Raw genomic sequence first — 72,089 nt, 5'->3', positions numbered from 1 at the left:
AAATTTAGAGACAAATTCAAAACAAAGTTGAGTCACTATGCGCTCTGAAGTTAGGTTAATAGTCAACTCTACACTCTGATTTTCTGACCTTGTAATAGGAAATTCTTTTGGATATTAACTAGTTAACTACCAACTCAAGCTTTGCATGGAAAAAGTGACGTTCTGGAGTTATGTCGACATAATCAGGTACTCTCAATCAGCGGCTGAGAAATGACATGTAAAACTGAATAGCAGACAGACGATAGAACTTAAAGCAAACGCGAAAGTAAACTTAAAATATTGAATATTAAATTGACATAGATTGCAGATCGTCTCAAAATCACGTGAGGAATAAAACACTATGTTTTGTTAGTTGAACTAAATTTCTCAAACTTTAACTTTATTAAAACAGCAAATATGAAAACGCATTCAACGCAAAGTTTAGTCAATATATGTCATAAAATTCCGTTGCTAATTATACTAAAACAGGGTACGCTGTATCTGAATTTAATTCTTATGTCAATTCTACAGCAAAATCCTAACTTGTTTTTAAAGTAGTTTTCGGATATTCTTCATCACTAACCAACAAAACATAGTTCTAATGCTAAACTGATTTAATTTTCAGAATGTTGCATTATCAGTTGTGTAGTTAAAATGTGTGTCTTGCAAACGGAAAATTTGTAATTTATCTTAGCATTGACTTGGCATCGGTAGTTAAAATAACTTGATTGAAAGGAAGTTGAAGAGTCTCTGATATCTAAGCATTAGGGTGGCGCAAAATTTTCATTTTTGTTTGAACAGGCTACAGATTTATATTCAGTGCGCGATATTCGGTGGGAATAGGATAGTTTTAGAGTTCACAAATAATAATAATTACTATTAATAATTATTGTCCGTATATAGCAAAAGACTAATTGTCGTCTGTGAAATGTGTTTGTTTTTTCCTGAAATTGATTGATCCCTCTTAGATTCGTTCATGGGATACGATATTTTGATTTTATACTGCCCCAATTTGATTTATTGTCTTAGCTATTAACCAAAATTCAGAATCGCTTTTGATTAGTTGATTGGAAATAATTGCATAGTTCCAACAAACAACTCTATGATTCAACAGACTGATTATTGCACAACTTAGTATCCCGACAGCTTGCAAACCATTATTTAGACAACTAGGTGGTATGAACTTTCCAAGTCACTGATAGCAAAGCAGCAGTTACATTTGTCCATCAAAACGGACATTGGAATGCACACCGCTGAATAACCTTGAATAGAGCAAAAAGCCAATTAGGCAAATCGAATTTATCAAGTACGATCAAATTACAAATTTATCAAGTATAAGGAGCAACCTAGCAAAACTAAAACATAATAACATCAAATTTTGCAGCTTGGTATTAGCTTTGAAAAGCTTCCTGACAAGAAAAGTGACATCTTTATCAATTTGGAAAACTGCCATCAAGATAAATGCAAACAGCGGGAACAATTTATCAATTTAAAAGGTGACTGGCCAACATATATCCACGGTCGGGCAAGAATGGCAGATGAGCAGAATCGGACGCCGCCCAAAGCAATGTCGCAGAGCCGAATGTTGCAGAGCCAATTTTTAAGATCTTGAGGAAAATTCCCAAAGCTTGTTTGGCAATCAATGGAAAAGAAAATAATTTGCCGGACCGCTCTGAGCGCAAAGTACCGAGCAGTAGTAGTCGACTACCAAAGTTGAAATTGAAATATTCAGACGGAAATCAACTGAAGTGGCGGATTGGTCAAATATTTTCATAATCTCGCCTTAAATAACACAGAGAAAACGAGCCCTTCAAAAACATCGTTGACGACTGGCAAAGCAAAAAGCCGCTATAAAAATATGGGCAACTCTGGAGTGCTATATGGTGAGGCTTTGCAAAACGGTTATCAACATTGTCTTTTTGTTTAAGAAGGCATGTCACGATCCGCAAGGGAACGGGAAAAGGATATTCAACAAAAAAAACTAAGCAGCTCTCTAAAACATCGAATTTGCGAGATCAAAGGTGAGGGAAGCACAGTTAATTAATAAAGACCACTGCGCCTTAGCCTATGGTACACAAAAATTTTGGAACTATCCGTTATTCAACAACATGGATGAGTAATCGTTTTGCGGTTGTGAGGAAGCAACGCTTATGTTAAGAATGTATTGGAAAATTACATGCAATTAAAAGCGGTAAACTAAACGCTTGTGGTATAGATGGTTGTAGCAAAAAAACACAGCCGATTGCCACCTTCGGATTTTTATACGGAACTGGGCAATCACGCAGTCAACTTGAGCGCAGCAAATACCAATCAAAGTAAGCGCATCAGTCAAATATTGAAACTACGGCATTTCTTAACAATGCTCCTGTCATTATTAAGAGCGGTAACAACAAATTAAACATATGTGCTTTCCTCGGTGGTGGATCAACGGAATAATTGACTTTTCGAAGCGTTAGAGAGGAGTTGCGAGCCGAAGGAACCGTTTTTACGCTTATTATGGAATGCAAACACGGAATGAAGCAGCTGAGAACAGAAAATGTGTCCATCGGAATAAAGAAACCTCACTCACAATCGAAGCGTTTGACCATTCATCAATCTCATTGAAAACCATTAATTACGCCTACAATAAAATGACGCAAAGTTTCAACCAGTTGAATATCCTCCCAAACAAAAGAGTCAACTAGATGGAAGTTGGCATCGTTCTTACCCAAGGTGCTTCGTTATTCAAGAACATGTATGTCAATTACATTTTGCAGCTTTGAGGAAGCAGCGTTTATGTTACGGATGTCTTGTAAAAAGACATGCAGTTAAATTCTCTAACGTCAATAATTGTGGTATTAAAGGATGTACCAAAAAAGCACACGAACGATGGCAATCACTTACACAACATAAACGCAGCAGAAATCAGCCAAGATAACTAAATTAAGAGTTTTCCCGTCATGATTCATACCTCTGGCAACATATTAATGCCATGTACTTTCCTCGGTAGTGTATCAACGGAATCATTGATTTTTCGAGGTGTTAGAGAGAAGTGGCGAGCTAAAAGAACCGTTGCTACGCCCACTATAGAAAGCAAACAAGGAATGAATCATTCGAGGAGAAAACATTTGTTCATCAGAATAAAGAGACTTCATTTAAAAGTGTACACAATCGACCTTAATTTGTACATCAACCTCATTGAAAATCACCAATTTCGCCTATATTGAATTGAAGCAAAGTTTCAACCGCTTGAATGACCTCCCATATAAGAGATTCAACCAAATGAATGCTGTCCTCATTCTAGGCAAAGATGCTCACGAGGTACATAGATCATTGGAGTGCAACAAAACAACACGAAGTGAAAAATTCGCCGTTCTTATAGAATTAGGATGGGTAGTCAATCAAAACATGGCGGGTGAGACTACAGGAAATATTTGTCATTTAGGTTTCAAAGAAGATGTAAAGAATGTGAAAAATTCCAAAAATATGGAATTTAGAAACCTATGCTATCAAATTGAATGTCGTCAGTCAGTCCAAGAATGAACTATAAGCGAGATTGATGTCAGAAAATATGACAAAATTTAAAGGCGAGCGAAACGAAGTAAGAAGGCTGTGGAGCGAACAAGAGCCCAACTAACCAAACAACTACAGCTCTGCCCTGGGTCAGCTGTACGTGTTGGGGCGCAGCTTCCAATGTGACCCAACTCCCAATGTTTTGTACCAACAGTTGACACAATTCGACAATAACAAAAGGTTTTTAAAAGGATGCCAAAATTGCAAAGCGAAAGGCGCTCTTAGAAAACAATGGCACTTACCACATCATCCAGTACTAAAACCGAAAGAGAGAGGGAAAGCCCGACGACTTTGCAACGCCGACCTAAACCATTGGCTACTGGCAGGAATAGACCTGCTACAATTGTTGATTGGGATTTCAAGCGTCGAAGGAGCAAGCCCTGACAGCCACTATCAAACTGATTTTTTTTGCAAATGCGAGTCACTGAAAAGGGAAGAAGTTTGTTAAGAACTTTATGGCGTCACTAAACAAATGAACTTGTTCACATAAAAGAACATCAACGCCACATATTTTGAGCCGATAGTTCGACAACATGAAAAAACTACATTCTGAGGAAAGAGGGACTTGACAATGGAGACCAGTTATCTATAGCAGCAAAAACAATACAATAGTTTTACGGGGATTATTTTATCAAGTCAACTGAAACACCTCGGCAAGCAATCGAGACGTTCAATAGGCTACAACTTCGTCTCTCAAAACAGGGATGTCATTTGAACAAATGCATCAGCAACAGCGAATTGGTGAGCAACGCGTTACCGGAGGAGTTGGATCCTGTGATCCCTGCGTGTGATCCCTGCGCGCAATTTTAACCTGAAATGAAAGCCTTCTAGTAGGAAATACTGTGTATGGTGCAGACAAGTGTAGCGTTGCAACTGTGATCGCAGAGCTAAAAAGAAAAAGAGTGACTACATTACATGTTTTGTCCAGACAACACTTGCTCTGCTATTTCCTGAAAGATGGTTTTCAGGAGACTTGAGGCTCACTGGACTCAAATCCTCGAAGAATTAGACCCCCGATGGTCTTAGCACCGATGCTCTGGTCTTCAGTACTTGGGATTCATTCCTCTAAAGGTCTGATGACTAAATACCTGAGGCTTGGCCTTCGGTCAAAGGAGAGGTGCATCGTAGGAGTTAAGATTGGTCAGCAACAGGAAGCAGGTAGAAGTGGAATCCAATGATTGATGAAACTTTAGTGCTTGGCCTACAGCAGACGGTTACATACGATAGTCTTCAAGTTTGCAGTGAAATTTGGCATGAAATTTTTTCACCCATTACGCAAAGGAAAAGTCTTCGATCATCTGATTTTGTCAGTAGTTGATCCAGTAGATTGTTTGCCCCCTTTAGCGTTCATATGAAGTTACTATTGAAAGAATTTGGGGTAAAAATAGATTATATTTTGACAATCAAGGCAAACATAACGAAGAAGACGAGTCTATGAATGAAAGGAATGACTCCCATATGCATCTGAAACAGAATTGAGAGAATATGTGTCAACAGAGCGTTGAAAATAAGGAACTTCATGCTTTTCGGAATTCTCTGAGGACACAAGGCGTGTAGTGGTCTATCTACGCTAACAGGCAAATAAATACTAAGCGCATTTAACAATTGTTTTTAAGAGGAGCCAGATGGCACCGATGCGGCATCTTTCTTTAACACGCTTAGAACTCCAAACAGCTGTCACTTCAGTGCGGTCAGAAGGACAGATAATCAGGGAACATAAGTTCATGATCATCATTCCAATTTTTGGAGGGACTGGACAACAGTACTACATTGGATCTGCAACTCACATAGCAAACAACAATTTTTTGTGTCCAATCGAGTTGCTGAGATACTAGAGACAAGAGATACTTCTCAGTAGAAACATCTTAGCGGCATCAGCATCCCAGCTGGCATTGGAACAAGTTCAATCAACATAGAGCAACTTGGGAGGAGCGATTGGCTCACTGGGCCGGCCTAAAGTGAATATCCAGCGCATGTGAACCTATTCATTGCCTCAGAGGAAGATAAACTACACTAATCCAAGTTCACAGCACAGGCTGAAGTAAGCGGAGGAAATCTCCATTGGCAAACTTTTGATAATTCAATTAGGCTAGTTAATATAATAACATATGTGCAACGATCAAAGGGCAACAAAAAAACCAGCGACTAAAAGAATAAGCGTTGAAGAAAGAAAAAAGGCAAACGCAACCATCTTCAAGTTACTACAGCATGGAAAAAATTAGTGAAGAAATTCATGGTTGAAAAATAAGATACAAAAATTTGTAAATTATTGCAATTATTGCCCTTTCTTGATGCAAATCTGCCTGTTACAGGCAGAAGTCAATATGACTTCAATCTGATGCATCCAATTTTTCCACATTGGAAACATCACGCTGGTCAGTCGTTCTTTCGAAGTGAACACGAGTATAATCATCAAGAAAATACTGAGCATGTGACTGACTTTTTTCAACAGAAAATATTGATAATAGGCATCCAAAAAATTCTACATTCAAGCAAAACAAATGTATTACCAGCAGAAGATCAAAACACAAACGGTTTTATCAGTTGTGGCAGATCTAGCAGAGGAACGGTTAGAAGCTCCAGCAGCCTTCAGGAGTACACTAATTCAGTCTTGTCATTGTGGAGATTGGTCTAAAGAACGAAAAGCAGAGATGTTATCTCTTTACTTGTCTAGCAGTGAGAGAAGTGCATACAGAAACAGTATAATAAATAGACACAAATAGCAGTATCAGTGCAATTATGATTTTCATGGGAGAATTTATGTTTGCTTGAAGGCAAAAAGCAAACCAAAACAATCAGTGACATCCGGGCAGACTTTGTCGGAGCTGAAAGTAGGTTTGCATAGTACATCGCATTACCGAACAAAGAAGGAATCGAAAAACATTCAATTCAACAAAGAAGCAGATTGAAGTTCAACCCAACCACGGCTTTTCGCTTTAATAGAGTCTAATAGAAGCAATCAGTTAGAAGTCGTAAAGAAGCATTGTACGCAGTCATGGGGAACTGATTGGTCCCGAAATAGGCTCTGTCGACAAAGATGTGTGTTGTTGAGTAAACATTGCATGCAAGAGTGTTGACAGCAGCCAGTTCAGATGCCAATGACTTAGAAGAATTGACTGCCGTTCAATTCTTCATATGGGCCACAAAATGGTCTGCTCACCCTTTCTACCATGCGCGGAGTGAAGTGCTGGTAATCGAAAGATATTTCTGCACTCAAAGTCATTATTATGCAAATTGCAATTGGGAGAAGTTTCGGAAAAAATGTTTGCCAAAATTGAACAATTGGCAAATGTGGCACTTCATGTTAAACGGAAACCTTGAAGAAGGCGATCTTTTGTCGCTAATAGAAGACAGCGACAAACGGATGATAATTCCGTTAATTATACAACGAAATCGTAACCTGATTTTGGAATATTTGTTGAATATACTACATAATTAACCATAAACTCAGTTAGGCTCACCCATCCAACGAAGTTACGTTCTGAAGGCTAAATTATAAGTTCTGAAGGCTAAATTGATAACAAAAATAGTAGATTGTTTCAAGGTCAAGTCAGCACCAAAACACTGTCTCTTGCTAGCCTAACAAAATTTTTCAATCTTTTAACTTATTAGGTGAGCAAATTTAGAGACGCATTCGACGTGAAGTTGAGTCACAATGTGGGGAAATGTTTTTTTCCCCAATAAAATATTATTTAATACGCTATGTCTTTACTTAAATTTGTACGTAAAATATACAATAAAATTTTGAGGTATAATAGGAACATTCTATGGATACGCTACATGTTTAACCACCAACTCAGTTAGTTCTGCAGAGAGGAGCGGAAACCCTAAAGTTTTGAATGTTCAATCGATTTAAACTGCCTGAATATCTGAGTGTCTCAATATCACTTCCGCAGTAAAGTACCGCGCCATGAAAACGTGAAACTTGTAAATTATCTTAACATCGGTCGGTTTGTTACTGAAAGTTAAAGTAACTTGAGTAAAAGAAAATCAAAGAATCTCTGATATCTAAACCGTAGGATGACGTAAACAACTCCTTTTCCTTGACCGGACGACCAAAATCTAATCAAATATTTGAAAGTAATAGGTGGTTTAAGATAGGTTTACAGTACCCAGATCTGGGTTTTCCAAACCAAAAACTCTGATGCTACATAAATTCCATGGCTTCGGCCCAAGTGAATAACGAAGGACAACTGTTTTAACGAACGGCCAATAACTCGTTGTACGATTATTGCAAAAGAAAAATTATCCTCTGTGAGTTATGTCCTATTCCGAAACTGAATGGTCCAACTTAGATTCACTTATAAACATAAACAGTCAGCAATCCAAATAGATACAGCTTTTCGGTTTTGAATTTCCCCAATTTGTACTGTTGTCTGAAGTATTCGATTTGTACATTGGAATTGGTTGAGTATTTCAATGAAAGTAACTTTTTATTCAACAAAGCTGTACTTTTATTTTTTTGGGCTAGTGATACAACGCTTAAAGCAACGATAATCTGCAGTACCGAATACGAGATATCTTATATCTGTGATATGAAGGTACAAAAGCGAATTGCACAAGTTAGTATACCGACAGCTTGTAAACCGCTAATAACGACCTGGACGGTGTTGAATGTTCCTTGTCACATGATATGAATGCAGTCGTTATATTTAATAACACTTGTTTCAAGGATGCCAGTCAGAACGTTAGAAATATCTGGTTATCTAACGTGCAACCCCGAGTACGCTCATATAAATTATCATATTGCGGTCGATTAAAAAATTAAAGAATTAAAACTCTTTCGGATGCTGAGCGAAGTGAATATTGATTATCTCCTGTCTCAAATGATCATTGGAAAAGATAATTGTCTATGGTTGGTAAGATTTCGTTGACGAGAACATGCACTGTCTAATTCCAACGTCACTGGGCGAGTAGCCATTTGCGGCTTTACGTCCCATATTCATTGCGCGAAAGCAACGTTCTGAAAAGTTTTTTTCTTATCAATAATTTTGAAAGATTATGATAATTTTAAAAGAAAGAGTTTTTTTCGGCTATTTTTGACGTTTTTTTTTGGCTATTTATGACGTTTCTGCGGCTATTTTGGACGTTTTTTCGGCTATTTTATACGTTTTTTTTGTTTGCAATTTTTTGACGTTTTTCCGGCATTTTTCGAAGTTTTTTCGGCTATTTTTGAGTTTTCCCGGCTATTTTAAACTTTTTTTCGGCTATTTTTGACGTTTTTTCAATTGCCAAGTCTAAAATCAGACTTGGGTTTAGACTGCCAAGTCTAAAAATTGACATGATCATGGTTCTGAATCAGTAATGAAATAAGACTTGGATTTAGACTTGCCTAGTACTGAAATTGGCTTGGCGTTAGGTCCAGGCTTATCCTGGCAGCTTTTACATTAATAGTGCGGCTGAGCCATGCAATGCACATAATGACACAGCATGGGTTCTTTAAGGTTGCCGACGGGCCAGCCGGCTGGAAGTTTCGATTCTCCTAATACAGACAACTTTTCTTCAAATTGTTCAGATATTTTCTAAAGTACTTAATAAAGCTGCCAAATAATAATGAAAAACCGTTTGTACTGTTAAGCGCACAAAGTAGTACTATGAAAAAGAACCCATGGAAACTCCGTAAACACTAAACAAACCACCCATTCGAAAAACATACTTGGCAAGTAATTATAAAAGTCGAGGAATACATGAAAAAAAAACTTTTGGCAAATCATTTTTCATTTAGATGCCTTCCAGTTCCAGCGAATAACCAAATACAGATTTTAATGGCCAGTCGTTACTTATCATTAGTTTCAAAAAGTTGCGTGAGATGTATCAATAGAAACAACGTCATGTAGAAAAACATTTAAATAAGAGAGTTTTTCGAATCTCGACTTCTTGGGGGAAGAATTTATTGAGATTAAAATTCTTCTAGTTCTTAACTTTAGAACTAAATTTGTTCAACTAAAAGTTTTAACCATTGCTGCTCACTTTTGCTGACCATACCTAAATGTCGATCACTGTTACAAAACTTCTCTGCACGACATATTTGTACTTATTCTGGCATTATACTTGCTGCTCATTGAGCTTAAAGAAAGACGAGGCGGCTCGGTGATGTCCGTTCGCACATAATTTTCCGACCCCCCCCCCCCCCCCCGAGCGCTTATCCAAAATTTAGACTTATTTGGAGAAAGAGATAGAAAACTTTCAAAAAATACGATTATACGCTCAAAAATAAGTTGTCTGTGAGAAAAAATCGCTTTCAATTCAAATCATTTATAAAAAGTCAAAAATCCCACATCTGCGGACCAATGAGACCTGCCCTTATTCAGACTATGGGACAAGACAAACACAAGTCAAATAGAAACAACAAACATTTTCATCGATTACTCAAAGACTTTTTTTGAAAACTCTTACATAATAGAAAAGTCTAAATAGCGTCCCATTAAACCTAAAAAAAAGAAATTGGTTTGTACTTCACTTGAAAAACAAGGGATCAGTCCTTGATGAGACTTGATGAGTAAAAATGCGACAAAAATGATCAAAAACGCCAATGTTAGGAGAATACGTTTGTTTTTTGAAAACAAAAAATTTCAAATAATGAAAAAAACTAGATAACAATTAAAAGATTATAAACAAAAATGTTTAGGCTCTTTCTTCTCTAAACTTGAAGGCATTGGACCTGTCATTATCCAGAATATTCCGTGCGTCTACCAAAATAAACGACTAATTTCAGACGATAAAAACAAAAAAAAATTCTTAAACTTTGCAAGAAAACGGTGATAAGGCCATTAAAGCCATAATATATTCAATAAAAACGAAGATACAATGAATTGGGCGTTCATTGAACGCCAATAATGCGATATGCGGTCTATGAAAAATGAGCTTAAGTAACAGGTATTAAAGAAATGTACAAATTTATTTTAGAACTAAAATAAGTAAATAGATTATTTTGTTTATCCATAGGAAGCCACCGAGACTTCCAATTATCCAAAACATGCCTTACGGCCGCGAGTCGAACGTAAAATAAACACAAAAATATGTCCATTAAATAGATTCTGCTAGAAGAAGGTGTACAAGCAGCTAAAACCATTATCTATATTCTGACCATCTAATGTTTCCAATTCTGCTTCTATTTTAAAGACCATTTAGGTGATATCTGCCCTGTCCATAATGTCACAAGAAAAAAAAAATGAAATTCAAAGACGCAAAAATGGCCAAAGACAACAAAGATGGTGAAAGTTTGTAGTGCCAAAACAAAAAAACCATTAGTTAAAACGTAAAAACGCAACGAAAAAAAAATTTAAGCCCTTTGGCGGCTGAGCCTACTAACTCATTAACCAAATCGATAAGCGCTTCAAGGCCATTTCAAGCATTAAAGCTAGAATAGGATGAAGAACGAAATTTAATGCTACATTCTACTGAAGCCATACGGATCTGTTCACTTTGTTTAACATTTGCATTTAGCGACTATTATCAGTACTAAATCGTCAAACATGAAGTTAAACTGAAACTCCAACTCGATCTACGCTGTTACTTGCTGTGAACTTGAATTGTTCACAATCACACAAAGTTAGCTCAACAGGAGCAAGAGATACCCAACTTGGTAAACTGGATTCGGCGAATTTCGCGATTGTCATATTAATTCATAGAGTGCGGGGCACTGTAAAAAGTATCCGAACCACAAACTTAGTCTATCTAGAGAATCTTACAACATAGTGATCTACAACCAATCAGAGATGCTAATTTGACATGTACGGCAGTATAAATAGAGCTTGGAAACTACCAAAAATCATATGGAACTCGCAATTTTGGTTATATTAAACTAACATACAGTGCGTATTGAAGCACACGTTCTTGGGGGTTAGATACTTGTTATCGTGTTTTGTTTCTGTAGATCAAGTTAGTGATTGTACAGTTTTAACTTTAATTTGACTTGTTGAATATAGAATTAGCTTTGATATTCTCAAAACTTTCTTTCTGAGGAACAAAGTTCCTAAGTAAGAGACTTTGTGCAAAGCACATAGTCAGTTGCTCCGACTGGCTTTAACGAAGCCCACTCTAGTTCGACATTGGGGTTATTGAGACCAATAGAGAGACTTGCTAACATTAAAATCAGAAAATTTGATATGGTTGTTCAGTTGTTCAGATACACTAAGTGCGTCCTTTTCTATAATCTTGAGATTAGTTATAGCCAAGTTATAAGGCTACAATTTGTAGGAATTATATTTTCTAAATTCTGTTAATAAATTGAGTTATTAACAAAAACTCAACAAAAAACTTACTTGTTTCAATTTGAATTTTTTTTTTATTCTGAGAGAAACATTTTTGCTATATGGCAAAGCTGATAAACTAGTTATCAAGACTAATTGAACAAGTAATACAACGGTAAGCTACAGCATAGCGGATAATACAGTTCACAAAAATTAACTGCAAAAACACAACATCCGGACATATTTGAAACCGCTAAAACGAACTGGGCGGCGTAAAGTTTTCCTTGACTTTGATAGTAGAGCAGCAGTTACATTTGGTCCGCCGACCCGGTCAGTGGAGGCAAACTGCTGTCCATTATGATGGAGAGAGTGCTCATGGCAAAGAGAATTCAACAAACCAACAGCTACAGGCCAGTGAGGCGAACAGAAGAATTCAATTCAATAAAGAAATTGAAGTGCAAAACCTGCTCAAAGGAAACCAGCAAACAGCCACCAGACAATTCAACTACAAGCAGCATAGAAGAGTTTCAATGAACAAATCATAGATGCGACAAGAAGTTCCAAGACTTAGTGGAAGAAATTAACATTAAACGAGGGCTTGGCTACAAAATAATTGAAGATTCAGATCGACCCAAAAAATTAAAGGTCCTCTATCAGCAGACAGTTCACCTCTAGAGTAAGAAATACTCAAGCAACTGCATTGTCGAATCAAGCTTTCACCCTATCCAAAAAGTTTGTTGAAGAACATCTGAAAGAGGCAAGGAGGTGCAAGGCAAGTTTGGACTATCAATGGCTCGCGTATATAAGCAAAGGCAAACAGCCACCAGACAATTCAACTACAAGCAGCAAAGAAGAGTTTCAATCAACATCTCATAGATGCGACAAGAAGTTCCAAGACTTAGTGGAAGAAATTAACATTAAACGAGGGCTTGGCTACAAAATAATTGAACATTCAGATCGACCCAAAAAATTCAAGGTCCTCTATCAGCAGACTGGTCACCTCTAGAGGAAGAAATACTCAAGCAACTGCATTGTCGAATCAAGCTTTCACCCTATCCAAGAAGTTTTGTTGAAGAACATCTGAAAGAGGCCAGGAAGTGCAGGGCAAGTTTGGACTATCAATGGCTCGCTTATATAAGCAAAGGCACCCAACCAGCAATGAATGCAGAGCAAAGCAACACAACTCAAGCAGTTAACGACAGCGAGACCAACAACAACTACCCAACAGACAACCCAGTTGCTCATACAGTGCAAAATGGAGCAAGTGCAAGCAGCCAAGATACCGAGAATGTTTCGGAAACATCTTCAACAAAGCAAAGGCGTGAGGAAAAGATGAAGAAATTCGATATCAAATTCGACACCAAGATGCGACTGGAACAGTCACGGTTTGAGCGGAGGAGATTAGAGCTGGAAATGCAAATGAAGGAACTGAAAACAAAGCATCAACTACTAGATGAAGAGCGTGAGCTATAGCTCAAAGTCAAGAGAACAGCATTAGTGAATGATGAAGTCGGTATCAAATCAACTAGTACTCAACTAGTACTCGAGGCAAGTCACCCTTCAACTAGACCCCCAAGATGAAAGATGTTTCAGTCTGGGCCAGTAGAATCGGCAACCTTCTAACACCACATCGATCAACAGCTCGCTTCGAATTAGCCCCTGAAGTGAACAGTTATAGTCACTTCACCGATACCGCAGTTCACGAGACTGATCCTCAAGTTTTGAAGACCGGGACGGTTCTCCCATAACTGTTCCACTATGATACAACAGCGGGTCCGCAGGTAGCCGTAGCCTACCAAAACTGAAGTTGAGCAACTCCGATGGAGACCCCCTTGAATGGCAGGAGTGGTCTAGTATGTTCATTTCTACAGTGGATCAAGGTCCAATACCAGACTCATAGAAGATGAGCCATCTGAAGACTCTACTGAGAGGCAGAGCAAGGTCAGCAATCTCTGAAACCGGGTATTCTGGACAGTTCTGGGGTGCTGCATGGAGCATTCTTGAGAGGAAATTTGGAAGGCCTCGTGTTATCATTGATGCACAATTGGAGAGTCTTCGCAAAGCAAGTCAGGTGAAACCTCACAACTCAACAGGTCTGATCAGTTTCTCAATTGTTGTTTTGAATTTTGTGAATGTGTTCAAAGAGTACAAGCAGATTGTTGATCTGCAATCAAGCTCGACAATGTATATGGCAGTAGATAAACTGCCTTTAAATCTCAAAAAGAAGTGGTGGTTCTATATTGATGATAAAGATGAAGATTGGCCTGATCTGATCATGTTTGAAAAATGAATATCTAGGATGTCATTCGCGCTTGAAGGGTTTTCAGCTTTCAAGGAAGAGGGAAGAGAAGAAGACCGAAGAAGCATAAATAGAGAAAAAGGTTCAAATCTTTCGATGTTTTCGAGAACCATTTGTCTCTATTTATGCTTCAGTGATAGTTCGAACGTGAAAAAAACGAAGCCAATGCAAAGCGATCACTGTCCGCTAGTTGATGGCACTCAAAAATTAGGAACTGTCCACTATTCAGGAACATGAGTGTGAATGATCGGTACGTAGCAGTGAGGAAGCAACGCTTATGTTACGGATGACAAGGCAAAGGACATGCAATCAAAGATTGTAAAGTTAATGCGTGCGGTTTCAATGGATGCATCAAGAAGCACAATCGATTGCTACACTCAGAAAACCAAATGGACGAGAGCGATCACGCAGTCAACGTAAGCGCAGCAACAATCAACCAGAGTAACGAAGTTACAAGCTTTCTTCAGATATTTCCTGTTGCAACGCAGAACGGTGGCAACAGGCTGAAGACATATGCTTTCCTCGACTGTGGATCAAAGAGTTCAAGAGAATTTACGAGCTCAAGGCGCTGATGTTACTCTCAACATAGCTGGCATACACGGAACAAAGGATATGAAGACGGAAAGGTTTCCTCTCAAAATAAAGGTTCACATTCAAAGGACTACATTCAAAGGTGCATTCAATCGAAGCTTTTCCAGAGCCGTCAAGCACCTTGGGAAACACAAACTACCACCACAACAAGTTTAAGCAAAGCTTCAATCACTTGAGTGTTCTACCCAACAAAAGCTTCAACTTGATGGATGTTGACATCATCCTTGGTCAAGATGCTTATGAGCTACAACGACCATTGGATTGCATGGTAGGAACACAAAGTGAACCTTTCGCCGTTCTAACAGAGCTAGGATGGGTAGTCAGTGGACCCATGACTGGTAAAAGAAGACAAAATGTTTATCATTTCGAATTCACAGAGGAACACGAAATGAACCTATCGCCGTTCTAACAGAGCTAGGATGGGTAGTCAGTGGATCCATGACTGGTAAAAATAGACAAAGAGTTTGTCATTTCGCCTTCAAAGAGGATGTGAAATTGGCTGAGAATGTACAAACCTGGTGGGACATAGAAACCTATGCTTCCAAAATCGGTGTCATCAGTCAGTCAAAAAAGGAAGTGCTAATACAAAAGATGCTAGAGAGTACGACAGAGTTCACAGCCGAGCGGCACGAAGTGGAAATGCTGTGGAGTTAACCAGAGCCAAATCTACCGATCAACTACAGCTGAGCCTTGGGTCAGCTTAAACCACTGAAGCGAAGATTCCAAACTTGAAAATTTTGTATCAGCAGTCAATAGATACAGATGCAAAAAGGGGATTCGTAAAGATTTAATACGGGTGCAAAGTGAAAGGCGCCTTCGGGAAGGAATGGTATTTGCCCTCCCATTCAGTGCGAAAACCGAACAAGCCTGGCAAAGTAAAACGTGTTTGCAATGCCTCTTCAAAGTACAAAGAAGTATGCCTAAACGACAATCTACTAACAGGACTTGATCTGCTACACGGGTTGGTTGCAAAAATCTTCAGATTTCGCGAAGGACCAATAGCCCTAAAAGCTGACTTCGAATCGATATTTCTCAAAGTGCAAGTTCACAAACAGGATAGAAGTTGCTTGATGTTTCTATGGCGCCCAGGGACTAAGGAACCTGTACAGATATACTAATATTAGCGTCACCTATTTGGAGCTAAGGGTTCTCCAATTTGTGCAAACTTTGCTCTCAAGAGAGTGGGCTGGACGACGAAGAAGAGTATCCAATTGCAGCAAAGGCAATACAAAACAACTACTACATGGACGGTTTCTTCAAATTGGTAGAAACCCCTGAAGAAGCAATTGAAGCCTTCAATCAACTACAAACTCTTCTCTCACAACATGGATTTGAATGGAAGAAGTGGATAAGCAACAACGATGCAGTTACCGAAGCAATCCCAGAAAACTTGTAATCAATCAGCAACACGAAGCAAGTCGAAGTGGACCCCAATACGGAGGGATCCTCAGTGCCTGGACTACAGTGGACCGTACTGATGATAGTCTTCAAGTGTGCAGATGTACGAACAAGGATGTTGAAACACCTATAACCCATAAGAAGAACTTGTCATTGGTGTCTTAAGTATTCGACCGATTGGATTGTTTGCTACGTTCAATGTTCACATGAGACGACTTCTGAAAAGCACTTGGACTAAGAATTGGCAATTTTGGAACAAGCCGGATTCGAAGCCGGATTCCTGAAATGGAAAGAACATCTTCCAATAGCGGCTGAAACAAGCATCGATAGAAGATACTCGATACTAGAACAACAGAGAGAGGGATAAAACCGAAATTCGTGTGTATGCTGACGCATCTGAAGACACGATGTGGGCAGTGGCCTATCTAAGTTCACAAACAAAAGGATACTCAGCTGACATAGCATTTGTCATTGCTACGCGGAGTGGCACCGATGAGGCATCTTTCAATACCTCGATTGGAATTGTAGTGTGGTTGAAGGAACAGATAGTCAAGGAACACGAAATGAAGAAAAATAGTTGCAGTTTGTGGTCAAACTCAACTACGGTTCTGCAGTGGATACACACTTCACATCGTAAGCAACAAGTGTTTCTGGCCAATCGAGTGGATGAGATACTAGAAACAACTGATGTTTCACAGTGAAAACATGTGAGCGGTATCAACAACCCAGCGGAATTGGCACCAGAGTAATCAGCATTGAGGAACTCAAGAGAAGTGAGTGACTCACATGGCCGGCCTGGTTGAAACGACCAGGAAATGAATGGCCAGATAAAGTGAATCTAATTTTTGCCTCAGATGAAGAGAACATACCCTCATCAGTCTTCATGGTACAGGCTGAAAAAGAGCAAGTGGTTATTCAGTGGGAACGATTCAGTTTTTTTAACAGACTAGTAAAAACAGTGGCATACGTACAGTGAGCATTGAAAAAACACAAACAGCAGCAAATAGAAATTCCAAAAAGCAGCAAATTTCTACAGTTCTCCACATTCCTAGATGGAAGGGGACTAATTCGAGCCAAAGGCAGAATATGCAAAAGTAAATTGCATTTCAATGCAAAGCAATGTTGCTACATTGGAAACAAGATTCGTTTGAATTATTCCTGCGAAACGAGCACAAAGACAATAAACATGAAGACTTTGAGCATTTAGGAAACATTGTTCAGCAGAAGTTGAGGATCCCAGGCATACGAAACGCCTTGCGGTCAATCAAGAACAAGTGTGTTACGTGCAGAAAATGCAGAGCGCAAATGATAGCACCAGTAATGGCAGATCTACCCGAAGAGCGTTTAGATGCTTCGACAGCCTTAACAAATGTTTGAGTTTACTAATTTGGCCCTTTCTTTGTGAAGATTGGGCGAAGAAACGAAAAGCGATGGCGTTGTCTCTTTATTTGTCTAAATATGAGGGCGGTGCATACAGAAGTGGTACCCAGGTTGGACACAGATAGTTGTCTCAATGCAATAATGAGATTTATTACACGAAGAGCAAAATAACCGAGTACAATCATCAGAGACAAGAGGACAAACTTTGTTGGAGCTGAAAAAGAGTTTGCAGAGTCCGTTGCGGTATGAAACAAAGAAGGGATCGAAGACCAAATAATTCAACGAGGAATCAGATGGAAGTTCAACCCACCTACGGAGGAGTATGGGAACGGTTGGTGAGAAGTTGCAAGAAAGCAATGTATGCAGTGTTTGAAAACTGATCAGTCACAGAGGACGTTCTTTCAACAAAGATGTGTGTTCTTTAGCAGACATTGAACGCAAGACCTTTGACTCCGGCCAGTTCAAATGTTAATGCCTTAGAAGCATTGACCCCCCAATCAGTTCTTGATTGGCAACAAGAACGTTTGCTTACCCTATCTAATATGCGCAGAAGAATTTGTCGACCATCGAAGGCTCTTTTGACAATCTCAAGCCTATGCAAATCTCATATGGGACAGATTGTGTAGAGTATCTGCCAACTCTGAATAACCGGCAAAAATGGCGATCTACGGCAAACAAAAATCTTACAGAAGGCGATCTCGTTTGGTTGATCGAAGACAGCGATAGGTGTGGATATTACAATCTTAGTAGGGTTACGGGGACTATCGATGGTTTTGACGGTGTGATTCGGTCAGCGATAGTTCGAACGAATGACGGAGCGTACAAGAGACCAGTAGTGAAGCTCGCCCCAGAACTACCTGGAAAAGATGTTTTTGCGTTGGAAAACAAGGCCGGCAATGTGGCGGCTCAGCTTACTAACTCTATAACAAAATTGAATAGCACTTCAAGAAATTTTCAAGCTTTACAGCTAGAATAGCATGAAGAGCGAAATTTAATTCTACATTCTACTGAAGCCAAAAGGATTTGTTCACTTTCTTCAACATTTATATTAGGCGACTATTATCAGTACAAAATCATCACACATGAAATAAACTGAAGCTCAAACTCGAACTACGCTGTTACTACCACGTATTCAAGTGTTCACAATCACACAAAATTAGCTCCAACGGAGCAAGAGATATCCAACTTGGTAAGCTAGATTCGATGAATTGGGCAATTTTCATACTAATTCAGAGAGTGCGGGGCACCATATAAAGTATCCCGAACCCCAAACTCAGTCTATCCGGAGAATCTTACAACATAGTGATCTACAACCAATCAGAGATGCTAATTTGACATGTACGGCAGTATTGATAGAGCTTGAAAAACTACCAAAAGTCAGCTGAAACTCGCAATTTTGGGTATATTAATTTGATATACAGTGCATATTGAAGCACACGCTCCTGAGCGGTAAAAAACTTGCTTTCTTGTCTTGTTTCTGTAGATCATATTAGTGATAGTACAGTTTTAAATTTACAAATTGAAAATAGAATTAGCCTTGATATTCTCAAAGTGTTCTTTCTGAGGAATAACGTTCCTACGTAAGAGAAACTTTCTGCAATGCACATAGTCTGTTGCTATTACTGGCTTTAACGAAGCCCACTCTAGTTCGACATTGGTGCTATTGAGGCCAATAGAGAGACTTGCTAACATTAAATTCATAAAATTTGATATTTTTGTTCAGTTGTTCAGATACACTAATTGCGTCCTTTTCTATAATCTTGAGATAGAAGGCTGAAATTTTGCCTAGTTATAGCCAAGTTATAAGGCTACAATTTGCAGGAATTAGATTTTCCAAATTCGGTTAATAAATTGAGTTATTAACAAAATCTCAACAAAAATTTTATTGTTTCAATTTGAATTTTTTTGTTATCCTGAGAGAAACAAGTTTGCTATACAGCAAAGCTGAGCAACTAGTTATCACGACTAATTGAACAAGTAATGCAACGGTAAGCTACAACATAGCGAATAATACAGTTCACAAAATCTAACAGTGAAAACACAACATGCGGACAGATTTGAAACCGCTGAAACGAACTGGGCGGTATTAAGTTTTCCTTGACTTTGATAGGAGAGCAGCCGTTACAATACATTAGAGAGACAATAGTGCATCTTTTAATTTTCATCCTGAGCTGTGTGTTTACCCAAAAAACGTAAAAATTTTGAAAACTCAGCAATGACTAATTTATTTTGAAGATATTTATTTTTAAAAGTCTTAACGATCATAACCTTTGGACTAAAAAACTGGAACATTTTCCATGAAACTCTTTGGGAAGCCAAATCTGCCTGTCATTAGTACACTTTGATTTCCGTGGGTTTTTTCTGAATTTAACGCAAAAAAATGCAAAACGACGACAACATGTGAAAAAATATCGACTGATTAAAATCGGATTTTTCTGGGATTTCAAAAAACAGCGATTACAAAGCTATCCTTGCTAATTAGCTAATGCCGTTCAAACATTAGGATCTTGTTTTTGTTCCAAATATTTTGACATGTGTAATTTGACAAAAAAAAGCCATTATATCAAAAATAAATTAGGCTTTTTGCATAATTGTCGAGATTAATTAGCAGAAAGACGGCAAATTTTAATTAAAGAGCACTTTCAAAAATCGAACATAGTGGAACTAACCATTGTGTGTCAGCAGCTCCTAGTTGTGTGCAAATTTCAACAAAAAGGACCAAAGAGCTTATTTCGTTCAAATTTCCATGAAAAAATGCGAAAATTTATTAAAATTTTAGCCAAAAAACATATCAAATTGTTCAAGGTCATTTTTTGAAAATCTTAACATAATTTTGGCAAAATTGGCAAAAAATGCGTAAATAATCGGAAAATGTAAACAATAACAACGAAAATTAGTCGTTGTTCGTTAGTTTTTAAACCACTTAAAATCCGTGTTAGGGGATGCAGGTGCAACCACTTCTATATGGAACAGTACTCGATTCCAACCAGCATCTTTTACTTACAAGCCTAGTTTGCTAACCATTTAAACCACCTGGTCTTAAGCTCTCGAACTTGGACATCTCTTATAACCCGTTCTCATGTTATTTTTTTTTATTTCTCAAGGCTGCATTTCTCTAGCCAAGTATACGTTGAACGAGTAGAGTGTCTTGGCAATCTATTTCAAGCTTACTTTATGTACAATTTACATTAGGCTCTTCTCTCTCAACCATCTAACACTCTGCGAACAACCTAAATTCCTAAAAACTTTTAGGTAATATATTCTAAGCTGTTCAGTTTTTCTAATGATACCACTAACAATTCTCCACGAAGGATATATATATATATATATATATATATATATATATATATATATATAATTGTCAAAATTGATGTAAAAATTTATCCGACCCACTAAGTGGGTCGGAACAAGAAATTTTGTGCAAAAATATTATCACCTGTTTTATCTGGAAGAAACAAGACGAATGCGCGGAATTTCCTAGATGTTTATCCAAGTTATTTCTTTATCTAACAAAAGTAAGAACAATCATTAAAAAAACACTTCTTTACATATTTTGATTTATTAGGTTTGTTAAGCTGGTTAGTTCCTTTCGATGGAAAAGAAAAATTCATGATAAAAATCCCAAAGAATTGTCTTTTCCTTTGGTTTCACCTAATTTTTGCTCCCTTTAGAAATTCGTTTTTCTACTTGTTTTCTAATACACATTTTGGACCGTATCAGTTGTTGGTTTCCTAAACTGTCCTAAATTTTACGCTTTGCAAAATTATTTACCAGAGTTTTTTTCTGCATTCCTAGGTAAAATTTCTAGCTTTGCCTACTCGTGGAAAAATTAATTATGCTTAGAGAAAACAACAAAAGCATCATGAATAAGACATATCTCACATATATAATACAATAAATAAATTTTGATTGCAAATTTAAGAAAAATTATCTTAGGCTTTTGGTCGATACCCAGCTTCAAATAAGTTTCACTGGAAAGCATGTATTACCTGACAAGAATCAAACCAATTGAAAAAACCACAAAAACAGTAAAAATGGACAATTAAAAATACATCGAATTTTTTTAAAACAAATGAGTTCAAAGTTTAGCCTCTGAGCTCATTTCAATGCTGATAGAGACTCAATATTAGTATTTTCCTGTTCTAGTACAAATTGCCCGTAGTCTCATCTTGTTTCTGAGCCTCGCGTTGTGTCCTGATAGTTTAGCTCATGACAAAGGTAGTAACAAACAAGGAAAGAGAGCACGATCTCTTATTGCTGAACAGTAAGTATTTTTTCGCTGCATCTAGTCACTTATTTTTTAGAAGAAGTGGCTGTCATCAATTCCAATATCCATCAAAATCTAAATAGATGCATTCTTTTGTTGATTTTAACTCATTCTTTCTACCTGAAAAAAAAATTTCCGGAACAGTACGCATTTCGAAATGATTGAGGACCTAGCTGAAGATGCTCATTACTGACTTCAAAATGGATTTGAATTGTGTAAACAAAAACTGACAGAAAAAAGAACAAAATCAATTGAAGATTTCTGTCAATTGACTGTAGCTACCTGGGTCAACGATCATACAACTTTCTTTGATTTCGTACTACGTCATATATGATTCTTTGTAGTCATACAAGGACCATATATGTTTTCCCAGAAATCATAGAGGGATAATACAAAAAATTTAAATGACCAAAATCTGTATAATTTTAATTTTCTATTGAAATTGAAAAAAAATTCTTGGAAATCATACAAGGTCATATATGACACAAAAAGACATTGACTGGTGCCACAAATTTCCGTATTATGTAGTCAGATGTCTCGTGAAATATTGTTTTATCTTATTTGCAATCCACATTTGATTCTTTGTGTGCGCTAAAAGGATAACTTTGCGGTATAAACAAATTCAAAAAACGATAATTTGAGGCTATTAAAAATGAGCATTTATAAGTATAAACGGGCTTCAGAGTAGGTCAAAAACTTAGTTATCTATTTGGACTTACTCTTTTTTTTGTGCCCAACTTTGCAAAGATTTTTGTACGTTTGGGTATTATGGCGAATCACAAAGTGATGCCGGGAAATCATATAGGTGATGATCCACCGAACAAAAACGAAAAAAAACATAAATGTTAAAAGATTTTCTAAATATAGATGAATAATTCATGGTATTCATACAAGGATCATATACGATTTCTTTGGTTTCATACAATGTTCGTACTAAGAATTCAAGTAGGGACAGTATGAAATCATATATGATCCTTGTATGAAATCAGATAACGGTCAACCCGGGTAGTATTTGACTTATCCAAACGCTATATTCGTTTAAATTAGAACCAACGAGGACAAGATGCCACGTTGAAGGGTCTGTTTGAACAAATCTTTCTTTATATTGTAATCTTGAAGACTTCCAATGCCTGCAAATATGCCCTCAAAAGGTTGCAACCAATATGGAGCTGAGAAGTCTTTATAAGCATAAGGGAACAATTTCAATATCTCAAAAAGAATTCTGGGATAGGCCTCATGTCCTCCACATCGTGTTGCCCTGATTATGCTCCCTGAGAACGGTATTCCTAAGCACACTCAAAATAAACAAAGAAGCAAAAATTTCAAAACGCAATCCCTGAAGATACGGAACTAAAATTTCTTTAATCATTCAAAAATTTTCAAAACTTTTCAGCCGAATTATTCCCAGTAAAGTAGTTTTAATGGCTCGTTTTCTTTTGCTGAAGCAACATTGAAAATCATTGAAAAACAACAAAGAAAATCATTGACATTTTTGATGATAAGTTTTTATAATTGATTAGTATTGCATCACTAAAGTGCCAACCGATTAAAAAAAAGAGCCCTTAGAATTTAAAGCCTTAATAATAAACCGATAACACGCCGTGAATACGAGTTCTCTGCAACAATAGATGGACTCTTAGCGAAATTGTATCAAATCCAATTGATTTAGAAGCTGATATGCACTTAACTGAAAACTGTGGATCAATTTTAATTACCACTTAGATAGCAGAAGTAAAAAACAAAACTTACGAAGCAAAATCAAGAACAACACTTTAAACAAATGCAAATCCTTTAGAATATAAAAAAAGGAAAACCTTCCTCATAACGTCCTATGGATGTTCTTTGAACGACAGTAAAGTGAACAGGAATTAAGTTTTAGTAAGGTTGCAAGGACAATCAAATTGTTGGTTCTAAATTGATTAAATTATGTCGAGGCTAACAACAAGAAAAATCGCTTGGCATTTTTTTGTTTTTCAATCCTTGATTTCAACAAGAGCACGCCATCATGAGCTAGGCAGATGGAGATATAGAACTCCGAAAATACCGAAGTGTACATACCGAAAAAAAATCTAAAACTATTAAATCGGATCAAAGATTTAAAGAACCCTAATAATGAAACTGTAACTCAGACGTTGAAATTTTGTTTATTTATCAAAATTGATACGGCGTCGTAGGGAAAGTTTACACTATTACTGTCTGTTTTATTCCCAGGATCAGGTCCCAGATCAAAAGTCAATATGTCCAAACGAACACATATAGAGGGAGTCGTGCGTTTAATATTCCACGGTCTGGAAGCAGGAATGAACGCACGAACGTCCTATACATAGCCAAATTTGACTGCACGGAAGTCTGGACAAAGGAAGCTTTGAACACAGAAAATGTGGATATAGCAGCATAGTCAGGGATGACCAGCATAAATGTTTCTTGTAAACCATACGTAAGACATGTATGGTTGTATGGCTTCTTTGATACCATACATAAGACCATACAAAAACTTAAAGGTGATCTCAAATGACGTCTTTTGGACTGTGTAGTACAACATATATATCGTAGTTGCCATTGGACTTCAACAAAATTTTTTTTTTTTATGGTGCCTTGGATACCATATCCAAGACCATATACTTTATGGCCCATCCAAGATCATAAAACTTTTTTGTGCAACATCTTTTTTTTGACACAAAAAATGATTTTAACAATGTCCTATGCGGGTTTCAGACGATAAAAATGGAGATTTAAAAATTACTTGTGAAAAAAAATTTATGGTGTTTGGATACCATATCCAAGATCATAGACATTTATGGGCCATCCAAGATCATAAAACTTCTTTTGTGCAACCTCATTTTTTGGCTCAGAAATGCTTATCACCGCACAATATGAGGGTTTTAGGCAAAAAACTTGAAGATCCAAAACAAACTCATGAAACATAATTTATGGTTTCATTATGGTTTCAATATCATAAAATTATTTTTCGCGCAATCTCAATTTTTGACCTAAAAGTGCTTTCATTAACACCCTATGTGGGTCTCATACGAAAACAGTTCAGCTGCACTAACCACTTGGTACCTTAAATCTGCTGATCAAAAAGTTAATCAATGTCAAATTTCAAACTAATTGTATTTTTGGGTCAAATTGTGGTCAACCAAATTTCGGTAACCCATAACAGTCGGGATACACCCACATCTATGGGTTCCTTAGATTCCTGAGACATGGGAGAAAATTCCCATATATAAATAAATAAATATATATGTATATATATATATATATATATATATATATATATATATACATATATATATATATATATATATATATATATATATATATATATATATATATATATATACATATCCCCATATATAAGTTACATCGATAACTCATCACAAAAAGTCGTATGGCAATGAAAATAGTATCGTTGTCATAAAATTCAATTGCCTTCAACAGACGCCACCAAATGCGCTAAATTATGTTCCGATGTAACAACAAAGATGTCTGTTACTCAAAAATCATCAATAGGACATTACAACATGTCTTTGACTATGAAAAAAACATCAAATACAGGCAAAATCCAAAAATTCAGTGGAAAAGCGCGCGAAAAAGGTATCGAAGCCAATTAAACCATAAGTTTTTTCATGAAAACCTTCTTCACGATCCATTGAACGACATCTATGAGCCAATGGCAGTTACCAATATTAGGATAAAGTACTGAGATTTCAAAAGAATCAAGTTTACGAAACAAATATCAAAAATTTAAAAATAAATTTTGAAAAGATCGTACATCGAAGTCAAAAAACCGCTAGATATATTAATTTTTGTTGAAGTAAAAAAAAGATTCTGTTATCACTAAGACCGACTTACAGTTCACGAAATTAATTTTAAGATCGATTAATGTTCAAAAAGTTATTGCAAAAAATTATTTTTAAAGACTTAACAGCCATTAAATCCAATAGCTTTCAACGGAAGTGAATAAATACGCACAGTTATGCCACAATTCGAGTAAAAAGACGTTTTTCATGAATAGATAATCAATAAGACATCACAATATGTGTTATCACTATGAAAAAAAAACAACAAATACAGGCAAAATTTAAAAATTCTTTAGAAAAGTGCGAGAAGAAAGTGTTGAAGCCATTTAAACAATAAGCGTTTGTCTGAAAACTTTAGTTATGATCCATTGACCTTGTTCTCTAAACTAATGGGAGCCATTAATATTAGGATAACGGAATAAGATTTCAAAAGGAACAAAATGATGGTCTATTTTAGCGAAACCTGAAATTCGGGAGGGAAATTATGTCATTTGGTACTTTCTCTCGACAAATTTACTTCTTTCAACACTTTGTCTTCTATGGTAATCAGTAGCAGATTTTAAATAAGACCTCTAAACAGACCATTTGAACCATCTGAAAACCTTTTTCAAATGATTAATCACTCAGTCTTGCGTGGTTTTTAAGATGATTGTCTTTGACGAAATAACAAAAGCAATGCCATTTTTCAGAAATTGTGCTGTTTTTTTGTCAATTTTGCTTTAATTTCTGTGATCAACTATGCATTCAGTATTGGCCGAGCACTTCTTAAACCTTGGTTAGTCTGCACTTGCTTTTCAGCATGTTATTTTGATGCAAGTCAAAATTTTCCGTTTTATTTTTGTTTTTGTAGTTGGAGTGTTAAAATTTCAATGACACGTCCTTCTCCCTATTTAATTTGCGTTTTCTATATCATATTCTTGTCCGTGAAGCCAGTTTTACTGATGGTTATATTTAATTCAACAGTTTTTCATTTTTGACAATTTCAACAAATTTCTGTGTGTGTGTGTTGTTTTTTTGTCAAACCACTCAAAACATCATAGCCTCCATGGCGAGGTGGGAATTTGTTCCCGCCTCCTCATGAAGGCTTTCCGTGGCAAAGCATTAGTGGTTGGACCTAAGCTACTCCCACAAACACGTTAGCATGGCTGTTCTTCTCAGCTATACTTGATTTCTGCAGAACTGGGTCTCTGCTTCTAGCTCAAAAAAAGAGTTAGAATTCAGTAATTTGCTGATATCTTCCAAAGCACTCTATCAAATTTTTCGGGAGGAGGCTCATTTTTCCTATGCTCTAATTTTCTCGTTTTTGCTGTGTAGGTGCTGTCCTAAGTCGTCATGGTGAAAAAGTTATTCACTGTTAAATTTTAAAGTCACCAATAAGGTCATTTTGGTGTTCTCCAAAAACGGGTACCCCAAAAAACCAGAATAAACCTACATATATTAGTTTGGATTCTTCTTTTAGTGAGCAGGATCCCCATGTAAATTTTTAATATGATTTTATGGAATTGAGTGGGTCAATTTTTGCTCTGAATGCACCGAACCTCGAATTTCGGCCATTTTCGGCTTGTTCGGCGGTGACATAAAGTTGAAATTTTTTGTGTCAAGATTAAACATTATAGTGTTTTAGATTGCTCAGTTAATGGGGAGTATCACTATATATATAATGTATCATTTTTTCAAACGTTTTGATGGTGTATTTTAGCGAAACGTGAAACTTGGTAGTCAAAATAGGTCATTTGACCAACAAAGGAACTTAAAGTTTTGTATTTTTTCGAATTTCTCATTCAATTTCTGACCAAAACGAGTGATTATTGGCATAATCTGTTGCTGATAAGACGTGCTTCTCTGTAATGGCTAGTCACAGTCACTGGAAATATTCTTTAGAACTGTTATTCAATGATGAATGCAGAGAAACAAATCTTTTCTCAAATTTTATGGCTGAGTGGTGTTTCGCGCAATTGAAGTTTTTCGGCGTGCGTTTTGTGTTTTCCAGACACCATTTAAGTTGTTGAAGCTAATCAAATCAAATAATGGGGTTAATTCAACAATTTTCCTTTTTTCACGATTTCATCAAATTTCTGTGGATGTTGATTTATATCAAAACATACAAAACTTCATAACCTTCATGGTGAGGTGCAAATTTTTTCCCACCTCACCATGAAGGTTTGCCGTGACCTAGAACGTGGACGTGGAAAAGAATTACACCCCCAAATACGCCGGGAACGCTGTTTCACGTTGTTTTACGTCGATTCCGGAGATCTTGGGCTTCGCTGTTCGCTCAAAAATTGGGGTACAAAATAGTATTTTGTTAATATCTTCTAAACTACTGAACCAAATTAAATGGGAGTGATGGCATTTTGTTGGCACTGAACTCCTCGTGCTTGCAGTGTTTGGTTGAATTCTCAAATCGGCTTATCAGAAAGCTATTAATGTTTAAATTTGAAAAAAGTCGAATTTTTGAGCTGTTCTGGGTGACCCAAATTTTCGGTACGACAAAACAGCTGATTTAAGTTATAAGTTGCAATTCTTTAGCTTCGTCAGAATGAGGGAAATGCTCCCATATATATTTCTCATACAATTTTAGCAAGTGCAGATGCCGAATTGCGGCTCTGCAGCCGGAGTACTCGGCTTTTTTGGTCATTTGGTACGGTACCTGTTCTTTGCAATAACTCGTTGTAGAGTGAACCGATTTTGATGAAACCTTTTTTGCTAAATTCAGCTTAAGTTGACCAGGACAGGTACACCATTTTTGACCTGCTGAAGCAGGGTACCAGTACATACAGAGCTGTGTCACATCACCTATAATGCGATTTAAAGCTTATTTATTGGTGCGTTAGATTCGTTTAATAATGGGAATTGTACCCATGTATATTTTGCAGGTCATTTTATGTAGTTCAGATGGTCAATTTTAGCTCTGCATATTGCGTATTTCTCTTTTTTGGGCATTTGGTACGGTACCTTATAATTGCTATAACTCCTTCAAGAACGTACCAATTGGGCTCATTTTTTAATATGATGCGTATCTCAAGCAGTGCTACCAACTGTACTAAGAGGGTTTATTTTTGTTACGCCGTTTTATAGAAATTGGCCAGTAAACTTGCCCTCAGTTTTAGCCCCAGAAGCGTTTGACACCAGCGGGTTGACACCGTTGAGACGGTTGACACCTTGAAATTTTGAACTGTGTTGAAAAAAATTAGAGTTTTGAAAAGCACGTCTAACGTAGATTACGAATATGTATACTTTATATAGCGTTTTCTGATGTTTTTGTGTTCAATTTTAGCTCTGAAAGTGGTGTATATCTCCTCTAGGGTCATTTGGTACGGTACCTTAGTTTTGCTATAACTTCTTGAAGAATGCACCGATTGGGCTCATTTTTTAATATGATGCGTATCTCAAGCAGTGCTACAAACTGTACTAAGGGCGTTTGTTTTTGTTCGGCCATTTTTGAGAAATTGGCCAGGAAATTTGACTCCAGTTTGACCTCCTCAAGAGATAAACACCAGCTTGAGAACTATATTAAACATTGATTTGTGTTACTTGGACGGTTAATTTTAGTGTATCAGATTCCTGTGTTAGTAGAGAGTGTGTCGATGTAAATTTAGTGTATAATATTTACAAATTTTCTTGATGATTTCAGCGAAACAACGGTCGGACCTGGTCCCATATTGGTCATTTTTACGGTACCTTAAATTTGAAATATCTCCTCGCAGAGTGAAACGATTTTGGATCTGTTTGTTGATTTGAATTCGCCTTGAGCTGTACTTGAATCCCTGTAAATTTCGTGTAGTTTCTTTCAGTCGTTATTGAGAAATTACTGTGTAATTTAGCGAAACGTCAGTCGCTTTGGGTCAATTTTTGGACTTTGTTACCGTACTTTGTTTTGATAATAACTCGTCGTAGACTGATTTTGGATCCGTTTGTTGAATTCAACTCGGCTTCAGCCGAACTTTAATTCCTGTGAATGGCCTTTTTTTATTTCAGTCGTTTTCGAGAAATTGGCCAGGACACAGTCCTTAATATGACTACTAGTTCATAGAGGCGACTGGAAAAGTGAACAAGCAAATCAATCAGTGACTGTCACTCTACTTATTTCATCAACCTCCCAAACAGAATTTGTAAATGAGCTTACATCTTCCCGCAAGAAGGGGACTTTCTTAGACTTTATATATATATATATATATATATATATATATATATATATATATATACATATATATATATATATATATATACATATATATATATATATGTATATATATGTACATATATATATATATATATATATATATTTATATTTATATATATATATATATATATATATAATACTATTATTCTAAGGTGAGGGCCTCGGGCCCCATGAGGTGCACACCCTCCTGCCCCGTTAAGACGCCGGTTAGTCGGTTCCCCCCGCTGGGTTTTTGTGCACCTCATGTTGGGGATGTAGTTGGTAAGTACAATTTTTCCGGGCGTCAAGTTTTCCGTAGTTCGTATTTCAATCGGAAATTTCGACTTATTCGCTTATTCTATTTTCAAAAATATGGAAATTTTATCGGATCAAGGAGTTGTCCAAATCGAACCAAACTAGGTATGGAGTATCCCATGTGTACCTAGAGCGTAAAACAAAAGAGTTTTTGGTATAGCTTGTCTAGGAAAAAAGTTCGTTTTTCAATCGGAAATATCGACTTATTCGCTTATTACTCGCTTATTCTGTTTTCAAAAATATAGAAATTTTATCGGATCAAGCAGTTGTCCAAATCGAACCAAACTAGGTATGGAGTATCCCATGTGTACCTAGAGCGTAAAACAAAAAGAATTTTTGGTATAGCTTGTCTAGGACAAAAGTTAGATTTTCATACTGAAATTTGCGTTTATTTCGAATATTTATTTTTTAAATATAGTATTTTTCGTCGGGTCAAGAAGTTGTCCAAATCGAAACAAACTCGGTATGGAGTATCCCATGTGTACCTAGAGCGTAAAACAAAAAGAATTTTTGGTATAGCTTGTCTAGGACAAAAGTTAGCTTTTCATACTGAAATTTGCGTTTATTTCGAATATTTATTTTTTAAATATAGTATTTTTCATCGGGTCAAGGAGTTGTCTAAATCAAACCAAACTCGTTATGGAGTATTCCATTTGTACCTAGAGCGTAAAACCAAGAGAATTTTTGGTACAGCTTGTCTAGGACAAAAGTTAGCTTTTCATATGGAAATTTGCGATTATTTCTAATATTTATTTTTTAAAAATAGTATTTTTCATCGGGTCAAGGAGTTGTCCAAATCAAACCAAACTCGGTATGGTGTATAACATGTGTACATAGAGCGTAAAACAAAAAGAATTTTTGGTATAGCTTGTCTAGGAAAAAGGTTCGTATTTCAATCGGAAATTTCGACTTATTCGCTTATTCTATTTTCAAAAATATAGAATTTTTACCGGATCAAGCAGTGGTCAAATCGAACAAAACTCGGTATGGAGTATCCCATGTGAACCTATAGCGTAAAACAAAAGGAATTTTTGGCATAGCTTGTCTAGGACAAAAGTTAGCTTTTCATATGGAAATTTGCGATTATTTCTAATATTTATTTTTTAAAAATAGTATTTTTCATCGGGTCAAGGAGTTGTCCAAATCAAACCAAACTCAGTATGGTGTATTGCATGTGTACCTAGAGCGTAAAACAAAAAGAATTTTTGGTATAGCTTGTCTAGGAAAAAGGTTCGTATTTCAATCGGAAATTTCGACTTATTCGCTTATTCTATTTTCAAAAATATAGAATTTTTACCAGATCAAGCAGTGGTCAAATCGAACAAAACTCGGCATGAAGTATCCCATGTGTACCTAGAGCGTAAAACATAAAGAATTTTTGGTATAGCTTGTCTAGGACAAAAGTTAACTTTTCATACGGAAAGTTGCGATTATTTCTAATTTTTATTTTTTAAATTTAGTATTTTTCATCGGGTCAAGGAGTTGTCCAAATCGAACCAAACCCGCTATGGAGTATTCCTTGTGTACCTAGAGTGTAAAACAAAAACAGTTTTTGGTATAGCTTGTCTAGGACAAAAGTTCGTATTTCAATCGGAAATGTCGACTTATTCGCTTATTATTCGCTTATTCTATTTTCAAAAATATAGAAATTTTACCGGATCAAGCAGTTGTCCAAATCGAACCAAATTCGGTATGGAGTATTCCATGTGTACCTAGAGCGTAAAACATAAAGTGTTTTTGGTATAGCTTGTCTAGGACAAAAGTTTGCTTTTCATACGGAAATTTGCGTTTATTTCGAATAGTTATTTTTTAAATATAGTATTTTTGATCGGGTCAAGGAGTTGTCTAAATCAAACCAAACTCGTTATGGAGTATTCCATTTGTACCTAGAGCGTAAAACCAAGAGAATTTTTGGTACAGCTTGTCTAGGACAAAAGTTAGCTTTTCATACGGAAATTTGCGATTATTTCGAATATTTATTTTCTAAAAATAGTATTTTTCATCGGGTCAAGGAAGTGTCGAAATCGAACCAAACTCGGTATGGAGTATTCCATGTGTACTTAGAGCGTAAAACAGAAAAAGTTCTTGGTATAGCTTGTCTAGGAAAAAGGTTCGTATTTCAATCGGAAATTTCGACTTATTCGCTTATTCTATTTTCAAAAATATAGAAATTTTATCGGCTCAAGGAATTTTCCAAATCGAATTAAACTCGGTATGGAGAATACCATGTTTACCTAGAGTGTAAAACAAAAAGAATTCTTAGTATAGCGTGTCTAGAAAAAATTTCGTATTTCAATCGGAAATATCGACTTATTCGCTTTTTATTCGCTTATTCTATTTTCAAAAATATATAAATTTTACCGGATCAAGCAGTTGTCCAAATCGAACCAAACTCGGTATGGAGTATCCCATGTGTACCTAGAGCGTAAAACGAAAAGAATTTTTGGTATAGCTTGTCTAGGAAAAAGGTTCGTATTTCAATCGGAAATATCGACTTATTCGCTTATTATTCGCTTATTCTATTTTCAAAAAAATAGAAATTTTACCGGATCAAGCAGTTGTCCAAATCGAACCAAACTCGGTATGGAGTATCCCATGTGTACTTAGAGCAAAACACAAAAGAGTTTTTGTTATAGCTTGTCTTGAAAAAAGTTCGTATTTCAATCGGAAATATCGACTTATTCGCTTATTATTCGCTTATTCTATTTTCAAAAAAATAGAAATTTTACCGGATCAAGCAGTTGTCCAAATCGAACCAAACTCGGTATGGAGTATCCCATGTGTACCTAGAGCGTAAAACGAAAAGAATTTTTGGTATAGCTTGTCTAGGAAAAAGGTTCGTATTTCAATCGGAAATTTCGTCTTATTCGCTTATTCTATTTTAAAAAATATAGAAATTTTTCCGGATCAAGCAGTGGTCCAAATCGAACCAAACTCAGTATGGAGTACCCATGTGTACTTAGAGCAAAAAACAAAAGAGTTTTTGTTATAGCTTGTCTTGAAAAAAGTTCGTATTTCAATCGGAAATATCGACTTATTCGCTTATTATTCGCTTATTCCATTTTCAAAAAAATAGAAATTTTACCGGATCAAGCAGTTGTCCAAATCGAACCAAACTCGGTATGGAGTATCCCATGTGTACCTAGAGCGTAAAACGAAAAGAATTTTTGGTATAGCTTGTCTAGGAAAAAGGTTCGTATTTCAATCGGAAATTTCGTCTTATTCGCTTATTCTATTTTAAAAAATATAGAAATTTTCCCGGATCAAGCAGTGGTCCAAATCGAACCAAACTCAGTATGGAGTACCCATGGGTACTTAGAGCGTAAAACAAAAGAATTTTTGTTATAGCTTGTCTTGAAAAAAGTTCGTATTTCAATCGGAAATTTTGTCTTAATCGCTTATTCTATTTTAAAAAATATAGAAATTTTACCGGATCAAGCAGTTGTCCAAATCAAACCAAACTCGTTATGGAGTATTCCATTTGTACCTAGAGTGTAAAACAAAAAGAATTTTTGGTATAGCTTGTCTAGGACAAAAGTTAGCTTTTCATACGGAAATTTGCGATTATTTCGAATATTTCTTTTTTAAATAGAGTATTTTTCATCGGGTCAAGGAGTTGTCTAAATCGAACCCAACTCGGTATAGAGTATCCCATGTGTACCTAGAGCGTAAAACCAAGAGAATTTTTGGTACAGCTTGTCTAGGACAAAAGTTAGCTTTTCATACGGAAATTTGCGATTATTTCGAATATTTATTTTCTAAAAATAGTATTTTTCATCGGGTCAAGGAAGTGTCGAAATCGAACCAAACTCGGTATGGAGTATTCCATGTGTACTTAGAGCGTAAAACAGAAAAAGTTCTTGGTATAGCTTGTCTAGGAAAAAGGTTCGTATTTCAATCGGAAATTTCGACTTATTCGCTTATTCTATTTTCAAAAATATAGAAATTTTATCGGCTCAAGGAATTTTCCAAATCGAATTAAACTCGGTATGGAGAATACCATGTTTACCTAGAGTGTAAAACAAAAAGAATTCTTAGTATAGCGTGTCTAGAAAAAATTTCGTATTTCAATCGGAAATATCGACTTATTCGCTTTTTATTCGCTTATTCTATTTTCAAAAATATATAAATTTTACCGGATCAAGCAGTTGTCCAAATCGAACCAAACTCGGTATGGAGTATCCCATGTGTACCTAGAGCGTAAAACGAAAAGAATTTTTGGTATAGCTTGTCTAGGAAAAAGGTTCGTATTTCAATCGGAAATTTCGTCTTATTCGCTTATTCTATTTTAAAAAATATAGAAATTTTTCCGGATCAAGCAGTGGTCCAAATCGAACCAAACTCAGTATGGAGTACCCATGTGTACTTAGAGCAAAAAACAAAAGAGTTTTTGTTATAGCTTGTCTTGAAAAAAGTTCGTATTTCAATCGGAAATATCGACTTATTCGCTTATTATTCGCTTATTCTATTTTCAAAAATATATAAATTTTACCGGATCAAGCAGTTGTCCAAATCGAACCAAACTCGGTATGGAGTATCCCATGTGTACCTAGAGCGTAAAACGAAAAGAGTTTTTGGTATAGCTTTTCTAGGAAAAAGGTTCGTATTTCAATCGGAAATTTTGTCTTAATCGCTTATTCTATTTTAAAAAATATAGAAATTTTTCCGGATCAAGCAGTGGTCCAAATCGAACCAAACTCAGTATGGAGTACCCATGTGTACTTAGAGCGTAAAACAAAAGAATTTTTGTTATGGCTTGTCTTGAAAAAAGTTCGTATTTCAATCGGAAATATCGACTTATTCGCTTATTATTCGCTTATTCTATTTTTAAAAATATAGAAATTTTACCGGATCAAGCAGTTGTCCAAATCGAACCAAACTCGGTATGGAGTATCCCATGTGTACCTAGAGCGTAAAACGAAAATAATTTTTGGTATAGCTTGTCTAGGAAAAAGGTTCGTATTTCAATCGGAAATTTCGTCTTATTCGCTTATTCTATTTTAAAAAATATAGAAATTTTTCCGGATCAAGCAGTGGTCCAAATCGAACCAAACTCAGTATGGAGTACCCATGTGTACTTAGAGCGTAAAACAAAAGAACTTTTGTTATAGCTTGTCTAGAAAAAAGTTCGTATTTCAATCGGAAATATCGACTTATTCGCTTATTATTCGCTTATTCTATTTTTAAAAATATAGAAATTTTACCGGATCAAGCAGTTGTCCAAATCGAACCAAACTCGGTATTGAGTATCCCATGTGTACTTAGAGCGTAAAACGAAAAAAATTTTGGTATAGCTTGTCTAGGAAAAAGGTTCGTATTTCAATCGGAAATTTCGACTTATTCGCTTATTCTATTTTCAAAAGTATAGAAATTTTTCCGGATCAAGCAGTGGTCCAAATCGAACCAAACTCAGTATGGAGTACCCATGTGTACTTAGAGCGTAAAACAAAAGAACTTTTGTTATAGCTTGTCTAGAAAAAAGTTCGTATTTCAATCGGAAATATCGACTTATTCGCTTTTTATTCGCTTATTCTATTTTCAAAAATATATAAATTTTACCGGATCAAGCAGTGGTCCAAATCGAACCTAACTCAGAATGAAGTACCCATGTGTACTTAGAGCGTAAAACAAAAGAACTTTTGTTATAGCTTGTCTAGAAAAAAGTTCGTATTTCAATCGGAAATATCGACTTATTCGCTTATTATTCGCTTATTCTATTTTTAAAAATATAGAAATTTTACCGGATCAAGCAGTTGTCCAAATCGAACCAAACTCGGTATTGAGTATCCCATGTGTACTTAGAGCGTAAAACGAAAAAAATTTTGGTATAGCTTGTCTAGGAAAAAGGTTCGTATTTCAATCGGAAATTTCGACTTATTCGCTTATTCTATTTTCAAAAGTATAGAAATTTTACCGGATCAAGCAGTTGTCCAAATCGAACCAAACTCGGTATGGAGTATTCCATGTGTACCTAGAGCGTAAAACAAAAAGAATTTTTGCTATAGCTTGTCTCGAAAAAAGTTCGTATTTCAATCGGAAATATCGACTTATTCGCTTATTATTCGCTTATTCTATTTTCAAAAATATAGAAATTTTACCGGATCAAGCATGTGTCCAAATCGAACCAAACTCGGAATGGAGTATCCCATGTGTACCTAAAGCGTAAAACGAAAAGAATTTTTGGTATAGCTTGTCTAGGAAAAAGGTTCGTATTTCAATCGGAAATTTCGTCTTATTCGCTTATTCTATTTTAAAAAATATAGAAATTTTTCCGGATCCAGCAGTGGTCCAAATCGAACCAAACTCGCTATGGAGTACTGCATGTGTACCTAAAGCGTAAAACGAAAAGAATTTTTGGTATAGCTTGTCTAGAAAAAAGTTCGTATTTCAATCGGAAATATCGACTTATTCGCTTATTATTCGCTTATTCTATTTTCAAAAATATAGAATTTTTACCGGATCAAGCAGTTGTCCAAATCGAACCAAACTCTGTATTGAGTATCCCATGTGTACCTAGAGCGTAAAACGAAAAAAAATTTAGTATAGCTTGTCTAGGAAAAAGGTTCGTATTTCAGTCGGAAATTTCGACTTATTCGCTTATTCTATTTTCAAAAGTATAGAAATTTTACCGGATCAAGCAGTTGTCCAAATCGAACCAAACTCGGTATGGAGTATTCCATGTGTACCTAGAACCTAAAACAAAAAGAATTTTTGGTATAGCTTGTCTAGAAAAAAGTTCGTGTTTCAATCGGAAATATCGACTTATTCGCTTATTATTCGCTTATTCTATTTTCAAAAATATAGAAATTTTACCGGATCAAGCAGTTGTCCAAATCGAACCAAACTCGCTATGGAGTACTGCATGTGTACCTAAAGCGTAAAACGAAAAGAATTTTTGGTATAGCTTGTCTAGGAAAAAAGTTCGTATTTCAATCGAAATTTCGACTTATTCGCTTATTCTATTTTCAAAAATATAGAAATTTTACCGGATCAAGCAGTTGTCCAAATCGAACCAAACTCGCTATGGAGTATTGCATGTGTACCTAAAGCGTAAAACGAAAAGAATTTTTGGTATAGCTTTTCTAGGAAAAAAGTTCGTATTTCAATCGAAATTTCGACTTATTCGCTTATTCTATTTTCAAAAATATAGAAATTTTTACCAGATCAAGCAGTTGTCCAAATCGAACCAAACTCGCTATGGAGTATTGCATGTGTACCTAAAGCGTAAAACGAAAAGAATTCTTGGTATAGCTTGTCTAGGAAAAAAGTTCGTATTTCAATCGGAAAATTCGACTTATTCGCTTATTCTATTTTCAAAAATATAGAAAATTTACCGGATCAAGCAGTTGTCCAAATCGAACCAAACTCGCTATGGAGTATTGCATGTGTACCTAAAGCGTAAAACGAAAAGAATTTTTGGTATAGCTTGTCTAGGAAAAAAGTTCGTATTTCAATCGAAATTTCGACTTATTCGCTTATTCTATTTTCAAAAATATAGAAATTTTTACCAGATCAAGCAGTTGTCCAAATCGAACCAAACTCGCTATGGAGTATTGCATGTGTACCTAAAGCGTAAAACGAAAAGAATTTTTGGTATAGCTTGTCTAGGAAAAAAGTTCTTATTTCAATCGAAATTTCGACTTATTCGCTTATTCTATTTTCAAAAATATAGAAATTTTACCGGATCAAGCAGTTGTCCAAATCGAACCAAACTCGCTATGGAGTATTGCATGTGTACCTAAAGCGTAAAACGAAAAGAATTTTTGGTATAGCTTGTCTAGGAAAAAAGTTCGTATTTCAATCGAAATTTCGACTTATTCGCTTATTCTATTTTCAAAAATATAGAAATTTTTACCAGATCAAGCAGTTGTCCAAATCGAACCAAACTCGCTATGGAGTATTGCATGTGTACCTAAAGCGTAAAACGAAAAGAATTCTTGGTATAGCTTGTCTAGGAAAAAAGTTCGTATTTCAATCGGAAAATTCGACTTATTCGCTTATTCTATTTTCAAAAATATAGAAAATTTACCGGATCAAGCAGTGGTCCAAATCGAACCAAACTCGGTATGGAGTATCCAATGTGTACCTTGAGCGTAAAACAAAAAGAATTTTTGGTATAGCTTGTCTAGAAAAAAGTTTGTATTTCAATCGGAAATATCGACTTATTCGCTTTTTATTCGCTTATTCTATTTTCAAAAATATAGAAATTTTACCGGATCAAGCAGTTGTTCAAATCGAACCAAACTCGGTATGGAGTGTCCCATGTGTACCTAAAGCGTAAAACGAAAAGAATTTTTGGTATAGCTTGTCTAGGAAAAAGGTTCGTATTTCAATCGGAAATTTCGTCTTATTCGCTTATTCTATTTTAAAAAAAATAGAAATTTTTCCGGATCAAGCAGTGGTCCAAATCGAACCAAACTCAGTATGGAGTACCCATGTGTACTTAGGGCGTAAAACAAAAGAATTTTTGTTATAGCTTGTCTAGAAAAAAATTCGTATTTCAATCGGAAATATCGACTTATTCGCTTATTATTCGCTTATTCTATTTTCAAAAATATAGAAATTTTAACGGATCAAGCAGTTGTCCAAATCGAACCAAACTCGCTATGGAATATTGCATGTGTACCTAAAGCGTAAAACAAAACGAATTCTTGGTATAGCTTGTCTAGGAAAAAAGTTCGTATTTCAATCGGAAAATTCGACTTATTCGCTTATTCTATTTTCAAAAATATAGAAAATTTACCGGATCAAGCAGTGGTCCAAATCGAACCAAACTCGGTATGGAGTATCCAATGTGTACCTTGAGCGTAAAACAAAAAGAATTTTTGGTATAGCTTGTCTAGAAAAAAGTTTGTATTTCAATCGGAAATATCGACTTATTCGCTTTTTATTCGCTTATTCTATTTTCAAAAATATAGAAATTTTACCGGATCAAGCAGTTGTCCAAATCGAACCAAACTCGGTATTGAGTATCCCATGTGTACCTAGAGCGTAAAACGAAAAAAAAAATTGGTATAGCTTGTCTAGGAATAGGTTCGTATTTCAATCGGAAATTTCGACTTATTCGCTTATTCTATTTTCAAAAATATAGAAATTTTACCGGATCAAGCAGTTGTCCAAATCGAACCAAACTCGGTATGGAGTATTCCATGTGTACCTAGAACGTAAAACAAAAAGAATTTTTGGTATAGCTTGTCTAGAAAAAAGTTTGTATTTCAATCGGAAATATCGACTTATTCGCTTTTTATTCGCTTATTATATTTTCAAAAATATAGAAATTTTACCGGATCAAGCAGTTGTTCAAATCGAACCAAACTCGGTATGGAGTATCCCATGTGTACCTAAAGCGTAAAACGAAAAGAATTTTTGGTATAGCTTGTCTAGGAAAAAGGTTCGTATTTCAATCGGAAATTTCGTCTTATTCGCTTATTCTATTTTAAAAAAAATAGAAATTTTTCCGGATCAAGCAGTGGTCCAAATCGAACCAAACTCAGTATGGAGTACCCATGTGTACTTAGGGCGTAAAACAAAAGATTTTTTGTTATAGCTTGTCTAGAAAAAAATTCGTATTTCAATCGGAAATATCGACTTATTCGCTTATTATTCGCTTATTCTATTTTCAAAAATATAGAAATTTTACCGGATCAAGCAGTTGTCCAAATCGAACCAAACTCGCTATGGAGTATTGCATGTGTACCTAAAGCGTAAAACGAAAAGAATTTTTGGTATAGCTTGTCTAGGAAAAAAGTTCGTATTTCAATCGAAATTTCGACTTATTCGCTTTTTCTATTTTCAAAAATATAGAAATTTTTACCAGATCAAGCAGTTGTCCAAATCGAACCAAACTCGGTATGGAGGATCCCATGTGTACCTAGAACGTAAAACAAAAAGAATTCTTGGTATAGCTTGTCTAGGAAAAAAGTTCGTATTTCAATCGGAAAATTCGACTTATTCGCTTATTCTATTTTCAAAAATATAGAAAATTTACCGGATCAAGCAGTGGTCCAAATCGAACCAAACTCGGTATGGAGTATCCAATGTGTACCTTGAGCGTAAAACAAAAAGAATTTTTGGTATAGCTTGTCTAGAAAAAAGTTTGTATTTCAATCGGAAATATCGACTTATTCTCTTTTTATTCGCTTATTCTATTTTCAAAAATATAGAAATTTTACCGGATCAAGCAGTTGTCCAAATCGAACCAAACTCGGTATTGAGTATCCCATGTGTACCTAGAGCGTAAAACGAAAAAAAAAAAATTTGGTATAGCTTGTCTAGGAATAGGTTCGTATTTCAATCGGAAATTTCGACTTATTCGCTTATTCTATTTTCAAAAATATAGAAGTTTTACCGGATCAAGCAGTTGTCCAAATCGAACCAAACTCGGTATGGAGTATTCCATGTGTACCTAGAACGTAAAACAAAAAGAATTTTTGGTATAGCTTGTCTAGAAAAAAGTTCGTGTTTCAATCGGAAATATCGACCTATTCGCTTATTATTCGCTTATTCTATTTTCAAAAATATAGAAATTTTACCGGATCAAGCAGTTGTCCAAATCGAACCAAACTCGGTATTGAGTATTGCAAGTGCACCTAAAGCGTAAAACGAAAAGAATTTTTGGTATAGCTTGTCTAGGAAAAAAGTTCGTATTTCAATCGGAAAATTCGACTTATTCGCTTATTCTATTTTCAAAAATATAGAAAATTTTCCGGATCAAGCAGTGGTCCAAATCGAACCAAACTCGGTATGGAGTATCCAATGTGTACCTTGAGCGTAAAAAAAAAGAATTTTTGGCATAGCTTCTCTAGAAAAAAGTTTGTATTTCAATCGAAAATATCGACTTATTCGCTTTTTTTTTCGCTTATTCTATTTTCAAAAATATAGAAATTTTACCGGATCAAGCAGTTGTTCAAATCGAACCAAACTCGGTATGGAGTATGCCATTTGTACCTAGAGCGTAAAACGAAAAGAATTTTTGGTATAGCTTGTCTAGGAAAAAAGTTCGTAATTCAATCGGAAATTTCGACTTATTCGCTCATTCTATTTTCAAAAATATAGAAGTTTTATCGGCTCAAGGAATTTTTCAAATCGAAACAAACTCGGTATGGAGAATACCATGTTTCCCTAGAGTGTAAAACAAAAAGAATTTTTGGTATAGCTTGTCTAGAAAAAATTTCGTATTTCAATCGGAAATATCGACTTATTCGCTTTTTATTCGCTTATTCTATTTTCAAAAATATAGAAATTTTACCGGATCAAGCAGTTGTTCAAATCGAACCAAACTCGGTATGGAGTATGCCATTTGTACCTAGAGCGTAAAACGAGAAGAATTTTTGGTATAGCTGGTCTAGGAAAAAAGTTCGTAATTCAATCGGAAATTTCGACTTATTCGCTCATTCTATTTTCAAAAATATAGAAGTTTTATCGGCTCAAGGAATTTTTCAAATCGAAACAAACTCGGTATGGAGAATACCATGTTTCCCTAGAGTGTAAAACAAAAAGAATTTTTGGTATAGCTTGTCTAGAAAAAATTTCGTATTTCAATCGGAAATATCGACTTATTCGCTTTTTATTCGCTTATTCTATTTTCAAAAATATAGAAATTTTACCGGATCAAGCAGTTGTTCAAATCGAACCAAACTCGGTATGGAGTATGCCATTTGTACCTAGAGCGTAAAACGAGAAGAATTTTTGGTATAGCTGGTCTAGGAAAAAAGTTCGAAATTCAATCGGAAATTTCGACTTATTCGCTTATTCTATTTTCAAAAATATAGAAATTTTACTGGATCAAGCAGTTGTCCAAATCGAACCAAACTCGGTATGGAGTATCCCATGTGTACCTTGAGCGTAAAACAAAAAGAATTTTGTGGTATAGATTGTCTAGAAAAAAGTTTGTATTTCAACCGGAAATATCGACTTATTTTTATTCTGTTTTTAAAATATAGAAATTTTACCGGATCAAGCAGTTGTTCAAATCGAACCAAACTCGGTATGGAGTATGCCATGTGTACCTAGAGCGTAAAACGAAAAAAAAAAATTGGTATAGCTTGTCTAGGAAAAAGGTTCGTATTTCAGTCGGAAATTTCGACTTATTCGCTTATTCTATTTTCAAAAGTATATAAATTTTTACCAGATCAAGCAGTTGTCCAAATCGAACCAAACTCGGTATGGAGGATCCCATGTGTACCTAGAACGTAAAACAAAAAGAATTCTTGGTATAGCTTGTCTAGGAAAAAAGTTCGTATTTCAATCGGAAAATTCGACTTATTCGCTTATTCTATTTTCAAAAATATAGAAAATTTTCCGGATCAAGCAGTGGTCCAAATCGAACCAAACTCGGTATGGAGTATCCAATGTGTACCTTGAGCGTAAAAAAAAAGAATTTTTGGTATAGCTTCTCTAGAAAAAAGTTTGTATTTCAATCGAAAATATCGACTTATTCGCTTTTTTTTTTCGCTTATTCTATTTTCAAAAATATAGAAATTTTACCGGATCAAGCAGTTGTTCAAATCGAACCAAACTCGGTATGGAGTATGCCATTTGTACCTAGAGCGTAAAACGAAAAGAATTTTTGGTATAGCTTGTCTAGGAAAAAAGTTCGTAATTCAATCGGAAATTTCGACTTATTCGCTCATTCTATTTTCAAAAATATAGAAGTTTTATCGGCTCAAGGAATTTTTCAAATCGAAACAAACTCGGTATGGAGAATACCATGTTTCCCTAGAGTGTAAAACAAAAAGAATTTTTGGTATAGCTTGTCTAGAAAAAATTTCGTATTTCAATCGGAAATATCGACTTATTCGCTTTTTATTCGCTTATTCTATTTTCAAAAATATAGAAATTTTACCGGATCAAGCAGTTGTTCAAATCGAACCAAACTCGGTATGGAGTATGCCATTTGTACCTAGAGCGTAAAACGAGAAGAATTTTTGGTATAGCTGGTCTAGGAAAAAAGTTCGTAATTCAATCGGAAATTTCGACTTATTCGCTCATTCTATTTTCAAAAATATAGAAGTTTTATCGGCTCAAGGAATTTTTCAAATCGAAACAAACTCGGTATGGAGAATACCATGTTTCCCTAGAGTGTAAAACAAAAAGAATTTTTGGTATAGCTTGTCTAGAAAAAATTTCGTATTTCAATCGGAAATATCGACTTATTCGCTTTTTATTCGCTTATTCTATTTTCAAAAATATAGAAATTTTACCGGATCAAGCAGTTGTTCAAATCGAACCAAACTCGGTATGGAGTATGCCATTTGTACCTAGAGCGTAAAACGAGAAGAATTTTTGGTATAGCTGGTCTAGGAAAAAAGTTCGAAATTCAATCGGAAATTTCGACTTATTCGCTTATTCTATTTTCAAAAATATAGAAATTTTACTGGATCAAGCAGTTGTCCAAATCGAACCAAACTCGGTATGGAGTATCCCATGTGTACCTTGAGCGTAAAACAAAAAGAATTTTGTGGTATAGATTGTCTAGAAAAAAGTTTGTATTTCAACCGGAAATATCGACTTATTTTTATTCTGTTTTTAAAATATAGAAATTTTACCGGATCAAGCAGTTGTTCAAATCGAACCAAACTCGGTATGGAGTATGCCATGTGTACCTAGAGCGTAAAACGAAAAAAAAAAATTGGTATAGCTTGTCTAGGAAAAAGGTTCGTATTTCAGTCGGAAATTTCGACTTATTCGCTTATTCTATTTTCAAAAGTATAGAAATTTTACCGGATCAAGCAGTTGTCCAAATCGAACCAAACTCGGTATGGAGTATTCCATGTGTACCTAGAACGTAAAACAAAAAAATTTTTGGTATAGCTTGTCTAGAAAAAAGTTCGTGTTTCAATCGAAAATATCGACTTATTCGCTTATTATTCGCTTATTCTATTTTCAAAAATATAGAAATTTTACCGGATCAAGCAGTTGTCCAAATCGAACCAAACTCGGTATGGAGTATTGCATGTGTTCCTAAAGCGTAAAACGAAAAGAATTTTTAGTATAGCTTGTCTAGGAAAAAAGTTCGTATTTCAATCGAAATTTCGACTTATTCGCTTATTCTATTTTCAAAAATATAGAAATTTTTACCAGATCAAGCAGTTGTCCAAATCGAACCAAAGTCGGTATGGAGGATCCCATGTGTACCTAGAACGTAAAACAAAAATAATTCTTGGTATAGCTTGTCTAGGAAAAAAGTTCGTATTTCAATCGGAAAATTCGACTTATTCGCTTATTCTATTTTCAAAAATATAGAAAATTTACCGGAGCAAGCAGTGGTCCAAATCGAACCAAACTCGGCATGGAGTATCCAATGCGTACCTTGAGCGTAAAACGAAAAGAATTTTTGGTATAGCTTGTCTAGAAAAAAGTTTGTATTTCAATCGGATATATCGACTTATTCGCTTTTTATTCGCTTATTCTATTTTCAAAAATATAGAAATTTTACCGGATCAAGCAGTCGTTCAAATCGAACCAAACTCGGTATGGAGTATCCCATGTGTACCTAAAGCGTAAAACGAAAAGAATTTTTGGTATAGCTTGTCTAGGAAAAAGGTTCGTATTTCAATCGGAAAATTCGTCTTATTCGCTTATTCTATTTTAAAAAAAATAGAAATTTTTGCGGATCAAGCAGTTGTCCAAATCGAACCAAACTCGATATGGAGTATCCCATGTGTACCTTGAGCGTAAAACAAAAAGAATTTTTTGGTATAGATTGTCTAGAAAAAAGTTTGTATTTCAACCGGAAATATCGACTTATTTTTATTCTATTTTTAAAATATAGAAATTTTACCGGATCAAGCAGTTGTTAAAATCGAACCAAACTCGGTATGGAGTATGCCATGTGTACCTAGAGCGTAAAACGAAAAAAAAAATTGGTATAGCTTGTCTAGGAAAAAAGTTCGTATTTCAGTCAGAAATTTCGACTTATTCGCTTATTCTATTTTCAAAAGTATAGAAATTTTACCGGATCAAGCAGTTGTCCAAATCGAACCAAACTCGGTATGGAGTAGTGCATGTGTACCTAAAGCGTAAAACAAAAAGAATTTTTGGTATAGCTTGTCTAGAAAAAAGTACATGTTTCAATCGGAAATATCGACTTATTCGCTTATTATTCGCTTATTCTATTTTCAAAAATATAGAAATTTTACCGGATCAAGCAGTTGTCCAAATCGAACCAAACTCGGTATGGAGTATTGCATGTGTACCTAAAGCGTAAAACGAAAAGAATTTTTGGTATAGCTTGTCTAGGAAAAAAGTTCGTATTTCAATCGAAATTTCGACTTATTCGCTTATTCTATTTTCAAAAATATAGAAATTTTTACCAGATCAAGCAGTTGTCCAAATCGAACCAAACTCGGTATGGAGTATTGCATGTGTACCTAGAACGTAAAACAAAAAGAATTCTTGGTATAGCTTGTCTAGGAAAAAAGTTCGTATTTCAATCGGAAAATTCGACTTATTCGCTTATTCTATTTTCAAAAATATAGAAAATTTACCGGATCAAGCAGTGGTCCAAATCGAACCAAACTCGGTATGGAGTATCCAATGTGTACCTTGAGCGTAAAACAAAAAGAATTTTTGGTATAGCTTGTCTAGAAAGAAGTTTGTATTTCAATCGGAAATATCGACTTATTCGCTTTTTATTCGCTTATTCTATTTTCAAAAATATAGAAATTTTACCGGATCAAGCATTAGTTCAAATCGAACCAAACTCGGTATGGAGTATCCCATGTGTACCTAAAGCGTAAAACGAAAAGAATTTTTGGTATAGCTTGTCTAGGAAAAAGGTTCGTATTTCAATCGGAAATTTCGTCTTATTCGCTTATTCTATTTTAAAAAAATAGAAATTTTTCCGGATCAAGCAGTGGTCCAAATCGAACCAAACTCAGTATGGAGTACCCATGTGTACTTAGAGCGTAAAACAAAAGAATTTTTGTTATAGCTTGTCTAGAAAAAAATTCGTATTTCAATCGGAAATATCGACTTATTCGCTTATTTCTCGCTTATTCTATTTTCAAAAATATAGAAATTTTACCGGATCAAGCAGTTGTCCAAATCGAACCAAACTCGGTATTGAGTATCCTATGTGTACTTAGAGCGTAAAACGAAAAAAAAAATTGGTATAGCTTGTCTAGGAAAAAGGTTCGTATTTCAATCGGAAATTTCGACTTATTCGCTTATTCTTTTTTCAAAAGTATAGAAATTTTACCGGATCAAGCAGTTGTCCAAATCGAACCAAACTCGGAATGGAGTATTCCATGTGTACCTAGAACGTAAAACAACAAGAATTTTTGGTATAGCTTGTCTAGAAAAAAGTTCGTGTTTCAATCGGAAATATCGACTTATTCGCTTATTATTCGCTTATTCTATTTTCAAAAATATAGAAATTTTACCGGATCAAGCAGTTGTCCAAATCGAACCAAACTCGGTATGGAGTATTGCATGTGTACCTAAAGCGTAAAGCGAAAAGAATTTTTGGTATAGCTTGTCTAGGAAAAAAGTTTGTGTTTCAATCGGAAATATCGACTTATTCGCTTTTTATTCGCTTATTCTATTTTCAAAAATATAGAAATTTTACCGGATCAAGCAGTTGTCTAAATCGAACCAAACTCGGCATTGAGTATTGCATGTGTACCTAGAGCGTAAAACGAAAAGAATTTTTGGTATAGCTTGTCTAGGAAAAATGTTCGTATTTCAATCGAAATTTCGACTTATTCGCTTATTCTATTTTCAAAAATATAGAAATTTTTACCAGATCAAGCAGTTGTCCAAGTCGAACCAAACTCGGTATGGAGGATCCCATGTGTACCTAGAACGTAAAATAAAAAGAAATCTTGGTATAGCTTGTCTAGGAAAAAAGTTCGTATTTCAATCGGAAAATTCGACTTATTCGCTTATTCTATTTTCAAAAATATAGAAAATTTACCGGATCAAGCAGTGGTCCAAATCGAACCAAACTCGGTATGGAGTATCCAATGTGTACCTTGAGCGTAAAACAAAAAGAATTTTTGGTATAGCTTGTCTAGAAAAAAGTTTGTATTTCAATCGGAAATATCGACTTATTCGCTTTTTATTCGCTTATTCTATTTTCAAAAATATAGAAATTTTACCAAATCAAGCAGTTGTTCAAATCGAACCAAACTCGGTATGGAGTATGCCATTTGTACCTAGAGCGTAAAACGAAAAGAATTTTTGGTATAGCTTGTCTAGGAAAAAAGTTCGTAATTCAATCGGAAATTTCGACTTATTCGCTTTTTATTCGCTTATTCTATTTTCAAAAATATAGAAATTTTATCGGCTCAAGGAATTTTTCAAATCGAAACAAACTCGGTATGGAGAATACCATGTTTCCCTAGAGTGTAAAACAAAAAGAATTTTTGGTATAGCTTGTCTAGAAAAAATTTCGTATTTCAATCGGAAATATCGACTTATTCGCTTTTTATTCGCTTATTCTATTTTCAAAAATATAGAAATTTTACCGGATCAAGCAGTTGTCTAAATCGAACCAAACTCGGCATTGAGTATTGCATGTGTACCTAGAGCGTAAAACGAGAAGAATTTTGGTATAGCTGGTCTAGGAAAAAAAGTTCGAAATTCAATCGGAAATTTCGACTTATTCGTTTATTCTATTTTCAAAAATATAGAAATTTTTACCGGATCAAGCAGTTGTCCAAATCGAACCAAACTTGGTATGGAGTATCCCATGTGTACCTTGAGCGTAAAGCAAAAAGAATTTTTTGGTATAGATTGTCTAGAAAAAAGTTTGTATTTCAACCGGAAATATCGACTTATTTTTATTCTATTTTTAAAATATAGAAATTTTACCGGATCAAGCAGTTGTTCAAATCGAACAAAACTCGGTATGGAGTTTGCCATGTGTACCTAGAGCGTAAAACGAAAAGAATTTTTGGTATAGCTTGTCTAGGAAAAGAGTTCGTAATTCAATCGGAAATTTCGACTTATTCGCTTATTCTATTTTCAAAAATATAGAAATTTTATCGGCTCAAGGAATTTTTCAAATCGAAACAAACTCGGTATGGAAAATACCATGTTTCCCTAGAGTGTAAAACAAAAAGAATTTTTGGTATAGCTTGTCTAGAAAAAATTTCGTATTTCAATCGGAAATATCGACTTATTCGCTTTTTATTCGCTTATTCTATTTTCAAAAATATAGAAATTTTACCGGATCAAGCAGTTGTCTAAATCGAACCAAACTCGGTATTGAGTATTGCATGTGTACCTAGAGCGTAAAACGAGAAGAATTTTTGGTATAGCTGGTCAAGGAAAAAAGTTCGAAATTCAATCGGAAATTTCGACTTATTCGCTTATTCTATTTTCAAAAATATAGAAATTTTTACCGGATCAAGCAGTTGTCCAAATCGAACCAAACTCGGTATGGAGTATCCCATGTGTACCTTGAGCGTAAAACAAAAAGAATTTTTTGGTATAGATTGTCTAGAAAAAAGTTTGTATTTCAACCGGAAATATCGACTTATTTTTATTCTATTTTCAAAAATATAGAAATTTTACCGGTTCAAGCAGTTGTTCAAATCGAACCAAACTCGGTCTGGAATATGCAATGTGTACCTAGAGCGTAAAACGAAAAGAATTTTTGGTATAGCTTGTCTAGGAAAAAAGTTCGTAATTCAATCGGAAATTTCGACTTATTCGCTTATTCTATTTTCAAAAATATAGAAATTTTATCGGCTCAGGGAATTTTCCAAATCGAATCAAACTCGGTATGGAGAATACCATGTTTACCTAGAGTGTAAAACAAAAAGAATTTTTGGTATAGCTTGTCTAGAAAAAATTTCGTATTTCAATCTGAAATATCGACTTATTCGCTTTTTATTCGCTTATTCTGTTTTCAAAAATGTAGAAATTTTACCGGATCAAGCAGTTGTCTAAATCGAACCAAACTCGGTATGGAGTATTCCATGTGTACCTAGAGCGTAAAACGAAAAAAAAAATTTGGTATAGCTTGTCTAGGAAAAAAGTTCGTAATTCAATCGGAAATTTCGACTTATTCGCTTATTCTATTTTCAAAAATATAGAAATTTTACCGGATCAAGCAGTGGTCCAAATCGAACCAAACTCGGTATGGAGTATCCCACGTGTACCTTGAGCGTAAAACAAAAAGAATTTTTGGTATAGCTTGTCTAGAAAAAAGTTCGTTTTTCAATCGGAAATATCGACTTATTCGCTTTTTATTCGCTTATTCTATTTTCAAAAATATAGAAATTTTACCGGATCAAGCAGTTGTTCAAATCGAACCAAACTCGGAATGGAGTATGCCACGTGTACTTGAAGCGTAAAACGAAAAAAATTTTTGGTTTAGCTTGTCTAGGAAAAAAGTTCGTAATTCAATCGGAAATTTCGACTTATTCGCTTACTCTATTTTCAAAAATATAGAAATTTTATCGGCTCAAGGAATTTTCCAAATCGAATCAAACTTGGCATGGAGAATACCATGTGTACCTAGAGTGTAAAACAAAAGCAACTTTTGGTTTAGCTTGTCTAGGGAAAAAAGTTAGTATTTCATACGGAAATTTGCGATTATTTCGAATATTTAATTTTATTTTTTAAATATAGTAGTTTTCAACGGGTCAAGAAGTTATTCAAATCAAACCAACTCTTTTGGCTTTTCAGTTTTGATGCTTTTTTATGAACGCTTTTCTAAAGGATTACAAAATCCCGAAGAGGGGTCTAGTCTTCAAGTCGGAGTCGATCGAGATCTGCGAGCCATCTACTTCAAAATTGGTTAATATTTAAAAAAAATGTACGCCTCAATGCCAACGAGTAATAGTTCGGGAAACAACCAGATTTTCTCAGTGGCATTGGTTAGGGCTTTTGTTTAGGAGAAACTGCATGTATGAGATTTTCAGAAAGAGTTTTTGGAATCAAGAAATTGTGATAGTAGTTGCAATTAATAAAAGAGAAGACTCTCGAAAGTCTTATTTTTCTCGAGATGCTTATGAGATGTAATATCTTAGTTTTATCGGTCTTTTTTGCTCCTAACTAGTTTGTAACTACTAAATGCAGTGTGAATTGTAGCTTAAATATACTGGATTTGGAAAAATAAAAGTTGCTATTAGTAAAAAAGAAGCGTCTCCTCTCGAAAATCTTCTTTTTCTCGAGATGCTTGTGAAATGAGATATATTAGTTTTATCGGTCTTTTTTGTTCTTAACTAGGTTTTAACTACTGTAATCAGTGCGATTTAAAGCTTAGATCTACTGGATTCGGAAAATTGCGATGATAGTTGATATTAGTAAAAGAAAAAAAAGATTCTTCTCTCGAAAGTCATTTTTTTTCTCGAGGTGCTTGTCAAATGAGATATATCAGCTTTACCGGTGTTTTCTGCTTTAAACTAAGTTTTAACTACTACATGCAATGTAATCCAAGTAAAAATTCCTGTGAAATCGGGAAATTGCGATAATAGTTGCAATTAGTAGAAAAAAAAGAAGACTTTTCTCTCGAAAGTCTCCTTTTTCTCGAGGTGCTTGTGAAATGTAATATCTTAGTTTTATTGGTCTCTTTTGCACCTAACTAGGTTTTTACTACTATATGTAAGGCGATTTCTAGCTTAAATCTACTGGATTTGGAAAATTCCGATGAAAGTTGCGTTTAGAAAAAGAAAAAAGAAGATTCTTCGCTCGAAAGTCTTCTTTTTCTCGAGATCCTTGTGAAGTGTAATATCTTAGTTTTAATGGCCCTTTTTGCATTTAACAATGTTTTTACTACTATATGAAGTGCGATTTATAGCTTAAGTCTAATGGATTTGGAAAGTTGCGATAAAAGTTACGATTAGAAAAAAAGAAGCGTCTCCTCTCGAAAGTCTTCTAATTCTCGAGGTTCTTGTGAAATGAGATATATTAGTTTTATCGGTCTTTTTTCTCTTAACTAGGTTGTAACTACTCTATTCAGTGAGATTTATGGCTTGAATCTACTAGATTTGGAAAATTGTGATAAAAGTTGCGATTAGTAAAAGAAAAAAGAAGATTCTTCTCTCGAAAGTCTTCTTTTTATCAAGATTCTTGTGAAATGTAATATCTTAGTTTTATCGGTCTTTTTTGCACCCAACTAGGTTTTAACTACTATATGCAATGCGATTTCTAGCTTAAATCTACTGGATTTGGAAAATTGCGATAAAAGTCGCAATTAGTAGAAAAGAAGACTCTTCTCTCGAAAGTCTTGTTTTTCTCGAGATGCTTGTGAAGTGTAATATCTTAGTTTTATCGGTCTTTTTTGCATCTAACTAGGTTAAAATTACTATATGCAGTGCGATTTATAGCTTAAATCTACTGGATTTGGAAAATTGCGATAAAAGTTGCAATTGGTAAAAAAGAAGACGCTTCGCTCGAAAGTCTTCTTTTTCTCGAGATGCTTGTGAAGTGTAATATCTTATTTTTATCGGTCTTTTTCGCACCTAACTAGATTTTAACTACTATATGCAATGCAATTTCTAGCTTAAGTCTACTTGATTTGGAAAATTAAGATAAAAGTCGAAAATAGTAAAAAAAAAAGAAGACTCTTCTCGATTTAGTGCTTGTGAAATGAGGTATTTTTGTTTTATCGGGCTCTTTTGCTCTTAACTAGGTTATAACTACTACACGCAGTGTGATATGTAGTAAAATTCGTCCGGATTTAGAAAATTGTTATTAAAGTTGCAATTATTAAAAAAAAAGAAGCGTCTCCTCTTGAAAGTCTTCTATTTCTCGAGGTTCTTGTGAAATGAGATATATTAGTTTTGTCGGTCTTTTTTGCTCTTAACTATGTTATAACTAATCTAATCAGTGCGATTTATAGCTTAAATCTACTGGATTTGGAAAATTGCGATAAAAGTTGCGATTAGTAAAAATGAAGACTCTTCTCTCGAAAGTCTTCTTTTTCTCGATTTGCTTGTGAAGTGTAAAATCTTAGTTTTATCGGTCTTTTTTGCACCTAACTAGGTTATAACTACTATATGCAGTGCGATTTATAGCTTAAATCTACTGGATTTGGAAAATTGCGATGTAAGTTGCGATTAGCTAAAGAAAAAAGAAGATTCTTCTCTTGAAAGTCTTCTTTTTCTCGAGATCCTTGTGAAATGTAATATCTTAGTTTTATCGGCCGTTTTTTCACCTAACTAGGTTATAACTACTATATGCAGTAGGATTTATAGCTTGAATCTACTGGATTTGGAAAATTGCGATAAAAGTTGCAATTAGAAAAAAAGAAGCGTCTCCTCTCGAAAGTCTTCTATTTCTCGATCGTTATCGTTCTTCATCGCTCTTAACTAAGTTGTAGCTACTATATGCAGTTTGATATGTAGTAAAATTTGTCAGGATATAGTAAATTGCTATAAAAGTTGCGATTATTAAAACAAAAAAGATGACTCTTTTCTCGAAAGTCTTCTTTTTCTCAAGATCCTTGTGAAATAAATATATGTTAGTTTTATCTCTGTTTTTTTGCGCCCTAACTAGGTTGTAACTACTATATGCAGTGCTCTTTTCTGTCTTTCTATTTTTCTTCTTCTTTTTCTATCTTCTTCTTTTCCATTTCTCCAGTGAAATTGGGAAATTGCGATAAAAGTTGACTTTTTGTGACCATTCGAGTTTTACAACTGATCAGAGGAAGTTAAAGATGAAAAGCTTCAAGTTGCAACTGAGAATTTTGTCTAGAAATTTGAAATTACTGTCATGCGGTTTTTTCTGAGCTGACTTGTGCGGCTGAACAACTGCTCTCAGTATTGATGAGTAATAGATAAAGCTTTTCAAAAAACACTTGAAAATACGATGTTCGCCAAGTTGCAAATTGCCGCACGAGACGCCAAAACTAAAAAGTCTCAATATTTTCGTTATTGTTCGCTTTTCGTTGATTTCTGGCACAAAACACAATCATACCAGTTCCACCAATTGTGAACCTACAGAAGAAACGATCGGACTATGAGTTTTTGAAGAAAATTTGCGTTTGTGGTGGAAATTGCAATTTGGGCTCACAAGAGGCCAAAAATTTATGTCTCAATATATTCGTTACTGTTTGCGTTTTGTTGGTTTTGGCAAAAAACTGTGTTGTAACTACTATTTGAAGTGCGATTTGTATTTTAAATCTTCTGGATTTTGATTTTTGCGATAAAAGTATAAAAGTTGCTGTTTTTTCAACAAAATGAAGTCTTCTCTGGAAATTCTTCTAATTGTCGAGGTGCGTGTGAAACGAGATGTATTAGTTTTTTTGGTCTTTTTTGCCTTTTACTACGTTGTAACTACTAGATTCAGTGTGATTTGCAGTAAAAATCGTCCAGATTTGAAAAATTGCTATAAAATTTGCGATTAGTAAATAAGAAGCGTCTCCTCAACGAAAGTGTTCTTTTTCTCGAGGTTTTTTTGAAATGAGATATATTAGTTTTATCGGCCTTTTTTGTTATTAACTAGGTTGTAACTATTACATTCAGTTTGATTTGCAGTAAAATTCTCCCAGATTTGGAAAATTGCTATAAAAGTTGCGATTATTTACAGAAAAAAAATCTTCCTTCGAAAGTCTTCTTTTTCTCGAGATCCTAGTGAAAGGTAATATCTTAGTTTTATCGGTCTTTTTTGCACCTAACTAGGTTGTAACAACTATATGCAGCGCGATTTAGAGCTTAAAACTGCTGAATTTCGAAAATTGTAAAATTGTGATAAAAGTTGCAATTCAAAAAAAAGAAGACTCTTCTCTCGAAAGTCTTCTTTCTCCCGAGGTGCTTGTGAAGTGAGATATATCAATTGTACACAAAAATTTTATCGGCTTTGTTTGCTCTAAACTAAGTTTTACCTACTACGTTCAATGAGATTCATGTAAAAATTCTGTTGAAATGGGGAAATTGCGATAAAAGTTGCAATTATTAAAAAAGAAGACACTTCTCTCGAAAGTCTTCTTATCGAGGTGCTTGTGAAATGTAATATATTAGTTTTATCGGTCTTTTTTGTTCTTAACTAGGTTTTAACTACTGTAATCAGTGCGATTTAAAGCTTAGATCTACTGGATTCGGAAAATTGCGATGATAGTTGATATTAGTAAAAGAAAAAAAAGATTCTTCTCTCGAAAGTCATTTTTTTTCTCGAGGTGCTTGTCAAATGAGATATATCAGCTTTACCGGTGTTTTCTGCTTTAAACTAAGTTTTAACTACTACATGCAATGTAATCCATGTAAAAATTCCTGTGAAATCGGGAAATTGCGATAATAGTTGCAATTAGTAGAAAAAAAAGAAGACTTTTCTCTCGAAAGTCTCCTTTTTCTCGAGGTGCTTGTGAAATGTAATATCTTAGTTTTATTGGTCTCTTTTGCACCTAACTAGGTTTTTACTACTATATGTAAGGCGATTTCTAGCTTAAATCTACTGGATTTGGAAAATTCCGATGAAAGTTGCGTTTAGAAAAAGAAAAAAGAAGATTCTTCGCTCGAAAGTCTTCTTTTTCTCGAGATCCTTGTGAAGTGTAATATCTTAGTTTTAATGGCCCTTTTTGCATTTAACAATGTTTTTACTACTATATGAAGTGCGATTTATAGCTTAAGTCTAATGGATTTGGAAAGTTGCGATAAAAGTTACGATTAGAAAAAAAGAAGCGTCTCCTCTCGAAAGTCTTCTAATTCTCGAGGTTCTTGTGAAATGAGATATATTAGTTTTATCGGTCTTTTTTCTCTTAACTAGGTTGTTACTACTCTATTCAGTGAGATTTATGGCTTGAATCTACTAGATTTGGAAAATTGTGATAAAAGTTGCGATTAGTAAAAGAAAAAAGAAGATTCTTCTCTCGAAAGTCTTCTTTTTATCAAGATTCTTGTGAAATGTAATATCTTAGTTTTATCGGTCTTTTTTGCACCCAACTAGGTTTTAACTACTATATGCAATGCGATTTCTAGCTTAAATCTACTGGATTTGGAAAATTGCGATAAAAGTCGCAATTAGTAGAAAAGAAGACTCTTCTCTCGAAAGTCTTGTTTTTCTCGAGATGCTTGTGAAGTGTAATATCTTAGTTTTATCGGTCTTTTTTGCATCTAACTAGGTTAAAATTACTATATGCAGTGCGATTTATAGCTTAAATCTACTGGATTTGGAAAATTGCGATAAAAGTTGCAATTGGTAAAAAAGAAGACGCTTCGCTCGAAAGTCTTCTTTTTCTCGAGATGCTTGTGAAGTGTAATATCTTATTTTTATCGGTCTTTTTCGCACCTAACTAGATTTTAACTACTATATGCAATGCAATTTCTAGCTTAAGTCTACTTGATTTGGAAAATTAAGATAAAAGTCGAAAATAGTAAAAAAAAGAAGAAGACTCTTCTCGATTTAGTGCTTGTGAAATGAGGTATTTTTGTTTTATCGGGCTCTTTTGCTCTTAACTAGGTTATAACTACTACACGCAGTGTGATATGTAGTAAAATTCGTCCGGATTTAGAAAATTGTTATTAAAGTTGCAATTATTAAAAAAAAGAAGCGTCTCCTCTTGAAAGTCTTCTATTTCTCGAGGTTCTTGTGAAATAAGATATATTAGTTTTGTCGGTCTTTTTTGCTCTTAACTATGTTATAACTAATCTAATCAGTGCGATTTATAGCTTAAATCTACTGGATTTGGAAAATTGCGATAAAAGTTGCGATTAGTAAAAAAGAAGACTCTTCTCTCGAAAGTCTTCTTTTTCTCGATTTGCTTGTGAAGTGTAAAATCTTAGTTTTATCGGTCTTTTTTGCACCTAACTAGGTTATAACTACTATATGCAGTGCGATTTATAGCTTAAATCTACTGGATTTGGAAAATTGCGATGTAAGTTGCGATTAGCTAAAGAAAAAAGAAGATTCTTCTCTTGAAAGTCTTCTTTTTCTCGAGATCCTTGTGAAATGTAATATCTTAGTTTTATCGGCCGTTTTTTCACCTAACTAGGTTATAACTACTATATGCAGTAGGATTTATAGCTTGAATCTACTGGATTTGGAAAATTGCGATAAAAGTTGCAATTAGAAAAAAAGAAGCGTCTCCTCTCGAAAGTCTTCTATTTCTCGATCGTTATCGTTCTTCGTCGCTCTTAACTAAGTTGTAGCTACTATATGCAGTTTGATATGTAGTAAAATTTGTCAGGATATAGTAAATTGCTATAAAAGTTGCGATTATTAAAACAAAAAAGATGACTCTTTTCTCGAAAGTCTTCTTTTTCTCAAGATCCTTGTGAAATAAATATATGTTAGTTTTATCTCTGTTTTTTTGCGCCCTAACTAGGTTCTAACTACTATATGCAGTGCTCTTTTCTGTCTTTCTATTTTTCTTCTTCTTTTTCTATCTTCTTCTTTTCTATTTCTCCAGTGAAATTGGGAAATTGCGATAAAAGTTGACTTTTTGTGACCATTCGAGTTTTACAACTGATCAGAGGAAGTTAAAGATGAAAAGCTTCAAGTTGCAACTGAGAATTTTGTCTAGAAATTTGAAATTACTGTCATGCGGTTTTTTCTGAGCTGACTTGTGCGGCTGAACAACTGCTCTCAGTATTGATGAGTAATAGATAAAGCTTTTCAAAAAACACTTGAAAATACGATGTTCGCCAAGTTGCAAATTGCCGCACGAGACGCCAAAACTAAAAAGTCTCAATATTTTCGTTATTGTTCGCTTTTCGTTGATTTCTGGCACAAAACACAATCATACCAGTTCCACCAATTGTGAACCTACAGAAGAAACGATCGGACTATGAGTTTTTGAAGAAAATTTGCGTTTGTGGTGGAAATTGCAATTTGGGCTCACAAGAGGCCAAAAATTTATGTCTCAATATATTCGTTACTGTTTGCGTTTTGTTGGTTTTGGCAAAAAACTGTGTTGTAACTACTATTTGAAGTGCGATTTGTATTTTAAATCTTCTGGATTTTGATTTTTGCGATAAAAGTATAAAAGTTGCTGTTTTTTCAACAAAATGAAGTCTTCTCTGGAAATTCTTCTAATTGTCGAGGTGCGTGTGAAACGAGATGTATTAGTTTTTTTGGTCTTTTTTGCCTTTTACTACGTTGTAACTACTAGATTCAGTGTGATTTGCAGTAAAAATCGTCCAGATTTGAAAAATTGCTATAAAATTTGCGATTAGTAAATAAGAAGCGTCTCCTCTCGAAAGTGTTCTTTTTCTCGAGGTTTTTTTGAAATGAGATATATTAGTTTTATCGGTCTTTTTTGTTATTAACTAGGTTGTAACTATTACATTCAGTTTGATTTGCAGTAAAATTCTCCCAGATTTGGAAAATTGCTGTAAAAGTTGCGATTATTTACAGAAAAAAAATCTTCCTTCGAAAGTCTTCTTTTTCTCGAGATCCTAGTGAAAGGTAATATCTTAGTTTTATCGGTCTTTTTTGCACCTAACTAGGTTGTAACAACTATATGCAGCGCAATTTAGAGCTTAAAACTGCTGAATTTCGAAAATTGTAAAATTGTGATAAAAGTTGCAATTCAAAAAAAAGAAGACTCTTCTCTCGAAAGTCTTCTTTCTCCCGAGGTGCTTGCGAAGTGAGATATATCAATTGTACACAAAAATTTTATCGGCTTTGTTTGCTCTAAACTAAGTTTTACCTACTACGTGCAATGAGATTCATGTAAAAATTCTGTTGAAATGGGGAAATTGCGATAAAAGTTGCAATTATTAAAAAAGAAGACACTTCTCTCGAAAGTCTTCTTATCGAGGTGCTTGTGAAATGTAATATCTTAGTTTTATCGATCTTTTTTGCCCATAACTAAATTGTAATTACTATGTTCAGTGCGATTTATAGCCTAAATCTACTGGATTTGGAAAATTGCGATAAAAGTTCCGATTAGTAAAAAAGAAGCGTCTCCTCTCGAAAGCCTCCCATTTCTTGAGGTTCTTGTGAAATGATATATATTCGTTTTATTGGTATTTTTTGCACTTAACTAGGTTGTAACTACTATTTGCAGTGAGATTTATAGCTTAAATCTACTGGATTTCCAAAATTATGGTAAAAAGTTGCGATTAGTTAAAAAGAAGTGTCTTCTCTTGAAGGCCTCCTATTTCTCGAGGTTCTTGTGAAATGAGATATATTAGTTTTATCGGTTTTCTTTGCTCTCAACTAGGTTGTACCTACTAAATGCAGTGTGAGTTGTAGCTTAAATCTACTGGATTTGGAAATTTGCGATAAAAGTTGCGATTAGTAAAAAGGAAGCGTCTCCTCTCAAAAGTCTTCTACTTCTCGAAGGTCTTGTGAAATGAGATTTATCAGTTTTATCGTTTTTTTTGTTTTAAACTAAATTATACCTACTATTTGCAATGTGATTCATCTAAAAATTCCTTTGAAAACGGGAAATTGCGATAATAGTTGCAAATAGTAAAAAAAAGAAGTTTCTTCTCTCGAAAGTCTTCTATTTCTCGAGGTTCTTCTGAAATGAGATATAATAGTTTTATCTGTCTCTTTTTCTGTTAACGAGGTTGTAACTACTATATGCAGTGTGATTTGTAGTAAATTTCTTCCGGGTTTGGAAAACTGCTATAAAAGTTGCGATTATTAAAAGAAAAAAAGAACCCTCTTCTCTCGAAAGTCTTCTTTTTCTCGAGGTGCTTGTGAAATGAAATATTTTAGTTTTATCGGTCTTTTTGCACCTAACTAGGTAGTAACTAATAAATGCAGTTTGAATTGTAGCTTAAATATACTGGATTTGGAAAATTGCGATAAAAGTTGCGATTAGTAAAAAAGAAGCATCTCCTCTCGAAAGCCCCCCATTTCTTGAGGTTCTTGTGAAATGAGATATATTAGTTTTATCGGTCTTTTTTGCACTTAATCAGGTTGTAACTACTATTTGCAGTGAGATTTATAGCTTAAATCTACTGGATTTCCAAAATTATGGTAAAAAGTTGCGATTAATCAAAAAGAAGTGTCTTCTCTTGAAGGCCTCCTATTTCTCGAGGTTGTTGTGAAATGATATATATTAGTTTTATCGGTTTTCTTTGCTCTTAACTAGGTTGTATATGCAGTTGCGATTATTAAAAGAAAAAAAGAACACTCTTCTCTCGAAAGTCTTCTTTTTCTCGAGGTGCTTGTGAAATGTAATATTTTAGTTTTATCGGTCTTTTTGCACCTAACTAGGTAGTAACTAATAAATTCAGTTTGAATTGTAGCTTAAATATACTGGATTTGGAAAATTGCGATAAAAGTTGCGATTACTAAAAAAAAGAAGCGTCTCCTCTCTAAATTCTTCTTTTTCTCGAGATGCTTGTGAAATGTAATATATAAGTTTTAACGGTCTTTTTTGCACATAACTAGGTTGTAACTACTATATGCAGTGTGATTTGTTTCAAAATTCGCCGGATTTGGAAAATTGTTTTTCAGGCTCAAGAGCGAAAAGGGAAAGATAACTCTGTCAAAAAAACGAAAAACCAAAGAAAAATCAGAAACGAATTCAGGAAGCCGATTGCTTTCAAGTTTAACAAGTTTGATCCCACTGTGAAAGGCTGCTTTGCATCTGCAAAACTAGAGTTAAAAAGAGCTAACCCATTAGTTCCAAATGTGTCGTTTTTCAAGCTGCGAAAAAATTCTGAACTTTTGAGTGGTTGGCTGAACTTCTCGGATCCCTACAATTGCTCTCAAGCGTATGATTTGGAAAAAGACCACCCTATCAACGGACTAAGAGTTGGAAAAATGGGCGAATGCCAGCAAGCTGACTTCAAGGAGAGTTTGAGTGCAGCAAAATATACTAATATTTGCAAAAAACCGTTGCCCCTTGCAAGAGACTTCTCTCAAAATATAGATGATGAACATGTAGAAGTGTTCTGATAAATTTCTTTCGGAGTTATCTTTTTGTTTCTGTTGAGTATAATCGTCAATGGATTTTCTCTTTTCTGTCTTTTTGTGACAATCCGAGTTCTACAACTGATCAGATTAAGCTTAAGATGAAAAGCAGCAATTTGCTACTGAGGGATACGTCTTTTATTTCTGAAAATTTTTTCTAGAACTTTGAAATTACTGTCATGCGGTTTTTTGTGAGCTGACTTGTGCGGTTGAAAAACAGCTCTCAGTAATGATGAGTTATGGATAAATTTTTTCAAAAAAACACTTGAAAATACGATGTTCATAAAGTTGCAAATTGCCGCACGAGACGCCAAAATTAAAGTCTCGTTTTTTTCATTACTGTTTGCTCTTCTTTGGTTTTTGGTACACAACTGGGTTTCAACTATTATATGCAGTTTGATTGGCAGTAAAATTTGTCCGGATTTGGTAAATTGCTATAAAAATGTTGCGATTATTTAAAAAAAAGGAGTCTTCTCTCGAAAGCCATCCTTTTCTCGAGATAGTTGTGACACGTGATGTTTTAGTTCTATCGGTCTCTTTTGCACCTAACTAGATTTTAGCTTCTATATGGAGTGCGACTTACAGCTTAAATCTACTGCTCTTGGAAAATTGCGATAAGAGTTGCGATTAGTAAAAAGGAAGCGTCTCCTCTCGAAAGTCTTCTATTTCTCGAGGTTCTTGTGAAATGAGATATATTAGCTTTATCGGTCTTTTTTGCTTTTAACTATGTTATAACTACTCTATTCAGTGCGATTTTTAGCTTGAGTCTACTGGATTTGGAAAATTGCGATAAAAGTTGCAATTAGTAAAAAAAGAAGACTCTTCTCTCGAAAATCTTCGTTTTCTCGAGATGCTTGCGATGTGTACTATCTTAGTTTTACAGGTCTTTTTTGCACCTAACTAGGTTATAATTACTATATGAAGTGCGATTTAGGGCTTAAATCTACTGGATTTGGAAAATTGCGATAAAAGTTGCAATTAGTAAAAAAGAAGATTCTCCTCTCGAAAGTCTTCTATTTCTCGAGGTTCTTGTGAAATGAGATATATTAGTTTTGTCGGTCTTTTTTGCTCCTAACTATGTTATAACTAATCTAATCAGTGCGATTTATAGCTCGAATCTACTGGATTTGGAAAATTGCGATAAAAGTTGCAATTAGTAAAAAAGAAGATTCTTCTCTCGAAAGTCTTCTTTTTCTCGAGATCCTTGTGAAACGTAATATCTTAGTTTTATTGGTCTTTTTGCTCTTAACAATGTTTTTACTACTATATTTTTGCTTTAAACTAAGTTATACAGGATATATGCTAGTTGATTCATGTAAAAATTCCAGTGAAATTGGGAAATTTCGATAAAAGTTGCAATTAGTAAAAAAAAAGAAGACTCTTCTCTCGAATGTCTTCTTTTTCTCGAGGTGCCTGTGAAATGAGATATATCAGTTTTATCGATCTTTTTTTGCTCTAAACTAAGTTATACCTACTATATGCAATGTGATTCTAGTACAATTTCCAGTGAAATCGGGAAATTGCGATAATAGTTGGAATTAGTAAAAAAAGAAGACTCTTCTCTCGTAAGTCTTCTTTTTATCGAGGTGCCTGTGAAATGAGATATATCAGTTGTATCGGCTTTTTTGCTCTAATCAAAGATGTATCTACTATATGCAATGAGATTAATGTAAAAATTCCGGTAGAATAGTGAAATTGCGATAATAGTTGCAATTAGTAAAAAAAAACAGAAGATTCTTCTCTCGAAAGTCTTCTTTTTCTCCATATCCTTGTGAAATGTAATATATTAGTTTTATTTGTCTTTTTGCACCTAACTAGGTTGTAACAACTATAGGCAGCGCGATTTAGAGCGTAAATCTGCTGGATTTAGAAATTTGTGATAAAAATTGCAATTAGTAAAAGAGAAGACTCTTCTCTCGAAAGTCTTCTATTTCTCGAGGTTCTTGTGAAATGAGATATATTTGTTTTATCGGTCTTTTCTGCTTTAAACTAATTTATACCTACTATTTGCAAGGTGATTCATGTAAAAATTCCAGTGAATTCTGGAAATTGCGATAAAATTTGCAATTAGTAAAAAAAAAGAAGTTTCTTCTCTCGAAAGTCTTCTATTTCTCCATATCCTTGTGAAATGTAATATATTAGTTTTATTTGTCTTTTTGCACCTAACTAGGTTGTAACAACTATAGGCAGCGCGATTTAGAGCGTAAATCTGCTGGATTTAGAAATTTGTGATAAAAATTGCAATTGGTAAAAAAGAAGACACTTCTCTCGAAAGTCTTCTTTTTCTCGAGGTTCTCGTGAAATGAGATATATTAGTTTTGTCGGTCTTTTTTGCTCCTAACTATGTTATAACTAATCTAATCAGTGCGATTTATAGCTCGAATCTACTGGATTTGGAAAATTGCGATAAAAGTTGCAGTTAGTAAAAAAGAAGATTCTTCTCTCGAAAGTCTTCTTTTTCTCGAGATACTTGTGAAGCGTAATATCTTAGTTTTATTGGTCTTTTTGCTCATAACAATGTTTTTACTACTATATTTTTGCTTTAAACTAAGTTATACAGGATATATGCTAGTTGATTCATGTAAAAATTCCAGTGAAATTGGGAAATTTTGATAAAAGTTGCAATTAGTAAAAAAAAAAGAAGACTCTTCTCTCGAATGTCTTCTTTTTCTCGAGGTGCCTGTGAAATGAGATATATCAGTTTTATCGATCTTTTTTTGCTCTAAACTAAGTTATACCTACTATATGCAATGTGATTCTAGTACAATTTCCAGTGAAATCGGGAAATTGCGATAATAGTTGCAATTAGTAAAAAAAGAAGACTCTTCTCTCGTAAGTCTTCTTTTTATCGAGGTGCTTGTGAAATGAGATATATCAGTTGTATCGGCTTTTTTGCTCTAATCAAAGATGTATCTACTATATGCAATGAGATTAATGTAAAAATTCCGGTAGAATAGTGAAATTGCGATAATAGTTGCAATTAGTAAAAAAAACAGAAGATTCTTCTCTCGAAAGTCTTCTTTTTCTCCATATCCTTGTGAAATGTAATATATTAGTTTTATTTGTCTTTTTGCACCTAACTAGGTTGTAACAACTATAGGCAGCGCGATTTAGAGCGTAAATCTGCTGGATTTAGAAATTTGTGATAAAAATTGCAATTAGTAAAAGAGAAGACTCTTCTCTCGAAAGTCTTCTATTTCTCGAGGTTCTTGTGAAATGAGATATATTTGTTTTATCGGTCCTTTTTGCTTTAAACTAAATTATACCTACTATTTGCAAGGTGATTCATGTAAAAATTCCAGTGAATTCGGGAAATTGCGATAAAATTTGCAATTAGTAAAAAAAAGAAGTTTCTTCTCTCGAAAGTCTTCTATTTCTCGAGGTTCTTGTGAAATGAGATATATTTGTTTTATCGGTCTCTTTTGCTTTAAACTAAGTTATACAGAATTTATGCAATTTGATTCATATAAAAATTCCAGTGAAGTCGGGAAGATGCAATAAAAATTGCAATTAGTAAAAAAAACAAGACTTCTCTCGAAAGTCTTCTTTTTCTCGAGGTGCCTGTGAAATGAGATATATCAGTTTTATCGGTCTTTTTTGCTTTAAACTAAGTTATACTTACTAAATGCAATGTGATTCATGTACAAATTCCAGTGAAATTGGGAAATTGCGATAAAAATTGACTTTTTGTGACCATCCGAGTTCTACAACTGATCAGATTAAGCTTAAGATGAAAAGCTGCAATTTGCTACTTAGGGATACGTCTTTTATTTCTGAACTAGAGCTTTGAAATTAGAGCTTTGAAATTTTTTTCTAGAGCTTTGAAATTACTGTCATGTGATTTTTTGTGAGCTGACTTGTGCGGCTAAAAGCAGCTCTCAGTAATGATGAGTTATGTATAAAGTTTTTCAAAAAAACTCTTGAAAATATGATGTTCATAAGTTGCAAATTGCCGCACGAGACGCGAAAACTAAAGTCTCATTTTTTTCGTTACTGTTTGCTTTCCGCTGGTTTTTGGCACAAAAAGCAATCATACCAGCTCCACCAATTGTGAATCTACAAAAGAAACGATCAGAATATGAGGAAAAGTTGCGTTCGTGGTGGTCTTATCTCGAAAGTCTTCTTTTTCTCGAGGTGCTTGTGAAATGAGATATATCAGTTTTGTCGGTCTTTTGCTTTAAATTAAGTTATACCTACTGTATGCAAGGTGATTCATGTAAAAATTCCAGTGAATTCGGGAAATTGCGATAAAATTTGCAATTAGTAAAAAAAAGAAGGTTCTTCTCTCGAAAGTCTTCTATTTCTCGAGGTTCTTGTGAAATGAGATATATTTGTTTTATCGGTCTCTTTTGCTTTAAACTAAGTTATACAGAATTTATGCAATGTGATTCATATAAAAATTCCAGTGAAGTCGGGAAGATGCAATAAAAATTGCAATTAGTAAAAAAAGAAGACTTCTCTCGAAAGTCTTCTTTTTCTCGAGGTGCCTGTGAAATGAGATATATCAGTTTTATCGGTCTTTTTTGCTTTAAACTAAGTTATACTTACTAAATGCAATGTGATTCATGTACAAATTCCAGTGAAATTGGGAAATTGCGATAAAAGTTGACTTTTTGTGACCATCCGAGTTCTACAACTGATCAGATTAAGCTTAAGATGAAAAGCTGCAATTTGCTACTTAGGGATACGTCTTTTATTTCTGAACTAGAGCTTTGAAATTAGAGCTTTGAAATTTTTTTCTAGAGCTTTGAAATTACTGTCATGTGATTTTTTATGAGCTGACTTGTGCGGCTAAAAGCAGCTCTCAGTAATGATGAGTTATGTATAAAGTTTTTCAAAAAAACACTTGAAAATATGATGTTCATAAGTTGCAAATTGCAGCACGAGACGCGAAAACTAAAGTCTCAATTTTTTCGTTACTGTTTGCTTTCGGCTGGTTTTTGGCACAAAAAGCAATCATACCAGCTCCACCAATTGTGAATCTACAAAAGAAACGATCAGAATATGAGGAAAAGTTGCGTTCGTGGTGGTCTTATCTCGAAAGTCTTCTTTTTCTCGAGGTGCTTGTGAAATGAGATAAATCAGTTTTATCGGTCTTTTTGCTTTAAATTAAGTTATACCTACTGTATGCAAGGTGATTCATGTAAAAATTCCAGTGAAATCTTTAAATTGCGATAATAGTTGCAATTAGTGAAAAAGAAGACTTCTCTCAAAAAGCTTCTTTTTCTCGAGGTGCTTTTGAAATGAGATATATCAGTTTTATTGTTCTTTTTTGGCTTTAAGCTAAGTTATATCTACTATATGCAATGTGATTCACGTAAAAATTCCAGTGGAATCGTGAAATTGCGATGAAAGTTGCGATTAGTAAAAAAAAAGAAGACACTTCTCTCGAAAGTCTTCTTTTTCTCGAGGTTCTTGTGAAATGAGATATATTAGTTTTGTCGGTCTTTTTTGCTCCTAACTATGTTATAACTAATCTAATCAGTGCGATTTATAGCTCGAATCTACTGGATTTGGAAAATTGCGATAAAAGTTGCAGTTAGTAAAAAAGAAGATTCTTCTCTCGAAAGTCTTCTTTTTCTCGAGATCCTTGTGAAAAGTAATATCTTAGTTTTATTGGTCTTTTTGCTCTTAACAATGTTTTTACTACTATATTTTTGCTTTAAACTAAGTTATACAGGATATATGCTAGTTGATTCATGTAAAAATTCCAGTGAAATTGGGAAATTTTGATAAAAGTTGCAATTAGTAAAAAAAGAAGACTCTTCTCTCGAATGTCTTCTTTTTCTCGAGGTGCCTGTGAAATGAGATATATCAGTTTTATCGATCTTTTTTTGCTTTAAACTAAGTTATACCTACTATATGCAATGTGATTCTAGTACAATTTCCAGTGAAATCGGGAAGCTGCGATAATAGTTGCAATTAGTAAAAAAAGAAGACTCTTCTCTCGTAAGTCTTCTTTTTATCGAGGTGCTTGTGAAATGAGATATATCAGTTGTATCGGCTTTTTTGCTCTAATCAAAGATGTATCTACTATATGCAATGAGATTAATGTAAAAATTCCGGTAGAATAGTGAAATTGCGATAATAGTTGCAATTAGTAAAAAAAAACAGAAGATTCTTCTCTCGAAAGTCTTCTTTTTCTCCATATCCTTGTGAAATGTAATATATTAGTTTTATTTGTCTTTTTGCACCTAACTAGGTTGTAACAACTATAGGCAGCGCGATTTAGAGCGTAAATCTGCTGGATTTAGAAATTTGTGATAAAAATTGCAATTAGTAAAAGAGAAGACTCTTCTCTCGAAAGTCTTCTATTTGTCGAGGTTCTTGTGAAATGAGATATATTTGTTCTATCGGTCTCTTTTGCTTTAAACTAAGTTATACCTACTATTTGCAATGTGATTCATGTGATAATTCCAGTGAATTCGGGAAATTGCGATAAAATTTGCAATTAGTAAAAAAAAAAGAAGTTTCTTCTCTCGAAAGTCTTCTATTCCTCGAGGTTCTTGTGAAATGAGATATATTTGTTTTATCGGTCTCTTTTGCTTTAAACTAAGTTATACAGAATTTATGCAATTTGATTCATATAAAAATTCCAGTGAAGTCGGGAAGATGCAATAAAAATTGCAATTAGTAAAAAAAAAGAAGACTTCTCTCGAAAGTCTTCTTTTTCTCGAGGTGCCTGTGAAATGAGATATATCAGTTTTATTGGTGTTTTTTGCTTTAAACTAAGTTATACTTACTAAATGCAATGTGATTCATGTACAAATTCCAGTGAAATTGGGAAATTGCGATAAAAGTTGACTTTTTGTGACCATCCGAGTTCTACAACTGATCAGATTAAGCTTAAGATGAAAAGCTGCAATTTGCTACTTAGGGATACGTCTTTTATTTCTGAACTAGAGCTTTGAAATTAGAGCTTTGAAATTTTTTTCTAGAGCTTTGAAATTACTGTCATGTGATTTTTTGTGAGCTGACTTGTGCGGCTAAAAGCAGCTCTCAGTAATGATGAGTTATGTATAAAGTTCTTCAAAAAAACACTTGAAAATATGATGTTCATAAGTTGCAAATTGCCGCACGAGACGCGAAAACTAAAGTCTAAATTTTTTTGGTTACTGTTTGCTTTCCGCTGGTTTTTGGCACAAAAAGCAATCATACCCGCTCCACCAATTGTGAATCTACAAAAGAAACGATCAGAATATGAGGAAAAGTTGCGTTCGTGGTGGTCTTATCTCGAAAGTCTTCTTTTTCTCGAGGTGCTTGTGAAATGAGATATATCAGTTTTATCGGTCTTTTTTGCTTTAAACTAAAATATGTCTACTATATGCAATGTGATTCACGTACGAATTCCAGTGAAATCGGGAAATTGCGATAAAAGTTGCAATTAGTAAAAAAAGAAGACTTCTCTCGAAAGTCTTCTTTTTCTCGAGGTGCTTTTGAAATGAGATATATCAGTTTTATTGGTCTTTTTTGCTTTAAGCTAAGTTATCCTACTATATGCAATGTGAATCACGTAAAAATTCCAGTGGAATCGTGAAATTGCGATGAAAGTTGCGATTAGTAAAAAAAGAAGACACTTCTCTCGAAAGTCTTCTTTTTCTCGAGGTGCCTGTGAAATGAGAAATATCAGTTTTATCGGTCTTTTTTGCTTTAAACTAAGCTTTATCTAATAATTGCAATGTGATTCATGTACAAATTTCAGTGAAATTGGGAAACTGCGATAAAAGTTGACTTTTTGTGACCATCCGAGTTCTACAACTGATCAGATTAAGCTTAAGATGAAGAGCTGCAATTTGCTACTTAGGGATACGTCTTTTATTTCTGAAATTTTTTCTAGAGCTTTGAAATTACTGTCATGTCGTTTTTTTGTGAGCTGACTTGTGCGGCTGAAAACTGCTCTCAGTAATGATGAGTTATGGATAAAGTTTTTCAAAAAAAAACACTTGAATATATGATGTTCATAATTTGCAAATTGCCGCACGAGACGCGAAAACTAAAGTCTCAATTTTTTCGTTACCGTTTGCTTTCCGCTGGTTTTTGGCACAAAAAGCAATCATACCAGTTCCACCAATTGTGAATCTACAAAAGAAACGATCAGAATATGAAGAAAAGTTGCGTTCGTGGTGGTCTTATCTCGAAAGTCTTCTTTTTCTCGAGGTGCTTGTGAAATGAGATATATCATTTTTATTGGTCTTTTTTGCTTTAAGCTAAGTTATACCTACTATATGCAATGTGATTCACGTAAAAATTCCAGTGGAATCGTGAAATTGCGATGAAAGTTGCGATTAGTAAAAAAAAAGAAGACACTTCTCTCGAAAGTCTTCTTTTTCTCGAGGTGCCTGTGAAATGAGATATATCAGTTTTTTTGGTCTTTTTGGCTTTAAACTAAGTTATATCTACTATATGCAATGTGATTCACGTACGAAATCCAATGAAATCGGGAAATCGCGATAAAAGTTGCAATTAGTAAAAAAAGAAGACTTCTCTCGAAAGTCTTCTTTTTCTCGAGGTGCTTTTGAAATGAGATACATCAGTTTTATTGGTCTTTTTTGCTTTAAGCTAAGTTATACCTACTATATGCATTGTGATTCACGTAAAAATTCCAGTGGAATCGTGAAATTGCGATTAAAGTTTCGATTAGTAAAAAAAAGAAGACACTTCTCTCGAGTCTTCTTTTTCTCGAGGTGCCTGTGAAATGAGATATATCAGTTTTATCGGTCTTTTTTGCTATAAAAAGTTATATCTACTAAATGCAATGTGATTCATGTACAAATTCCAGTGAAATTGGGAAATTGCGATAAAAGTTGACTTTTTGTGACCATCCGAGTTCTACAACTGATCAGATTAAGCTTAAGATGAAAATCTGCAATTTGCTACTTAGGGATACGTCTTTTATTTCTGAACTTTTTTTTCTAGAGCTTTGAAATTACTGTCATGTGGTTTTTTTGTGAGGTGACTTGTGCGGCTGAAAACTGCTCTCAGTAATGATGAGTTATGGATAAAGTTTTTCAAAAAAAAAACACTTGAAAATATGATGTTCATAAGTTGCGAATTGCCGCACGAGACGCGAAAACTAAAGTCTCAATTTTTTCGTTACTGTTTGCTTTCCGCTGGTTTTTGGCACAAAAAGCAATCATACTAGTTCCACCAATTGTGAATCTACAAAAGAAACGATTAGAATATGAGGAAAAGTTGCGTTTGTGGTGGTCTTATCTCGAAAGTCTTCTTTTTCTCGAGGTGCTTGTGAAATGAGATATATCAGTTTTATCGGCCTTTTTGCTTTAAACTAAGTTATACCTACTGTATGCAATGTGATTCATGTAAAAATTCCAGTGAAATCGTGAAATTGCGATAATAGTTGCAATTAGTAAAAAAAAGAAGACACTTCTCTGGAAAGTCTTCTTTTTATCGAGGTGCCTGTGAAATGAGATATATCAGTTTTATCGTTCTTTTTTGCTTTAAACTAAGTTATATCTACTATATGCAATGTGATTCATGTACAAATTGCACTGAAATCGGGAAATTGCGATAAAAGTTGCAATTAGTAAAAAAAAGAAGACTTCTCTCAAAAATCTTCTTTTTCTCGAGGTGCTTTTGAAATGAGATATATCAGTTTTATTGGTCTTTTTTGCTTTAAACTAAGTTATATCTACTATATGCAATGTGATTCACGTACGAATTCCAGTGAAATCGGGAAATTGCGATAAAATTTGCAATTAGCAAAAAAAAAGAAGACTTCTCTCGAAAGTCTTCTTTTTCTCGAGGTGTTTTTGAAATGAGATATATCAGTTTTATTGGTCTTTTTTGCGTTAAACTAAGTTATACCTACTATATATGCAATGTGATTCTTGTACAAATTCCAGTGAAATCGGGAAATTGCGATAAAAGTTGCAATTAGTAAAAAAAAATGAAGACTTCTCTCGAAAGTCTTCTTTTTCTCGAGGTGCTTTTGAAATGAGATATATCAGTTTTATTGGTTTTTTTTGCTTTAAGCTAAGTTATACCTAAAATATACGCAATGTGACTCACGTAAAAATTCCAGTGGAATCGTGAAATTGCGATGAAAGTTGGGATTAGTAAAAAAAAAGAAGACACTTCTCTCGAAAGTCTTCTTTTTCTCGAGGTGCCTGTGAAATGAGATGTATCAGTTTTATCGGTCTCTTTTGCTTTAAACTAAGTTATATCTACTAAATGCAATGTGATTCATGTACAAATTCCAGTCAAATTGGGCAATTGCGATAAAAGTTGACTTTGTGATCATCCGAGTTCTACAACTGATCAGATTAAGCTTAAGATGAAAAGCTGCAATTTGCTACTTAGGGATACGTCTTTTATTTCTGAACTTTTTTCTAGAGATTTGAAATTACTGTCATGTGGTTTTTTTGTGAGCTGACTTGTGCGGCTGAAAACAGCTCTCAGTAATGATGAGTTATGGATAAAGTTTTTCAAAAAAAACACTTGAAAATATGATGTTCATAAGTTGCAAATTGCCGCACGAGACGCGAAAACTAAAGTCTCAATTTTTTCGTTACTGTTTGCTTTCCGCTGGTTTTTGGCACAAAAAGCAATCATACCAGTTCCAACAATTATGAAGCTACAAAAGAAACGATCAGAATATGAGGAAAATTTGCGTTCGTGGTGGTCTTATCTCGAAAGTCTTCTTTTTCTCGAGGTGCTTGTGAAATGAGATATATCAGTTTTATCGGTCTTTATGCTTTAAACTAAGTTTTATCTACTGTATGCAATGTGATTCATGTAAAAATTCCAGTGAAATCGTGAAATTGCAATAATAGTTGCTATTAGTAAAAAAAAAAAGAAGACACTTCTCTGGAAAGTCTTCTTTTTATCGAGGTGCCTGTGAAATGAGATATATCAGTTTTATCGGTCTTTTTTGCTTTAAACTAAGTTATACCTACTATATGCAATGTGATTCATGTACAAATTCCACTGAAATCGGGAAATTGCGATAAAAGTTGACTTTTTGTGACAATCCGAGTTCTCAACTGATCAGATTAAGCTTAAGATGAAAAGCTGCAATTTGCTACCTAGGGATACGTCTTTTATTTCTGAACTTTTTTTCTAGAGCTTTGAAATTACTGTCATGTGGTTTTTTTGTGAGCTGACTTGTGCGGCTGAAAACAGCTCTCAGTAATGATGAGTTATGGATAAAGTTTTTCAAAAAAACACTTGAAAATATGATGTTCATAAGTTGCAAATTGCCGCACGAGACGCGAAAACTAAAGTCTCAATTTTTTCGTTACTGTTTGCTTTCCGCTGGTTTTTGGCACAAAAAGCAATCATACCAGTTCCAACAATTATGAAGCTACAAAAGAAACGATCAGAATATGAGGAAAAGTTGCGTTCGTGGTGGTCTTATCTCGAAAGTCTTCTTTTTCTCGAGGTGCTTGTGAAATGAGATATATCAGTTTTATCGGTCTTTATGCTTTAAACTAAGTCATACCTACTGTATTCAATGGGATTCATGTAAAAATTCCAGTGAAATCGTGAAATTGCAATAATAGTTGCTATTAGTAAAAAAAAGAAGACACTTCTCTGGAAAGTCTTCTTTTTATCGAGGTGCATGTGAAATGAGATATATCAGTTTTATCGGTCTTTTTGCTTTAAACTAAGTTATACCTACTATATGCAATGTGATTCATGTACAATTTCCACTGAAATCGGGAAATTGCGATAAAAGTTGACTTTTTGTGACCATCCGAGTTCTACAACTGATCAGATTAAGCTTAAGATGAAAAGCAGCAATTTGCTACCTAGGGATACGTCTTTTATTTCTGAACTTTTTTTCTAGAGCTTTGAAATTACTGTCATTTGTTTTTTTTTGTGAGCTGACTTGTGCGGATGAAAACTGCTCTCAGTAATGATGAGTTATGGATAAAGTTTTTCAAAAAAACACTTGAAAATATGATGTTCAAAGTCTCAATTTTTTCGTTACTCTTTGCTTTCCGCTGGTTTTTAGCACAAAAAGCAATCATACCAGTTCCACCAATTGTGAATCTACAAAAGAAACGATCAGAACAACAGGAAAAGTTGCGTTCGTGGTGGTCTTATCTCGAAAGTCTTCTTTTTCTCGAGGTGCTTGTGAAATGAGATATATCAGTTTTATCGGTCTTTTTGCATTAAACTAAGTTATACCTACTGTATGCAATGTGATTCATGTAAAAATTCCAGTGAAATTGTGAAATTGCGATAATAGTTGCAATTAATAAAAAAAAAGAAGACACTTCTCTGGAAAGTCTTCTTTTTATCGAGGTGCCTGTGAAATGAGATATATCAGTTTTATCGGTCTTTTTTGCTTTAAACTAAGGTACACCTACTATATGCAATGTGATTCACGTAAAAATTCCAGTGGAATTGTGAAATT

Source organism: Convolutriloba macropyga, chromosome 12 (genome assembly GCF_964194025.1).
Source record: "Convolutriloba macropyga chromosome 12, txConMacr16.3, whole genome shotgun sequence".
NCBI lineage: Eukaryota > Metazoa > Xenacoelomorpha > Acoela > Convolutidae > Convolutriloba > Convolutriloba macropyga.
The sequence above is the reverse complement of the archived record's forward strand: the minus strand, read 5'-3'. Positions refer to the sequence as shown.